The sequence below is a fragment of the Caretta caretta genome, chromosome 6 (genome assembly GCF_965140235.1).
Source record: "Caretta caretta isolate rCarCar2 chromosome 6, rCarCar1.hap1, whole genome shotgun sequence".
In the NCBI taxonomy this organism is placed as follows: domain Eukaryota; kingdom Metazoa; phylum Chordata; order Testudines; family Cheloniidae; genus Caretta; species Caretta caretta.
The window spans coordinates 13495179-13564839 of record NC_134211.1 but is presented as its reverse complement, the minus strand read 5'-3'; the positions used below and the strand labels follow the sequence as shown (position 1 = coordinate 13564839).

Genomic DNA, 69661 nt, shown 5'->3' with positions numbered 1-69661 from the left:
ATATTAGGAAAAACTTTTTCACTAAGAGGGTGGTGAAACACTGGAATGCGTTACCTAGGGAGGTGGTAGAATCTCCTTCCTTAGAGGTTTTTAAGGTCAGGCTTGACAAAGCCCTGGCTGGGATGATTTAACTGGGAATTGGTCCTGCTTCGAGCAGGGGGTTGGACTAGATGACCTTCTGGGGTCCCTTCCAACCCTGATATTCTATGATTCATATTCTATGATTCTGTTTGTTTCTCCTTGATGAAACCCGTCCCGCCCTCCTCCCCCCGCCCTCCCCATTGGTTCACTCTACTTCCCTGTAAGCTAACCACCCTCCGCTCCTCCCTTTGATCACTGCTTGCAGAGGCAATAAAGTCATTGTTGCTTCACATTCATGCATTCTTTATTAATTCATCACACAAATAGGGGGATAACTGCCAAGGTAGCCCAGGAGGGGTGGTGAAGGAGGGAAGGACAAGGCCACACTGCACTTTAAAACTTATTGAATGCCAGCCTTCTTTTGCTTGGGCAATCCTCTGGGTGGAGTGGCTGGGTGTCCGGAGGGCCCCCCCACCCACCACCATATTCTTGGGCGTCTGGGTGTGGAGGCTATGGAACTTGGGGAGGAGGGCAGTTGGTTACACAGGGGCTGTAGCGGTGGTCTGTGCTACAGCTGCCTTTCCTGCAGCTCAACCATACACTGGAGCATATTAGTTTGACCCTCCAGCAGCCTCAGCATTGAATCCTGCCTCCTATCATCACGCTGCCGCCACCTATCAGCTTCAGCCCTCTCTTCAGCCTGCCACTTACCCTCTTCAGCCCTTCACCTCTCCTCCCGGTCATTTTGTGCTTTCCTGCACTCTGACATTGTCTGCCTCCATGCATTCATCTGTGCTCCGTCAGTGTGGGAGGACAGCATAAGGTCAGAGAACATTTCATTGCAAGTGCGTTTTTTTCACCTACTAATCTTTCCTAGCCTCTGGGAAGGAGAAGATCCTGTGATCCTTGAAACACATGCAGCTGGTGGAGAAAAAAAAAAAGGGACAGTGGTTTTAAAAAGACACATTTTATAGAACAATGGGTACACTCTTTCAATGTAAACCTTGCTGTTAATATTACATACTAGCACATGTACTTTTGTTACAAGGTTGCATTTTGCCTCCCCCCACCGTATGGCTAACCCCCCTCTCCTCCCTCCCCCCACCACCTGGCTAACAGCAGGGAACATTTCTGTTCAGCCACAGGCAAATAGCCCAGCAGGAACGGGCACCTCTGAATGTCCCCTTAAGAAAAGCACCCTATTTCAACCAGGTGACCATGAATGATATCATTCCCCTGAGGATAACAGAGAGATAAAGAACGGGTGTTGTTTGAATGCCAGCAAACATATGCTGCAATGCTTTGTTCTGCAATGATTCCCAACTACGTTCTACTGGCCAGGCGTGGTAAAGTGTCCTACCATGGTGGATGGAATAAGGCTGCCCTCCCCAGAAACCTTTTGCAAAGGCTTTGGGAGTATATCCAGGAGAGCTTTATGGAGATATCCCTGGAGGATTTCCGTTCCATCCCCAGACACGTTAACAGACTTTTCCAGTAGCTGTACTGGCCACGCATGCCAGGGCAAATTAATCATTAAACATGCTTGCTTTTAAACCATGTATACTATTTTAAAAGGTACACTCACCAGATGTCTCTTCTCTACCTGGTGGGTCCGGGAGGCAGCCTTGCATGGGTTTGGGGGGTACTGGCTCCAGGTTGAGGGTGAGAAACAGTTCCTGGCTGTCGGGAAAACTGGTTTCTCCGCTTGCTTGCTGTGAGCTATATTCGGGTCCCTTTTATGGCCTCTGTCCTTCATGCCCTGGGAGATTTTGACAAATGTTTTGGCATTTTGAAAACTGGAATGGAGTTCTGATAGCACAGATTCCTCTCCCCATACAGCGATCAGATCCCATACCTCCCCTTCGGTCCATGCTGGAGCTCTTTTGCAATTCTGGGACTCCATCATGGTCACCTCTTGCCACGCTGGCCAAACAGGAAATGAGATTCAAAAGTTCGCAGGCCTTTTCCTGTCTACCTGGCCAGTGCATCTGAGTTGAGAGTGCTGTCCAGAGTGGTCACAATGGAGCACTCTGGAATAGCTCCCGGAGGCCAATACCGGCGAATTGCATCCACACTACCCCAAATTTGACCTGGCAAGGCTGATTTCAGTAGTAATCCCCTTGTCAGGGGTGGAGTAAGGAAATTGATTTTAAGAGCCCTTTAAGTCCAAAAAAAAAGGGCTTCGTCATGTGGACGGGTGCAGAGTTAAATCGATTTAACGCTGCTACATTTGACCTCAACTCCTAGTGTAGACCAGGGCTAAGCGATAGAGACTAACAAATTTATTTGAGCACAAGCTTTTGTGGACTACAGCTCACTTCATCGGATGCATAGAATGGAACATATATTAAGAAGATATTTATACATACAGAGAACATGAAAAGGTGGAAGTACCTATACCAACTGTAAAAGGCTAATTAATTAAGAGGAGCTATTATCAGCAGGGGAAAAAAAAACTTTTGAAGTGATAATCAAGATGGCCCATTTCGGACAGGTTTCAGAGGAACAGCCGTGTTAGTCTGTATTCGCAAAAAGAAAAGGAGTACTTGTGGCACCTTTCGGACAGTTGACACAAAGGTGTGAGGATACTTAACATGGGGAAATAGATTAAACTAGTGTAATGACTGAGCCATTCCCAGTCTCTGTTCAAACCTAAGTTAATGGTATCTAGTTTGCATATTAATTCAAGTTCAGCAGCTCCTCGTTGGAGTCTGTTTTTGAAGCTTTTCTGTTGCAAAATTGCCACCTTTAAATCTGTTACTGAGTGATTAGAGAGGTTGAAGTGTTCTCCTACCAGTTTTTGACTGTTATGATTCCTGATGTCAGATATGTGTCCATTTATTCTTTTGCATAGAGAAAAACACCTATCTTGCTCTCTCTAGTGTACCTATCAAGGGATATTTTGAGTTTTAATTGCTGGAGGCCTATTTGGGGGGGGGGGGGGGGGAGGGAAGGAGGAAGAATCTGAATATAGTAGAATACAACAGATTATAAGGTGCAAAGGAACCATTAGATCATCCTTGTCTGACCTCCAGATAACATAGTCCAGAGAATCTCCCGTAGGGATAGGATACAGAGGGACCTAGACAAATTAGAGGATTGGGCCAAAAGAAATCTGATGAGGTTCAACAAAGACAAGTGCAGAGTCCTGCACTTAGGATGGAAGAATCCCATGCGCCGCTACAGACTAGGAACCAAATGGCTCGGCAGCAGTTCTGCAGAAAAGGACCTAGTGGTTACAGTGGACGAGAAGCTGGATATGAGTCAACAGTTGCCAAGAAGGCCAATGGCATTGTGGGATGTATACGTAGGAGCATTGCCAGCAGATCGAGGGACGTGATCGTTCCCCTCTATTCGACATTGGTGAGGCCTCATCTGGAGTACTGTGTCCAGTTTTGGGCCCCACACTACAAGAAGGATGTGGAAAAATTGGAAAGAGTCCAGCGGAGGGCAACAAAAATGATTAGGGGACTGGAACACATGACTTTTAAGGAGAAGCTGAGGGAACTGGGATTGTTTAGTCTGCGGAAGAGAAGAATGAGGGGGGATTTGATAGCTGCTTTCAACTACCTGAAAGGGGGTTCCAAAGAGGATGGATCTAGACTGTTCTCAGTGGTAGCTGATGACAGAACAAGGAGTAATGGTCTCAAGTTGCAGTGGGGGAGGTTTAGGTTGGATATTAGGAAAAACTTGTTCACTAGGAGGGTGGAGAAACACTGAAATGCGTTACCTAGGGAGGTGGTGGAATCTCCTTCCTTAGATATTTTTAAGGTCAGGCTTGACAAAGCCCTGGCTGGGATGATTTAGTTGGTGTTGGTCCTGCTTTGAGCAGGGGGTTGGACTAGATGACCTCCTGAGGTCCCTTCCAACCTTGATATTCTATGATTCTATGATCCCTGCCTCCAGCCCAGTATAGAACTGGGGATCTGTCTTCAGACAGAAAAGGATTGGCGAAGATGCCCCCAATAGAGGAGATCTGTCTCCCCACATATCTCAGCTTCTCTCTGTGGGGCAGCAAGGGGATTGCCCGTTGCCTGCTATACAGGTAGTGATACTGATAGCTTTTGTAAAGTGCTTTGAGATCTATGGCTGAAAAGCTCTAGGTAAGAGCTGGGTGTTGAGCTCTGGCTCTCAGCGAGATTCAGAGAGTAATTCACCCTGGCCAAACACCAGTACACACAAGTAGGATTTGAGGGAAGAGGCTACAGCTTGGCTGACTCCTCTTGATCTCAGACACGTTCTCTGCTAGCCACTCCCCATCCTGTCCTACTCACGTCACATGTTGGTTCGCCAACCAGAAGGCACCTCTGGTTGTTGGGTTGGCTGCTCTCCAAAGGATAGGGTATAACAATGGTGCTCACATGACTCTTGGTATGTCCTTCCACTAGGTGTGTAGCTGATCCCACCATTGCCAGTATTTGTTCTCCGGAGTCACCTTGCCAAACCCTTGAGAGTCTGTGTTGTCGAAACTGAGATAAGCGAATACGATGAATGGTATCAGAGATGGGGCGGGGGAGAGGTAGGGAGAGGGCTGGGACTGTGCATATAAAGGATGACACAGAAGGTTGCCAATGCTCTCTGAGATCCCCGAGTCCTGCCCCCAGCAGGAATCGTTGCCCAGAAGAAAAGGCAGAATGTTCCGCTGGGCCCTGGCTGTTGTGTGTGTGCTCTGCACGGCGACCAGCGCCACGGAGCAGTGCAGTGAGTATGACAGAGAGGGCCAGCAGGGTGCAATAGCTGGGCTCGGCTAATTCCATGTCTCCCTGGTGGTCCCTGAGCACAGTTAAGGAAATAAGCAGAGGTGGCACAATGGGTGCTGGTTCCCAGCATCAGTGAGAGCCAAGAGTCTCCAAAGAAAGTGAATCTGCATGGGGGGGAGGAGGCGGGAGGGCATGTTCCTTAATTCATATCCTGGGGCTGCCGAGGTGGCTCCCCAGGGCACATGCCCTCCTGAATGAATGTCTGCTTCTCTCCATCTCCAGCTGTCCCTCCTAAGCAGCAGTACATGGTCACTGAACTCCAACGTAGAATGGAGAGCTCTGTCGTCCTGCAAAGCCCACCGAACCCCAGCATCCTGATTGCTTTGAACCTGGCTGGCGGCACACAGGATGGCATGAAGGAAAAGCTCATGGTGCAGCAGATAAAAGACAGGATCATCAAGGAAGGCACAGTGGGTAGGACACCAGAAATCAGATATTCTTCCCTGTGTGCTGGATCAAAAGCCCACTGAAGTCAACAAGAGATTTCCATTGACTTTGAAGGGCATTAGATTCGGGACTTCTGTGCATGCCCCAAGTCCCTTTTCCATATATCCTGCCCTTAGAAGACGAACTGGTATATCCTTTAGTCATAGAATCACAGAGATGTAGGGCTGGAAGGAACCTTGGGAGGTCCTCTAGTCTAGCCCCTTTTGCTGTGGCAGGACCACGTAAATCTAGACCATCCCTGACCAGTTTGTCCAACTTGTTCTTAAAACCCTCCAGTGACAGGGATTCCACAGCCTCTCTGAGTAACCTGTTCCAGTGCTTATCTAGCCTCGGAGTTAGAAAGTTTTTTCCTAATAAATAACCTAAATCTCCCCTGCTGCAAACTAAGTCGATTCCTTCTCGTCCTGCCCTCGATGGACATGGGGAATAATTGATCCCTGTCCTCTTTATAACAACCTTTTACATATTTGAAGACTGTTATCAGGTTCCCCCTCAGCTTTCTCTTCTCTAGACTAAATATGCCAAGATATTCAACCTTTCCTCATAGGTCAGGTGTTCTAAACCTCTTATTTGTGTTGCTGTCCTCTGGACTCTGTCCTATATGTCCCCAACTTTCTTAAAGTGTGGTACCCAGAACTGGACACAAGACTCCAGCTGAGGCCTCACCAGTGCTGAGTAGAGCAGAAAAACTACCATTCCCATCTTATATACAACACTGCTGTTAATACACCCCAGAAACCACCCAGAATGACAGCTGCCTTTTTCGCAATAGCATTGCACTGCTGGTTCATATTCAATTTGTGATCCATGACAGCCCCCGCATCCTTTGCTGCTGCCATGCTGCCTAGCCAGTCCTTTCTGCTGCTGCTCAACCAGTCTGACCCTTCTGCCATCCTGATTTTGTATGATCACTGATCCGGAAGGATCTAGTGACCAGGTTTCCCCAGCAGCTATTGTAAGGAAGGATGTCAATGCTGACCCCTAGTGGCAATAGCAAAGAATATTCCTTCCAGGCACATTTTGCTGAGTTTGGAGGGGATTGTATTAATATTCCATGTTAATACCAGGTTTCAGAGGAACAGCCGTGTTAGTCTGTATTCGCAAAAAGAAAAGGAGTACTTGTGGCACCTAAGGTGCCACAAGTACTCCTTTTCTTTTTTCATGTTAATACCCTGGCCCTCTCCCACACCACACACATGCAACCGGTGAAGAGGACATTACATTTCCAGGTTACACACTGACAAGTAAGATTTCATATCTAGCCTTAATTGTGCCCCCTTGAGTGGCTGTATCACTAGGATAAAGGCTCTAATTACAGGATCTTGGACAATTTCTCAAATAAAACAGGGTTTCAGCTCAACAGGAGAAAGTCTCTGTAACTTATGAACCACTGAAAACCAGAAGAAAGGGAGGGAGGCTAGAATAGGAAGATTGACTACAGCACTAGCTGCTTCTCCCCCTATGTATTTCTATACTGTTTTCATCCCAGTCTGAGATCCTTTCATCCAGCCACCTCTGGGGAACAGCATTTTATAATCCCTCACAGCAACACCACACAATGGTTTAGCACAGGAAATAGAGACAAATCCTGTGTTCAGTGGAAACGGGAGGGCAGATGGCCTGGGACATGAAGAAAACTGGGTTCTATTCCTAACTCTGCCACTTATTCCCTTGGGAGTCTCTCTGGGCCTCCGTTCCCCATCAGTAAAATGGGGACAATTATTATTTATTAGGTGTATTATGATAGCACCTAGGGGTCCCAATCATGGACCAGGATCTGATTATGCAAGGTGCTGTACAGACATAGAACAAAAATCTTTGTTGATTTCGACTGGAGGTTCTTTGGGGCAGGAACTCTCTCGCACTGCAGGGATGAACAGTGCCTAGCACAACAGGGCCCAGATATCAACCAGGCCTCTTAGATGCTATCCTAGTAGAAATAATAATAAATCTAAGGTGGAATTTCAGGAGGAAGGATGTTGTTAGAGCTGGAATTCAGACAAGACTGCAGGCTTAAGCCTTGCTGTCATGAAGAGCAATACGGGATCTAAATTACACATGAGTGCTCAGGACCTCAGTTTTATAGCCCACCTGATAGACAGCTCCTCCTAGCACTCTAGCAAGGTCCTGGAGGCCATAGCGACTCCAGAGGAAGAGCAGTAAGTCACCATCACCCCTGTGTAGCATGCAAGTGTCCCTCAAATGTTGCCCATCCTAACAAAGCCCTATCACAAGCCCACTTAGCTTTGATAACAACACATGCTGTGCTGGCTGCCCTCAGCCCGTGCACTGACACCCTCACTCCGCCTGCTGTTTCAGACATGCAATCTGTTATAGCTTCAACCCAAGGAAGCATAGGAAAGACATGGTCTGTGCTGTGCCGAGGACCCCCTGATGAGTTGATTACACTTTCTCTCTCTCTCCTCCACTTCCACTCCTTGTCCTGAAGAAATGACCTCTGGCCAGGTGGCCCTCTACATCCTCGCCCTCATCTCGTCCTGCGAGGATCCCAAGTGCATCACAGCCAACATCAACTTGGTTGAAGTCTTGAAGTTGAAAACCAAGGAGGAGTTGACCTACTTGAGTAAGAGGGGGAGCAGGGCTTCACAGGCATAAGAATTGGACCAGGACTCAGCAGGACTGGGTTCTGCTCCCAGGTCTGCCACTGGCCTGCTGGGAGACCTTGAGCAAGTCACCACACCATTCTGTACCTCAGTTTTGCCATCTGTGCAAATAATAATGATCCTGACCTTCTTTGTTAAGCGCTTTGAGATCTATGGACAAAAAGCACTATACAAGAGCTAGCTATTAGTATTCTAATCAGGGAAGAGCCTTAGGGACTGGACTCCAGGTCTCCTTGCACCTTTGGGGTCCTGCCCGAGTGTGCCTGGGATCTTTCTGTCCAGGAGGAGTGTCCTCTGCAAATCTCCCTGGAGGCAGCAGTTGCCCAGGTCAGCACTGCACCACCATTTCAACTGAGGGAATCACTGGGATCTTTGCTCTTTTTCTTTACCCAAGTGAGTGGGCACTGTTGGAAAGTGTTGTCCTGAGAGCTTAGCACCTCGAAGGTCACCTGTGTCCACAGTGGGTACAGCACAGACGAGGACCAGGACAAGGGGTGCACTTCCCCGCCTGATATACAGACACAACCTTTAAGGGAGGGGAGGCCCATTGTGTCTCGGTGGCCCAGTGTTCAGTCACTCCTGCTCTGGTGCTTTTCAGGTGACCACAGCACACCCAAGACAACGTTCTACCAGCTCAGCCTGGACACCCTGGCTCTGTGCCTGGAGGGGGCCAATGTCAATGAGGCAGCGGTAAGCCTGGCCAAGGAGGCACTGGCCAAGGACTTCTTTGTGGGTAAGAGCCGCAGCCAAGAATGCCAGCCCCTCCCACTACTGAGCCCCAGTGCCACTGGGGCTTGCTTCCAATTAGGCACCCTGCTCTGCTCACTGACCTCACCCCAACATACCTGCTGCTGAACCTCCCCATCATTGCCCCCTGCCTGCCCATCTGTGCCCCCATTACCCTGTCCTCCTCCTCACTGCCCCTCCCTGCCAGCTGCATGGAGCCATGCTCCGGAGAATGTGCTGCTCTAACCACCCTTGCTGTCTCCTTCCACCCCCAATGGTCGTGGTGACGATGGGGCGGGGGCTGATTTGCAGACACCGGAGCCATGGCGACTCTGGCACTGACCTGCGTGGACAATAGGCTGGTGAAGGCTGAGCAGAGCAGAATCCTGGCGCCCATCCATGAAGCACTGTATAAGCTCCGACAGCAGATCCTCAGGGCCGTGGAGACCAACACCGCCAATATATACAGCATCGGCTTGGCTCTTCAGGTACCAAATCCCCACCCCCTCCCTGCTGGAAGCACTGGCCTGGTGCAGAGCCCTCAACACACCTTGAGCCATGGGTCTGGCTGTGGCATGACTGAGTCGAGGTCCCAGCCCACCATGCCCTGCTCTGTTAGAGGCCTCTCCCTCCTCTTTTGACAGGCGCTCAATGTCACTTCGGTGTCCTATCCCACCGGGGACTGGAGCTGCTCACAGACGCTAGCCAAGGTGCTCACCGAGATCTCCCAGGGAGCCTTCAACAACCCCATGGCTGCTGCCCAGATCCTCCCTTCTCTCGTGGGCAAAACCTACCTGAATGTGATCAGACTCAACTGCTCGTCAGATAAGGGTAAGGATCGCTCTGTAGCCCCTTCCCCCACCAGCCACTTCCCCAGCCCCTTGGAGCAATGCAACAATGACCCTGGGGTCCCAAGATCTCTCACCTGTTGCTTTACCTTGGTAGAGGTCTGAGCTAACTGGCCCTGATCCTGGCCTCTGCTCCACTGGCCCCAAATAATCCCAGTGTTGGGGGTTTCCCTGGTTGGTAGAAGGCTACTGGAATAGGTCTCCTTCACACCCTGCGGCTGGCCCGAAATAAGTGCTCTAACCACTAGGGTGACCAGATGCTCCTATATCCTCTCTCTGCTCAGTCATGGTGAAATACACCATCATCAACCACCTCAGGGGGCAACACTTCACCCACACCATCTCCGTGAGCGTACCCAAAGGCTCTGTGCTGCTCTCCGTCCTGCAAGCAGCTCAGCAGGACAATCCACAGGACTTCAGGTGAGCAAGGCAGGCCTCATGTGGCTACAGGTTCATCCTCCTTTTTGATCATTCTCTCCCTACTGGTGCGTCAGTTTCCCTGTTTGCCTCTGTCTCTCTCCTGATCCATCCCCTCTACATCCCTCTCCTTCCCTGCAGCCGACAACTGTACCCTCCACCCTGTCACCCTGGCTCCCTCCTGACTTTTGCCTTCGTTTCCCTTGCAGCTATGAAACAGAGCAGACATCCTGGGGCCTCATGGTGGTCTCCATCAACAACCGGGCTGCCAACTCCAATGACAAGACCTACTGGCAGTTCCTCAACGGCACAGAGCCCCTGGAGCAAGGTGCGGGGTCTGAAGGGAAGGGAGTGGGCGGGACGGTTGTTGACAACCACCTGGCAGGGGAACGTGATTGTCCTCAGAGTTGCATCAGTTCCGTCCAAGCGGGGCGTTTCATAGGAGGGAGGCAACAGCAAGAGCGAGAGTGAATTCCATCTGAGCAGCACCACTCCTGCTTTATCATCCTGTCCCATTTCTTCCAGGTGTCGACAGCTACATACCAAGTAACAACGAGCATATTGAGGCCATCTTCAGCACATACTGAGCACACAGGTGGCCTTGGGGAGGAAGGGGATGCAATCAAGAGCAGGAGAGGCCTCTTCTGTCGCCCTTCAAGACCCCTCTAGGCTGAGGAGATACATGCCCAGCCCATCACAGGGCTGTCAAGGGCAAATAAAAAGAGTTCTCTGGTTCTCACGGATCGCTGAGTGTTTATTTCAATCTGAGGTGTGACACTGGGCTCTCAACAAAGCTCTCGGCTTCTGAAGGGCTCCCCAATTTGGGATAGTCTCTACCAGCAAGCTCTAGGGACAGATGTGATTTCCTGCTTCTAAAGAGGACTCAGATCAGCTCACACCCAGATTATAGCTGGCCACATTAAGTCTTAAGTCTGCGTGAGTTAAGATTGAGACCAGCTTTCTGTTTAAAGCTTGACTTTTCTAAGTACTTCTAAAATCCACACGGTTATTTGGATTTCCTTGAAACTTGGTGTGCCTCATAACGTGCTTGCAAGAGTTAGTGTTCCAAATGTAGGGGCATTTGACCAAGGGATCCCCAAGATACAGCTCCTGAAAAAATGTTTTCCCCCGTACAGTTTGCAAATTTGATCAGTGTATATTGATAAAGTTCTTTCTGTCTAAAGAGGCTCCAGAATAGGCCATTCTCTCACAGGGATACCATTAAATTTTCTCCCCATTTAAAGAGGTCCCTAGAACAGGACATTGCTTCCTAACCAACACTAGGGGATTGATAAAGCTCTTCCCTTTTAACAAGCCCTCAGATTGGGCCATACACTTCAGGATAACAAGAGGGTATCAATAAAGTGTCTGGCATTCCAGGGGAATGATAACATTCTAAAGTGGCCCCAAGATGGGACGATCTCTTTTGAAAAACAACAGGATGCCATCAAGCAGTGGGTCTCAACCTTTTCCGTACTGTCATGGGGTTGATATACCCCGCCACAGGTGCTGGGCCAAGAAAGACAAAAAACGGAGATGACAGGTCAAGTGGCAAGAGTTTCCCAGGCTGTCTCTTGTCCCTAGGGTAACAGGGCCCTGCCTCTGGGGTCAATACAACTGTCCATGTCAGGGTTCCCTCCCCACTCTGAACTCTAGGGTACAGATGTGGGGACCCAGATGAAAGACCCCCTAAGCTTATTTCTACCAGCTTAGGTTAAAACTTCCCCAAGGCACAAATTCTTTGCCCTTGGAGGGTACGCTGCCACCACCAAGTGATTTAACAAAGAATCAGGGAAAGGACCACTTGGAGTTCCTATTCCCCCAAAATATCCCCCCAAGCCCTTACACCCTCTTTCCTGGGGAGGCTTGAAAATAATATCCCAATCAATTGGTTACAAAGTGATCACAGACCCAAACTCCTGGCTCTTAGGACAACAGAGAAATTAGACAGGTTCTTAAAAGAAGGATTTTATTAAAAAAAAAAAAAAAGATAAAAATCACCTCTGTAAAATCACTTTACAGGGTAACAAAATATTCAAAAACACAGCAGGACTTCCTCTAGGCTTAGTTTCAAAGTTACAAAAAACAGGAATAAACCTCCCTCCAGCAAAAGAAAAATTCACAAACAGAACAGAAGATAATCTAATACACCTTGCCTGGCTTTTACTTACAATTTTTGTAATATGAGAGACTTTTAGGATGGTTTATAGGAGAAGGAGTTTTCTGACCTAATGCTTCTCTGCTTCCCAAGAGAACACATAAAACAAAGCCTCCCCCACCCCGCCCCCTTTGAAAGTATCTTCTTTCCCCATTGGTCCTTTTGGTCAGGTGCCAACCAGGTTATTTGAGCTTCTTAACCCCTTACAGGTAAGGAGGAATTCTAGGCTACCCTTAGGTATATGGTTATGACAGTCCCTGTCTTCAGGGCAGCGCAGCCGAGCGGCCAGAGTTTACATGGTTGCCCTTGAGCAGTAGAGTGTGTTCCTTGGGGTGGTGACTGCCCCAGTGGTGGGTGTGGTGTGGGAGACCCAGATCCACCTTACTCCATTGAGTCCCGACCCAGGGCCCTGAGAAACCAGTTCCTCCTGTGTTCAGGCTCAGTCGCTCTCTGCATCCAGTCCATTCTCCTGGGTCACTTCCTACCTTCACTTTCAGTGTAGTTAGTCTCCTGGTGTCAACTAACTCTTCTCCATCATCCTCAGTGGTTGACTGGGTGTGTGTAGGGGCCTCAGCATGGTTGGCCTCTGCAGCCTAGGGCTCCTGAAGCCTGCAACACACATTCGCTCTCCTCCTCAGTCATCCTAAGCTGAGCTGAGCTGCTGCCTTTTATCCCTTGTCAGCAAGGGCAAGGGGGCCTGGCTTCTTCATCCCACAGAGTGTGGTTAACCCTAGATGGGCCATTGCAGGGTTGATACACCCATATACCATGCAGGACATCGCCAATTCTTGGAATTAAATTGCAAGTCTTGCAATAATTGGTGTTTCTAACCCATTAGACTGCACTCCCCTCCCAGAGTTGGGGAGAGAATCGTGACTCCCATCACCCCCATTTCCAGCTCCCTGCATTGGAACAGCACCATCCAATGGAACAAATGTTGGTGCGACTCATGACAAGGTTGGCAGCTGGATGTTGGGTGGCTGAGGACACTCGGCTAGAGGTGATCTCCCATTAGGCAGGCAGCAGACAGTTTTTTCAATGAAAAGCTGAGAAACATGACCTGAGAGCTCCCTAGAGGCTCAGAACCCAGAAGGCAAAGAAAATGAACTCTCTATATATCTGTCGATCTATCGCTATATAAATCTCATTATTTCATGGAGATTTGGGGAGAGCCGACTCAAGGTATCATAATGCTTGGGGTTGGTGATGTTGCATGTGACCCCACATTACAGCAGTAAGGAGTTGCAGGGCTCCCCTCCCACCTTGCCATAATGAAAGGGAAGGGGGCTGAGGACCCACATGCTAAAAGATTTCCTGCCCCCAATCAGGCCATTCCTGCATGGTTCACACTGCGTACTAGTCCCCACTGTGGATTATAGGTTAGGGGGATAATATGGGAGAGCCTCATTGTCCAGCAGGGCTGGGGGTATAATGTGGTTGAAAGGCTCCCCCAGCATGAGGGGAAGGGCGCATAGAACCCAGGAGTCCTGGCTCCCAGCCCCCTTGCTCTAACCACTAGGGTGACCATATTTTCCCAAAGGGAAAACAGGACACCCCACAGGGCCAGCCGTGTGTGAAGCCAGTCTGAGCCCTCCCTGTCGCCTGCCCCCTGGGTCCACCCGAGACACCCACACACACATCTCTACAGTGCATGAGGCCAGCCTGAGGATGCCCTCCCGTACACGGGGCCGGCCCAAGCTGCTCTCTGGAGCAGGTCTGGCGTGGCCGCTATCCCGCTTCCCGCATATTCCTCCACAGCCCGCACAGCATTGCATCCCACGTTTTTGGCAAAACTGTGTTTGTCCAGTTTGCTCTTGCCAGCTGATGATCATTTGGGAAGAGCAAATGGGACAAATGCACCGTTTTGCCAAAAAGTCGGGATGGCTGGGGCAGGACTTAAAAACGGGACTGTCCACAAAATGGGACATACGGTCACCCTAACTAGACCCCTTCTTCTCTCTGAGCTGGTATGGAACCCAGGAGTCCTGATTCCCAGGCCTGCTGCACCCCATCCCCCTTTGTGGCAGCAAAGACTCATGGGGGGCCAGCCCATACTTTCTAGGACGAGGCTGATGGGGGGAAGGGGTGGCAACAGCGCTCCCTGGGGATCTGGTCCGCTCCCGACTGCTTCGCTTCCGCCGGCCTTGCAGGCTGGAACCCCATAGTTCCGGAACCAAACCTCCTGACTCTTGTTTCCCCCAGTGCAACATGCCTACAGGATTACCGGAAGTGGTTCCTCCCGGACGGATTAAAGAGCACTCCAAAAATAGCGGCGCCCTGTGGCCATTTCCCCCTCCCCTTCCGCTTTCCCCCGCCGTGAGGAGCTTCTCAGTACAGCGCCTAAAGCAGCCTCGTTTCGGGGGCATCCGGGCGCGAGGACAGTCCCACCCTCCGGAGCGGCGCGCGACCATGTGGAGGCGACTCGCGCGCCCTTTTCGCGCGCTGCCAAAGGTTCCCGGAGGTCAGAAGGTCGCCAAGCGAACGCCCTTTCCAGCCCCTATGAGCCGGGGATGGTCCCCCGTTGGGCGCTGCCGGGGTGTTGTCCGCCCAATGCGGGGCTCTCCTTGGGCTAGTGTCCCTCGCCGGCCACCGTTGCGGGGAGGGCTAGCTCAGTGGTTTGAGCATTGGCCTGCTAAACCCCGGGTTGTGAGTTCAATCCTTGAGGGGGCCATTTAGGGATCTGGGGCAAAAATTGGGGATTGGTCCTGCTTTGAGCAGGGGGTTGGACTAGATGGCCTCCTGAGGTCCCTTCCAACCCTGAGATTCTATGATCCGTTCCGTTGGACGGCCCCCTTCGCAGGGGGCTGGGAGCCGGACTCCTGGGTTCTAGTCCAGTTCTGGGTGAGGGGGCCAGTGGAGGTCCTATCCCAGGCTGCCATGCCTCCCTCTCCCCGTCTGCAAATCGGGGAGCGTGCCGCTTCGCCTGCTCTCAGGAGGGTTGTGCGCTCCCCAGCGAACGGCGCCCTGTCAAGGCCGCCGGTTGCAGCTTCGCTCTGTGCCTGGGGTCTAGGTCGTGTTCTGGTGGTGGCTGGTTAACGGCGACTGTCTCAGCTCTGCCTCCTGCTGGTGCTTTTATTAAAGGACCAAAGATCTGTGTAAGGTCTCTCTACATCTCCTCTCTCTTATTTTCTAGATCCTTTTTGTGCCAGAGTCCTCAGTGCTGGCCTGAAGAGCTATGTGCTTCCCCAGGATTATACCAGTGAGTGCCAGGCATGGAGAAATGCCAAGACAGAAGGGCAGCGGGTGTCTTGTAATGTTGGATGCATTTGTCACCTCCCTTGGAAAAGTGTTGCGGGAAGATGTTGAGTGGGGGCTGGAGTGGTAGGTGAGGGGAGAGCATTATAGAAAGCATATTAATGATTTTTGCGGTGTGGTGGGGTATTGACTAAGCACATCGTCACCATCTCTTGAGGGAGCATGGATTAACCAGGATGCATATTATTGATCTCACTGTGAGGGGCGGAGGAAGCGTTTTGTCATCCTTGCTATCAGGGAGGATTTCAGAGTAGGAGTGTATCAATTTTTATTTTTTTAATAGCTTTGGAAAATATACCTAGTTGCATATCTCCCTTGTCAGGAGAACACACCATTTGCTCTAGGTTGTCCTATTTCTTTTTTTAACACCTAGGGAGAGGGGTCATGTACCATTTTCTAAAGGCTAATGCATTTGGGTTTTGGACCAGTGTGGGAAGCAGACAGAATCTAGGGGCTTTGAGCTAACTAGCCCTTTGCCTTGCCTCACCCTGCTGTCTAAATGCCTCCCACATATTTGTATTTCTCTCTTGATTCCAGGCAAGACTGAGTAGTAATAATTTTTGCCAGCTGCTCTTCATCCAAGTGCTGATTTTGGCTTGATATTGAGATTGAAGGGAAGCTCTGCTGCTTATGTTTGATGTAAAGAAGCAGTAAAGCTGGTACTTAGGCCTGTCTACACCTAAAATTTAGGTTGACCTAGCTACATCACTTAGGGCTGAGAAATTTCCACACAGTTAGGTCAACCTAACCCCCACTGCAGAAGAGGAGAGAAGACACAACCACCACAACCCATGGACCTTTGAGTGCATCATCACCTCAACCTAGCTATCATCCCTTGGAGGGGTGGACTACCTACATCAACAGAAAACCCTTCTGTAGCTGTGCAGCTGCTGTAGAGTAGTCATACCCTTAAGTCTGTATTGTCTCACCAGCCTCTCCCACCGCTATCATGTAGATGATAGATAAAATGGAGGAGAGGAATGGAGTCTTGTGGGACTGTGTAGATGAGGGCTTTGAGGTGGAGGAACAGTAATCCATAACCACCCTCTGGGTTTGGTATGAGAGGACAGACCTTTGCCATTTTAGGATGGCTTGTTCATCCCTTCAGCTTCAAGGGGGTGGGATGGGAATATTTGGGGATAAATAGCAGGAGGCCCCTATCATTCTCAGTCAGCTGCCCTAAAAGGAAGCATTAATGACCGAGAGAATTGATAGTATTATTACTAGTGTCAAGAAGTGTTTCTTAAGCAGGGGACTAACCCAAGCTGCCTTCTTGCCTATCCTTAGAGAAATCAGCGTTCTGAGCCCATGTCTCCCTTTGCTTGATTTAACATACTAGTTATAAGATGCATAGGCTCAGGTCCGTGGCCACACAGTTTCAGAAGCTCAGTGAGGAAAACTAGCTGATGTTCCCCTACTGATGGTTCCATATTTGCACCCTGTAGCCACAGATCTGTGCCCATCTGCCCCAGTGAGAGAGTGGGGGTGCCTGTGGGGCATACTGACACCTCTTTTTGTTCATTCTTCCAGACGTCTCCATCCCTGACAGACCCAAACTGAAGTTCATGGACAAAGTTCCAAGTGTACCTAAAGTGAGGCGGGAATTCAAAAACCTACGTGACATCCGTGGCCCATCCACTGAGGCCACTGAGTTCACCCAGGGACAGTATGGCATTTTGGTGAGTGGGAGAGGAGGGGAGATACAAATTGGGGTCACCTTTGGGGTGATTCAGCCAGAGCAAGGAAAACAACCCCAGGAGCTGACCTTTTCAGCTGAGGTAGCTGAGACCATTAGGACTTACTCCATCCAGGGTGAAGACATAAGCTAACTGAGGCCAAGAGAGAGCATGGAAGTGGTATGAGTGAGAACAACTGTAAATAGGTGGCAGAAAAAGCCCCTTCACCTGTATCTGAGTCATAACTCTTCCTGTGCTTGCTCTCTCTCTCTCTCTCTCTCCTTGCAGGCATTGGGTGGTGGTTACCTTCACTGGGGTCACTTTGAAATGATGCGCCTAACCATCAATCGTCACCTGGATCCCAAGATCATGTTTGCCGTGTGGCGCATCCCAGCCCCTTACAAGCCCATCACCCGCAAGAGCCTAGGCCAGCGCATGGGCGGGGGCAAAGGTGCCATCGACCACTATGTGACAGCAGTGAAATGTGGCCGCCTCATTTTGGAAGTGGGTGGGCACTGCGAGTTTGGGGAGGTGGAGCACTTCCTCACACAGGTGGCCAAGAAGCTGCCGTTCCCAGCCGAGGCAGTCAGCTGCCAGTCCCTGGAGGAGATGCGCCAGGCGGAAGAGGAGAGAAGATGCAAAAATCAGAACCCATGGACCTTTGAGCGTGTCATCACCTCCAACATGCTGGGGAGCCGCAAGGTGCTGAGCCCCTACGATCTGTCACAGAAGGGGCGCTACTGGGGCAAGTTCTTTCTGAAAGACAGAGTGTAATGACCAAGTAGGGGTAGGAGGGAAAAATATCAGGGACAGGTGCCTGGAAGGAGGATCAAGGTTCCTTCCTCAGCAGGTGTGAGGTCCCTCTTGAGTGCAGCCCATCTTGTAGTGATAGGCTCTCCAGGGCAGGCATTGCTGTGGAGATCTGCCCCTCAGCTCCAAAGGTGGCTGAGTTGTGTGCAGTAAACATGGAGGTGCAAGGGGCAGGTTGGGGTAACCAGTGATCATTTTGGATAAATAAAGCTTTCCTACAGTGGCATGGTCTTGTGCCTGTGCCTCCATGTCCTGTGTATGTTGGAGGCCAGAGGGGATGGTTAAGGGGCCGTCCAAGGAGTGTCAGATCCTCTGTGGGGTATTAAGTTAGAGCCTGTATTGCTGCACATCTGATCAAGTCAGGCAGATGGCCCTCTCATGCTGCATCATTGAAGTTCCTAAGGAAACTTGCCCCACCCAAAAACACTTCCTCCCAGATGACCCACCCACCCCACTACATACTGAATACACTATAGCAGTGGTCACTGAATTGAAGTCTTTATTCAGAAAGAGGCTTCTGTATAGATGATTGTGCCTTTAGAACAGTACCTATACAGATAACAGCTGATATAAATTCAGAGTGAGTGGTGTCTCCTTAAGCACTGAGTGAGGCAGAGTCCTCTGCTCCACTCACATCTGACACTGGAGGGGAACATGTCATTTGCCCTCTGTGTAACTGCAGAGGGATTATTAGATTTCATGGAGGTCTCTCTCTCTGAAGAGCCTTTCACTAGTGATTGCCTCATGTACAAGTAACATAGGGGAAAGCAACCTTAGAACTTTCCTCATATGGATAGACAAGGAAGGAGCCAAAGGAACAGAAGCATCAGGAGAGGTACAGAGTGACAGTGTCCAAGTTGCTCCTCCCTACTGCAGAAATGATTTATCGGAGGAGAGGGAAAAGAAATAAATACACTCAAGTTGCCACAGTTTGGGGGTTTAAAATAAGTGACAAACTTTCAGGTGAAAGATTTTTCTGTAGGGTAAATGAGACCATCCCACAGATAAACAAAGGAATACAGTCTATTTTGTGCCTAAGAGACCCTAGCTGAGGGAACAAAGGGCCTTACCGCCTTTTAAGTACCAGTGATTCAGGTCAAGCGTGGTCTGATTCCCACACTCAGAGCCAGAGAAATGGGGGGGGTCACAAGGATCAGAGAGTGAAAAGAGTTATATTGCTCATCTGGGGAAAGATGTTCTGACAGTTCAGTGCCTGATCACACTTCTGAGGTACTGACAGTTACAATGTCAGATGCTGTCTTTAATCCCTGTCCACCAAGGAGGAGATTTGAGCCTCCCAGAGCAACATAGGCAGGACTATGCCATTCCCTGCCCTTCAGTAAGTTTGTGCTGAGCATACACATTCCATTGAATGGATGTCCTCTGCTGGCTAGTCAGTCTCCACCCACAAGTGGGCAGAAGGAGCCACTGGGACTGAGAACAGAGCTGAACTAAAAGGTTGATATTTAGAAGCACTTTAAACAGCCAATAAACATGGTGTCTGAAAATGTTTACATTAGTGTCAGCTAGCATCATCCCCATGGTGTCTTATTTGGTTCTGTCTGCAGCCCATCCTCCCTGTTCTATTCCGGCTTCCTCAGCCCCTCCAACCAGGAACACTGAACGGTGAACATCTGACAGGTAGGGTCCACTGGCCAGGCCTGTGATGTCTCCATAAAGAGGAGGAGGTAGAGCTGGTGAGAAATCCAGATGGGAAAGAACATTTGACGGGTGGCACCAGGGTGCGGAGTGGAAGAACGGTGAAAGGCCATCTGCAAATCCATCTGAAAAAATCAGAGCAAGAGACACCAAAAGGAGGAAGAATAGATGAATCTTGCAGTTCCATCTACCTGATGGTCCCCTTTTCAGTCAGTAACTACCAGCCCTCGTTCTTTTTGACATTGTCCCCTTGATCATCCCTTAGGCTTGGCAGTGATGTTCCTGAATTGCACTTCCTACACGCTCAACTTTTCTTTTTCTCCTCATAGGGTGAGAACTCCCCTGCTGCTCTCTGATCTGACCCAGCACCCTACTGTGCCTCTGATCAGTTGTGGCATGTCAGAGATACCTCAAGCATTAGATGCAGCGCTGCTGAATACAGCGGCTAGACACCTAGCAGGTTGCCAAGCTAGACCACTCTTTCCCCCATCCAGAATAAGGGCACAAAGCAATCACAGCACAGGGAACACAACCCACAAGTACAAATACTGACTGAACCAAACTCCAGCTCCCACCTTGCTGACCCATCACACTGCTACACCTGGCTCACCTGTGGTGGGCGGGGGGCAGGAGGTGGGCACTCAGGCGAAGATGCCCCCAATGGTGGAAGCCAGGATGATGGCCAGGATGATACAACAGATCATGATCATGATCTTCTTCTGCTCGGCGAGAGAGAGAAATGTAAACAAACAGCTTGTGCAGGGGGCTTACAGTGAACTATAAATGGAAGTGAGGGAAGAGGAGAGGGAAGGGTCACCCATCCTCCATGTGTCACAAAGAGCAGAGGAAGGGGGGTCCATTGCTTTGGGCTGGAAAAGAGGAAATGGATCCATGGGTAGTAGGACGGAGATGTGGAGGGAGGGAGTAGGGCTTTTCTTTCACAGAGGACAGAAAAATGTTTTATCCTTGGTGCTGGTGGCCTTGATGGGAAATGATCGCTTAATGAGCTCATTTCCCTTCCCCTCAACTCACGTGCCATGCAGAAGAAGCAAGCCCCAGCCACGTGTTCAGACGCTATCATTATGGGGGCCACGTGAATAGCTAGATAAATAAGAGCTAGCCTGCCCCACGCATACAGCCATGCAGAATGTCATGCCCCCAAGGAAAAATACAACACCCATTATCTCATCTTACCAGAGGCACTGGATACGGCACAGCAGCGGAGGAGAAACCCCAGCCAAGTTTTCTGATCCAGGTGGGTGAAGTGGAGAGGAGAGGCCCGTCTGGAGACTTGAAACAACAGGCCAGCCTGGGTGGGTGGGGTTCTCTCACCCTTTCACCTCCCCAAGGTTCATCAGCAGAGCCAGGTGGCATGGCGATTATAAACAAAGCTCCTTCCTTTGCAGCCAAACCTGGTCACTGCTGCTATTCTGAAAGAGGAGCTGTCTCTTTAAATGTCAGTGAGTCAAGTGAAAACAGTTCTCAGCCCAGCACCGGAGGCTCAAAGTCCCAGTCTCATCCCCAAGGGAGTGCTACTGTCGTGGGGCTATTTAATTCTACATGGTGCTATCACTGTATCTACTGCCTTTCCCCATCGGTTGCTTTACTCAGCCTTGACTCTTGTTGTGGGTTGGATAATTGGGGCAGGGCTAAGGACGAGCAGAGAGACAGATTCCAGCCAGGAGCATTCTGAACCGGTGTATCCCAATGTTTGCATGGAGCAGTCTCTTCAAGGCCGGGACTTGGCCCCTGTGCAGTGCATTGGGCAGCACAGGCTGCATTACTCAGGCTGGGAGCTGGTGAGCCAGAGAGAACCACAGCATCAGTTCGTGTCTGGCAGCCCTGCTAATAAAGTCTCCTTTACACTGGGAGGAGGGTGGCCTAGTGGCTAGAGCACTGGACTGGGACTCAGGAGCCCTAGGCTCTATTCCAGGCTCAGCCACTGGGTGACCTTGGGCAAGTCACTTCCCCTGTCCGTGCCTCAATTTCCCCATCTGTAAAATGTGGGTTGTGATACCGACCTCACTTTGAGACCTACGGAGGATCAGAGCTAGTTACAAGTTATTACTACCATTCATTTCAGCCAAGTCCGGTCTTTCTCTACCATGAGGGATGCAGGCCAAGGAGACAGCACCCCTGCCTCCCAGCCTTGAACCAATCAAGAACAGCTAGGGTAGCCATAGCTGGATGTTGTATTCAGGCAATGACAGCTCATGCAGGGAACAACACAACACAGGCGAGAGCTGTTTGTGATCAGAAATAAATTCATTTATTTACTTTTTTAAATTAAAAAAAAATCAAAGTTTAAAAACACACACGCGTGCGTGCCAATACCCTCACTTGGTGAGACAATGACATTTCCCCTGTCCACAGAGCTCTGGGGAGTTTCAGGGGCATCTCGGAGCTGCAATGGCAACCTTGCCCGGGCAGCATGCTCCATACCCACCACCTAGAAAAATCACAGACATCAAGACCTAGAGAAGAGAAGACAAATGGGAACTTCCTCCCAGCTCCGTCTGTTCACCAAGGGGTCCTGGCCAAGTGCAGTCTTACATCAGGAGAGTGAGTCATGGGGCACCAAGCTGGTGAGTGGACCTGAGAGAGATATGCAGACCCTAGCTCAGCAGGAAGGACGGTGGGGGTGGAGGTGTGCGCCTGTACCAGCCAGATGCTGCTGGGCAAGGAGTTTGGCTCCCTTCACGGACAAGAATCCCCCATCCCAACTAACAAGGGCTGTCACCCCTTGGGGAGAGGACGTTTGTCAAGTGGATTTAGTACAGCCCTTGGGCCTCTGTTTATCCTCAGAGCAGGCACAGCATGGGTAGGTTTCCCCCACCGCTCTGCCCTGGGAAGACCACCACTGATTCAGTTCTTAGCTTCTCTCCTGAGGCTTCCAAGCAGGGAGCCCGACTGATGTGATGGCATTTCTGCAATCCAGAGATCTGTCCATTGGGAACGGGGCCCAAGACCCTAATCCTTGTTTCCCACTGAGGCCACCAAATGGCTGTCCTATAGCTACAGCTCTTGGCCATGCCCAACTCAGCTGGATCACACCCAAACCCACATCACACCAGTAAAAACAGGCCACCCTGATTTCTGTGACAGATGCAGACATTCAGGGACTGGCTGGTAAGAATAATAAATACACACAAGGACTCCTGATCCAGGCACATTTAAAACATCCATGAAAACGCAAGCCCTGAGTAAACAGACCATTAAACATACATGCAGAGACACACACACACACACAAAAAAATTATATCCCCAGCAGTGGTGGGCAGCTGGTCCCACAACCAAAGGAGAACCCCCCAGCAAGGATCAGACAAGGTCAGTGCTAAGATTCACGGCCTAGGAGTCACTGATCACCATTTAACAGAATAACTTTAGGTCACTCAACCTAAAAGTTTCCAAGAGCCCCCGGCCATGCAAACCAAACACAGGGAGTATCAGAGCCTGGGCTTTCAGTTGGGTGCCAGAAGCCAACCTGATTATTTTTGCTGCTTAGAACAAACAAGTAGGTGGAAACTCCAATCCTAAAGGTTCACACTTCAAAGCAAACAGAGGTTTAGATTCCTCCCAGTCCTTAGCAAACAGGGATCACAGGAGACAGGGCTTGCAGGTCCCTCCTTCCGTACACAGGCACCTGCCTCTCAGGAAGGGATTAACAAGAGAAGTGCCCAGGTTCCACTGGGCTCTTCCTCTGCACAGAGCTCGGTGTGCTCATGCATCCCGGCGCTCTGCCGCAGACCCGCGTTTCAGTCCCAGCCCTGTCACCCGTCCCGCACAGTGCACTGAGGTCAGTGCCTGCATGTCCTGCTCTGCTTTGCTTCCACATCCCGTCCCTAATTCTGAGGTTGGCAAAGTTGAGGATGCTGCCAAGTCTGTGCCTGCTGGTTTGACTTATGTCCCTTGTTAATCCTGGTGTCAACATGGCTTGGGAGTGCTGCGGATTCCGGTGCTATAGGTTTAGTGCATTGCTACACAGGAGACTCAAGATCAGGCCCAGCTGCTCACTCTCCTTAGGGTTGGCAGGTCCTGGGAGCACTTCAGAGTCCAGCCTCAATTAGCATCCGATATGCCACATGGCCAACCCAGGTAAGCTCCTGAACCCTGATCTCTCACTCCCTGTCCTGGCTGGAGCAATTCAGAGGGGTAGTTCTTACATTCCCTGGCCTCCCTCAGTAAAGATTTTAAACAATTAAAAAAATTCCCCCTAAGAAAGATGAGAACAAGACAGGCCAGTGAGGTAGGAAACACAGTCCTGGACATTCCTTTAAGGCTCTGCTACCATTGGTGGGAATCCTGCCAGGAAACAAAATTTGACCAAAACAGGAAGTGACATCAGGAGGAGGAACTGGGGTTGGTGGTTGTGGACTTGGAGAGGAGGGGAGAAGAGGAAGACTTGATGACGGCTTCTCTCAAGTGCATCAGTGGTGCAGGAGACAGTTACCTCCTGGACATGGTGAAGCAAGCTCAGATCCTCCTGGAGGGATGCGTCAGCTAGCTGATGAATGGGCCGGCAGCTCTCCCAGGAAGTGCTATTGGGAAAAGCTCCACCCGAAAGGGAAATGATTCACAGCAGAGCCCAGAAGGCAGACTGTGATTAGCAGGTCCAGGGAAGGCAGGGGGAGCGGGAAGCCGGCGTGTGGGACACGAGGAGGATCACGAGGGAAAAAAGTTCACCACCAAGATCAGGAGTGTCTGGAGAAATTGAAGGAACAAGGGAGAAATCAATTCACGTATGTGAGGGCAGGCCAGCAGGGTAATATTAAACATAATCAGACATCTAAACACTAACAGATCCTGGGCCCAGACAGCTAGAGATGGGGAAACTATCTCTGCAGATGGGCCAATGATCCCACTGTGGGGCTCAGAAACAGCCAGCATATGCACGCATATCCTGCATGATGATGTCTCCAAAGGCACTACCTTGCTCCCCAGAGTCTCAGCTTTCATTTAAAATAAAAAGTGAGTCTCTAGCTGTTCTGCTTGTAAAAGAAATTGCAAAGCCATGACCCAAGTGTAAGTGAGCGGAGGGAGCCTGCAACAACTCACAGAAGTGTGAACTGCCCTGCTCGTGAGGGTCAATTAAATGGCTGTTTTGTTAGCTGTGTGAGTCATGGCTCATCGGAGAATGGGGAGGGAGGGTCACAGACTGGCACAGTTCCCTGATTTTGGTGTCACAGGTGGGTGGTGTTTGGTAAATGCCACATTTCCCTCCCCCCCGACAATTAGCCCAAGCACCTTGGTCAAGCCCGGGGGGACATTCAAACCTCCCACACCAGAAAGGGCCAAGCAGCATCACACCCCTATTTTGATTATCTGCACAATCTGAGGGGGGGGGGTCTGGTTTTGGTGACTCATAGGGGTGGAATCACCCCTCTCTTTGTCCCCCACAAGGCAAGGAATGGAGAGCAGACCAGAATTAACCCTTCAGATCCCTTTGTGCACAGCGGCCTACGCTGCACACTCTGAGTCTGCAGAGAGATGTGAGTGAGCCCTGTAAGAACAGCACATGCACCTGCTTTGCAGCAGACTCTAGCAGCTGCCTTCACTTGGGCCGCGTCCACAGAACTATCCTCCCCACTCTAGAATCTTGAGAAATCATGCCACCCGCTTCCCAAGTCATGCTCCCTACACCGTCTCCTCTTCTGCAAACACCTTCTCGCCTGCCACATCCTCAGTGCCAAGGCAAGAGTTAAAAATGTAAGAGATTGAATGCAAAGCTCAGCTGCAAAGCACAGAACCCAAAACTAGAGCCAAGAATCTACAGCCCAAAGCACAGAGCCCAGAGGCTAGAACCCAAAGTACACCACATAGTCTAGAACCCGAAGCCAGAACCAAAAGCACAGAAGCCAGTCTAGAACCCAAAACCATAACCAAGAGCTCACAGCACAGAACCCACATAGCCCAGAACACAAAGCACAGTGTATAGAGTCTAGAACCCAAACCCAGCAGCAAGAACCTAGAACACAGAACCCAACATACAAACAAGGTTGTGAATACAACACTCAGGATAGATCCAACTGACAAGTGAGAATACATTTTATTTCTGGCCCAATGCAGGGTTGATCTCCTGCGGTCTCCAGGTATGAGGAGCAAAACCCACCCGATATCCAAGGCACCCACCAATACACACCTAGCTCAGAGAGCTTCTGAACTCTCCTGGGCAAGCAAGCAAGTTCAAGTCACTCCACCACCTTTGCTCAACTGCCGCCCCACCGAGCCAGCGCCCCAGGAAACCCCCACATTCCCCACACTACTTACAGTTCAGGGGGCTAGCTTTACTTGAGCCCTACGGAAAGTCCAATAATCAGAGCTACTATTCCGAGCAAGACAACCACTACCACAATGATAATTATCATTTTCTGGAGAAGGGGACAAAAAAAGGATAAACCATAAACAGCAACGCAACAGCAAATAAGAAACAACAGATATCATAGAATCATAGAATATCAGGGTTGGAAGGGACCCCAGAAGGTCATCTAGTCCAACCCCCTGCTCAAAGCAGGACCAATTCCCAGTTAAATCATCCCAGCCAGGGCTTTGTCAAGCCTGACCTTAAAAACCTCTAAGGAAGGAGATTCTACCACCTCCCTAGGTAACGCATTCCAGATATGGCTCCCCCTACACATGTCCCTTTAAGAGAGAGTTATTTCAGAACTGCAGAGCACTGATTTCAGCCACCCCTTTAAGGCAGCATAGCTATTTTTTTTTAACACCTCAAAAATATTCCCCACCAGAATCTTTCAGACAAAAATCAGACCATCCGCATTTCTAGGCTTCTGGATTTTTGTCCCCCTCTTAATTTAATCCAGTCCCAGCCTTCTCCAGCAAGGGATGCTGCAGGGAATGGCATAAAGGCACTGGGAGCACACAGCTACTCCAATCCTAGCCTCCCTCGATTGGGGGTACTATTGGGAATGATGAGCAGAGAGGTACTCCCAGCCACTCCCAGCAGGGGGTGCTGTAGATAGGCAGGAGCACTGGCTGTGGGGGAGCTCCCTGCTACTCCAGTCCCAGCCTCTCCCAGCAGGGGGGCTCAAGTTACTCCAGCACTGACTCCTGCCAGTAGGGGGTGCTATAGGTAATGGTGTAGAGGTGTGGGCTATGGGGAAGTTCCCAGCCTCCCCCACTTGGAGGAACTTTAGGGAACAGAGCAGGAGCTCTGAGGACCGAGCCTGGCTCATAACCGCATTTATCAAGACACACAGAGAAGAAGGAAGGGCCAGGGAGGAGTCCGGAGCGAGCAAAGTGAAGCAGGGAGACAGCCCAAGCAGTTACCTCAGAGAGGGATGTAGCATAGCACGTCGTACATGGAGAGGCTCAGTGGCTGGGCTGTGGGGAGAAGTGGGGGAGGAGGAGGAGAAGGCTGTGAAAGAAGAGCACAGGAAGCTGGAGCAAGGGATGGGGAAATATTACTGAGAAACTAAGGGGTCACCAGGGCCCCTGGATTTGCTCTGGATCTTTACCAGCCAGACCCATTGGCCCAGGTGCTCAAAAAAGTATTCAGGTGGCTTACTCACCTGGAAATCATAATACCTTTGAGAGCCATTGGTCCTTTCCCAATAGGGAGGGGGCTGGAACAGGGACGGGGTGGAGGGATGGAGATCAGCGAGGTCAGACAAGGGTGGGATGGAGGAGGATAACTGGAGGAGACTGAAGATTTGGGGAGAAGGGGGGTGAGGTCTGAAGGGGTGGAATGGGAAAAGGACTTTGACTGGTGAGTGGGGGCTGGATGCAGTGGGGCTTTGGTTGATGGGATGGGTCATGGTTGGATGGGTGACAGAAGAGTGAGATGGGAACCTTTGACTGGCATGCATGGGGACTGGACAGGGAGCTGTGGTTGGTGGTGTTGAGGTGATGGGGTGGGGCTTTGGTTTGTGGGATGGGTCATGATTGGATGGATCTGAGAAGGGCAAGATGGGGGCTTTGACTGGTGAGTGAAGGTTGGATGGGGGACTGTGACTGGTGGGATGGGAGACTAGATGGGGTGGGGTTTTGGTTGGTGGGATGATTCAAGATTGGATGGCATCTGAGAAGGGTGAGACGGGGCCATTGATTGGCAGGAGATGGAGACGGGATGGGGTTGTGATTGGTCGTTCTCACCCTTCTGGCCTCGCTCTGGTATTTCACAGCCTTTTTGGTGTCAGCCACGGCCCGTTCCACAAAGCCCACCGACTGGTCCATGTTGGTCTCTATGCGGTCGATCATGGCTCCCTTGCGGAGGAAGAGAGAGATGGCGGGAGCGGCAGAGAGCGGCGGAAGTGGCAGGGAGGCAGAAGAGAGCAAGAGAGCCAGCGAGGGGGCCTGGGCACAGATTGGGGCTCGGGGGACTCACCTTGTGCGCCTTTTTCTTGTATACCAGAGCCTTTTTGGTCTCATCGCGCGCTCTCTCTACGTGGTCTACCGTATGCATCATGTTCAGCTCTATGTTATCTAGGACCCCACCCTGTCAGGGGAGCAGGAAGAGAGGAAACTCAGACATCTGAAAGACCCACTGACCTGGGGAACCTCAGAGAGTCACGCACGGTATATCTACACTGCACAGTTAGCCTGGGCTGACACCCAGGTTTAGCCCAACCCCTCCTACCAGCCATGCACAGAACTCTCAGACCTGGGTTTGGAGGTGTGTTAAGCCTGGGCTAGCTGACTCGGCTCGGGGAGGCACGTTAGAGCCCGGCTCTGGTTTAACTCAGGCTGCAACCTACCCCACTGGGCAGTGACGATGCCAGGAAAAAAAGTTACTCATGTGCTGATAGTCCTCCAATACCCTTCCCACAATGCCCCATGAAGGACAAACTACCTGGGAAAGAATCCTAGAGTGTCCCAGCACAAAGGCCCAGGGGTATGTCTCCAAGCACACAGAGGTAAGTACAGACACAGTGGGGACACACTAATTCGGTAAGGCTTTGCAGTGGGGATGCTCATGCAGGGGCTCAGACTGGGGTGCCAATCACTAGGGTTAACTGTGCAGTGAAGATACAATGCAGCCCCTCTGTGAGACCCCAGCATCACCTCCCACCATGAACATGCTCCTCCCATCATGAGATCCCAGCCCTGCCCTTGGAGGTCTCCCCCTCTGCTCAGGTGAACAAGGCAGTCATTCCCACCACCCCCACCCTTCTCCTGGGCACAGAAGGGTCGCCATTGGGTTGTAGGGCTTCAGGGTCAATCCACCGCCTCTCCCTGGGGCTGACGACAGGAAAGGGGCATACTCACCATTCCCCGACTCGCATGCCACCTCCTCGGCATTGCATTGTGGGTAGAAAACAGAAAGGGGGCCTCAGAGAGATTGACACTGATGCCTAAATTGCAGTGAGAGAGGTGGCTGCACTCCCCAATGCAGGGGTATCAGGAGAGTGAAATGGGGGGCTTTTCCCCAGGGACACACAGAGCAGGGAGTGGGCCCTGGCTGCAGGAGCTCTGTGGGGTCGGAGGAAAGCTAGGCACTGAGACAGGACAGCAGACCTCTGGGTCTCCATGACATCAGCCACGTCACCAAGATTACAAACTCACTCCCACCCAGCTCCTGCATCTGAGGTACCACCATCAGAAAATCCCTGGCTGCTAGAAGGCACCCGTGTTCAGTTGCTTAGTTACCCATTTCAATTCCCAGTCCCTCCATTTCCCCCATCCCTGCATTGCTTGGTTACATGGTTTTCACCCTGCCCAGTCTTGTACAATCCTTTTTTTCCCCCCTACTCCCAGGTTACATGGTTATCATTCTGTCTCCTCCCATGGTTACTCAGTTACCAAGGCTTTCCTCGCTTCCCCTCCTGTTACACAGCTGTCACCTTCATCCCGGTTGCTCAGTTACCCTGTTCCCTGCCCCTGATTGCTTGGTTACCCTGTCCTTATCCCTTGAGGGCCCCACCCTTTAGTTGCTTGGTTACCCTGTTCCCTGCCCCAGGTTACATGGTTATTCTGTTCCCTGACCCTGGTTGCTAGGTTATCCCTTCCTGTCCCCCTTGCTCAGTCACTCAGTCCTTATTCCTCCAGAGCGCCCCACCCCCCTCATTGGTTGTTCTGCCCAGTTACCTGATTTTCCACCAGCATGGCGATGTCCACGAACATGTCGTGAAGCTCCTTGATGCTGCTCTCAAGCCGCACAATGTCCTTGTGCCGCCCCTCGATCTCGCTCAGCGCCTGCTTTGAGATCTGTGAATCCATGATCTGGAACAGAGCCGGGCAGGGTCAGTTACCACCCCGCACAAACCCAGGTAATGCTAAGGAGCTGTGAGCCAACACCCTGCCATTCCCACTGCTCAGAGTCACCCTGCTCCCCACCACCCATATCCTGACACCCACACTTGCCCATCCCCCCAAATTCCCACTGCTTACCCCCCATCCCAGTGTCTCCCCCTAGATATCCCATCCTATAAGTGCTTTGAGACCTACTGATGAAGGTGCTGTGTAAGAGCTAGGTACTATTATACCATTGTATGCTCCAAGGTCCCTCCTCTTCATGCACCTCCATTCCCCCATCTCCTCCCAGTCCCCACTGCGTCCTCACCCCAGATGTGAATATTGAGGGGTTTCCACTCTCTAGCATCTCCTCCAGCTCCTCATCCGTCGTATTCTTCCCAGCTTTATCATGGGAGAAAGAGAGGAGAGATCAGACCAAATCCCTGGGCATGAATGGCGGAACTGGCAGGGCTTGCGTGGGGCGAAAAGATTCACTTTGGCTGCTCTCATTGACAGGTGTGTTTGTGTGAACCCCTCTAGCCTCCAAACGGAGATATGCCTTCCAAGCCCAGATTCGAAACCTCCCCCACATTCAGCAGACACACAGCTGGGAGGAATCCCACAGCTGCCCAGCCCCACACTTCCCAGCAGGGGACACTGAGACACCCCGGGTGGGAGGGCATCATGGGGAGGATTATGGTTAGGGCTCTCCCAAATTCATAATCCATTTTTGTAAATTTCACGGTCATCGCATTTTTTTAAATCTTGAATTTCTCAGTGTCAGATATTTAAATAAAAAATTTCAATGTTGTAACAAAACAAATATGTATTTAAAAACAGCAAAATATAAAAAGCCCATAATGACATCCCCTCCCAAAAAGTGATCAACGCTGCCCTCCCCCTTCCCCCCCCACACACACCCTTACTTCTGCACTGCTGCTGGTTGCAGCACTGCCTTCAGAGCTGGTAGCCCAGCTGCTGCTCTCCGGCAATCCAGCTCTGAAGGCAGCACAGAAGTAAGGGTGGCAATACTGTGACCCCCCTACAAGAGTCTTGCACCCCCCTTTTGGGCCAGAACCCCCAGTTTGAGAAACACTGTATAGTATAGGAAAAAGTACACAAAAGATGAGATTTCACAGGGGAGACTAGATTTCATAGTCCATGATGCATCTTTCACAGCTGTGAATTTGCTAGGGCCCTAATTATGGTCTCTGCAGTAACTCAGGCGCACAAACTGGAGTGGGGTAGTTTCCATTCCTGTGGGCAATGAATCCAACCACCCCTTGGGCTGGGGAGGAGGGTCAGGCCCTGGCCACATGCTGCCTGTGGGCCATGTCCCCTGAGCAGGGAGGGTACATACTGATCTCGAGCTGCCGCTGGATCCGCCCTTTGCTACGTTCCCGGAAGTCGACCTGTGCCTCGTTGTACTTGGTCATCACATCAACAAACTTCCGGGAGAGGACAGAATGCTGGGGGGAATGAAAGGGGGAGACGAGCAGTTCACTGTATGATCTGTATTGTGGTAATGTGGGCTCACGGGCACTGCCTCTCCAGCTGGGATAGCTCTCCAAGCAGATGACTATCTGACCACAGCACAGCCTACCTGCTCTCCATACCCTCTCCTCCTTACCCTCCCCTTTCCCCAAACACAGCCTGGCTGGTTCCGACAGGAGCACCCATTGCAGCATTGTGAAAATGTGGTCATTTGCCTGTGCCTCAGTTTACCCATCTGTATGAAAGGAATAATAATGCTCTGGATAGTGCTTTTATAGCGCTTAAGGTCTGAAGGAATTATCTAGTTCAACCTGTATAACAGACCAGAAAATGAATCCTCCATGAAGCCCAGAACTTCTGGGTAAGCTAGAGCAGATTGTTTGGAAGAACATCTGGTCTTGACTTTGAACAACAGACTCCTAGAAGTGCAGGGCTGGAGAATTCATCTCAGCCCTAGATAAATTCATTCTAATGGTTAATTACCCTCCTAATACAGAATTAGGATCTTATTTCTGGTCTGAATTTGTGCAAAATCAACTTCCAGACATTGGATCTAGTTCTGCCTTTGTCTGTTGGACTGAGGAGCCCACCACTCAAAGATCCTCAGATGAAGCCAAAGATCCATGTACTGCACATTTTGTTCTCTGTAACGTATCATTTCTCACACAGGACTCCGGTACAGTCTGCCATCTCGGATGCTACCTTTGTCCCCTCCCACCAGGGCTCTCTATGGGTGCAGCCTGCTCCCTCTGGGACCCATTCATGGCTAGGGGCAGGTCAATACAGGGATCGCAGTGTGAGAACGAGGGAGTGCCCTGCTCACCTGGGATTTCCGTATCCGCAGATCCGCCGACGACTGGACCTCATCCTGCTCAATGCTCCGCTCCATGCCTGGGGACATGGGCAAGTGGGGTGAAATAATGGGGGGGCTGGAGCAGCTGTACAGTCTCATAGAATATCAGGGTTGAAAGGGACCTCAGCAGGTCATCTAGTCCAACCCCCTGCTCAAAGCAGGTCCAATCCCCAATTAAATCATGTCTCAGCCTCCCTACCCAAGGAACTTTCAGTTCTCCTCTTCCTTTAAGAAAGGGGCTCAATCCCTTACTGCCCCCCACCCCTCCATAGCCAAGTCTGCAGGTTCGCCCTTCTCCACCCCCTTCCTATCCAGGCACTAGGAGCCACAGGATGCAGCCACGCCCACTCTGCATGGCACTCTGTCCCCACTAGTGGCGTCTGAGCCACTGGGGTTGATGAGCCTGCTACAGGCTGGACTACCAGAGGTGGGTCTCTTAATTCAAGCAGCAGAGACCTGTGCATTAAGGTCCAAAGGTCCCAGCAATCATCCCTGCAGCCAGTGCCCCACTAGGGGGAGAAAAGCTCTTAGCAAGGAAGGGTCATTTCCAAGAAGCAATCCCAGCGGGGTACAGGGAAGAAAAGGCAGTCCTGAGGAGGTGGAAAGATGATGGGCAATGGATGGGTGCTGATGGGATGGTTGGCCCGAGGAAGGGCTCTACAGTAAAAGAAGGCTCCAAAACAGCCCGCCCAGGGTTGGGGGGAGAAATAAGTCTCTTACTCTTAAGCTTGTTTCGGATGCTGTTGGCTATTTTCTTGATCTCTGCCGTGAGCTGCTCCAGGTCGTCTTTCGTCTCTGCAAAAGCACAAGCAATGAAACCCAGTCAGCACTAGCTGACCAGTAAGGCCACCAGGAGAGCACCTGCTGCCCCACCACCACCACGGCTGAAATCCACCCTCCACCCCACAGCTGGACTGACCCATCCCAGGCAGGTGACCTGTTCATTCTTGTTCAGGCCCAGGAGAAAGCTCAGCCCTAGTCTACACTAGGACTTTAGGGCAAATTTAGCAGCGTTAAATCGATGTAAACCTGCACCCGTCCACACGATGAAGCCCTTTATTTCGACTTAAAGGGCTCTTAAAATCGATTTCCTTACTCCACCCCTGACAAGTGGATTAGCGCTTAAATCGGCCTTGCCGGCTCGAATTTGGGGGACTGTGGACACAATTCGATGGTATTGGCCTCTGGGAGCTATCCCAGAGTGCTCCGTTGTGACCGCTCTGGACAGCACTCTCAGCTCAGATGCACTGGCCAGGTAGACAGGAAAAGAACAGCGAACGTTTGAATCTCATTTCCTGTTTGGCCAGCGTGGCAAACTGCAGGTGACCATGCAGAGCTCATCAGCAGAGGTGACCATGATGGAGTCCCAGAATCGCAAAAGAGCTCCAGCATGGACCAAACGGGAGGTACGGGATCTGATCGCTGTATGGGGAAAGGAATCCGTGCTATCAGAACTCCGTTCCAGTTTTCAAAATGCCAAAACCTTTGTCAAAATCTCCCAGGGCATGAAGGACAGAGGCCATAACAGGGACCCGAAGCAGTGCCATGTGAAACTTAAGGAGCAGAGGCAAGCCTACCAGAAAACCAGAGAGGCGAACAGCCGCTCTGGGTCAGAGCCCCAAACATGCCGCTTCTATGATGAGCTGCATGCCATTTTAGGGGGTTCAGCCACCACTACCCCAGCCATGTTGTTTGACTCCTTCAATGGAGATGGAGGCAACACAGAAGCAGGTTTTGGGGATGAAGAAGATGATGATGAGGTTGTAGATAGCTCACAGCAAGCAAGCGGAGAAACCGGTTTTCCCGACAGCCAGGAACTGTTTCTCACCCTGGACCTGGAGCCAGTACCCCCCGAACCCACCCAAGGCTGCTTCCTAGACCCGGCAGGTGGAGAAGGGACCTCCGGTGAGTGTACCTTTTAAAATACTATACATGGTTTAAAAGCAAGCATGTGAAAGGATTACTTTGCCCTGGCATTCACGGCTCTCCTGGATGTAGTCCTAAAGCCTTTGCAAAAGGTTTCTGGGGAGGGCAGCCTTATTGCGTCCTCCATGGTAGGACACTTTACCACTCCAGGCCAGTAACACGTACTTGGGAATCATTGTACAACATAGCATTGCAGTGTATGTTTGCTGGCGTTTAAACAACATCCGTTCTTTATCTCTCTGTGTTATCCTCAGGAGAGTGAGATATCATTCATGGTCACCTGGTTGAAATAGGGTGCTTTTCTTCAGGGGACATTCAGAGGAGCCCGTTCCTGCTGTGCTGTTTGCCTGTGGCTAAACAGAAATGTTCCCCGCTGTTAGCCACAGGGAGGGGGGAAGGTTGAGGGGGTAGCCACGCGGTGGGAGGAGGCAAAATGCGAACTTGTAACGAAAGCACATGTGCTATGTATGTAATGTTAACAGCAAGGTTTACCCTGAAAGAGTGTAGCGACTGTTTTATAAAATGTGTCTTTTTAAATACCGCTGTCCCTTTTTTTTCCTCCACCAGCTGCATGTGTTTCAATGATCACAGGATCTTCTCCTTCCCAGAGGCTAGTGAAGATTAGAAAGAAAAAAAAACGCACTCGTAATGAAATGTTCTCTGAGCTCATGCTGTCCTTCCACACTGCCAGAGCACAGACGAATGCGTGGAGGCAAATAATGTCAGAGTGCAGGAAAGCACAAAATGACCGGGAGGAGAGTGGCGGGCTGAAGACAGGGCTGAAGCTCAAATGTGGCAGCAGCATGATGAGAGGAGGCAGGATTCAACGCTGAGGCTGCTGGAGGACCAAACCAGTATGCTCCAGTGTATGCTTGAGCTCCAGCAAAGGCAGCTGGAGCACAGACTGCCACTACAGCCCCTGTGTAACCAACCGCCCTCCTCCCCAAGTTCCATAGCCTCCACACCCAGATGCCCAAGAACGCGGTGGGGGGGCCACCGGCCAACCAGCCACTCCGCCACAGAGGATTGCCCAAAAAAAAAGAAGGCTGGCTTTCAATAAATTTTAAAGTTGTAAACTTTTAAAGTGCTCTGTGGCATTTTCCTCCCCTCCTCCACCACCCCTCCTGGGCTACCTTGGTAGTCATCCCCCTATTTATGTGATGAAAGAATAAAGAATGGATGAATGTGAAGCAACAATGACTTTATTGCCTCTGCAAGCAATGATTAAAGGGAGGAGGGGAGGATGGTTAGCTTGCAGGGAAGTAGAGTGAACCAAGGGGCGGGGGGTTTCATCAAGGAGAAACAAACAGAACTTTCACACCGTAGCCTGGCCAGTCATGAAACTGGTTTTCAAAGCTTCTCTGATGCGTACCGCGCCCTCCTGTGCTCTTCTAACCACCCTGGTGTCTGGCTGCGCGTAACCAGCAGCCAGGATATTTGCCTCACCTCCCACCCTGCCATAAACGTCTCCCCCTTACTCACACAGATATTGTGGAGCACACAGCAAGCAGTAATAACAATGGGAATATTGGTTTCGCTGCGGTCTAAGTGAGTCAGTAAACTACGCCAGCGCGCCTTTAAACGTCCAAATGCACATTCTACCACCATTCTGCACTTGCTCAGCCTGTAGTTGAACAGCTCCTGACTACTGTCCAGGCGGCCTGTGTTCGGCTTCATGAGCCATGGCATTAAGGGGTAGGCTGGGTCCCCAAGGATACATATAGGCATTTCAACGTCCCCAACAGTTATTTTCTGGTCTGGGAATAAAGTCCCTTCCTGCAGCTTTTGAAACAGACCAGAGTTCCTGAAGATGCGAGCGTCATGTACCTTTCCCAGCCATCCCACGTTGATGTTGGTGAAACATCCCTTGTGATCCACCAGAGCTTGCAGCACTATTGAAAAGTACCCCTTGCGGTTTATGTACTCGCCGGCTTGGTGCTCCAGTGCCAAGAGAGGGATATGGGTTCCGTCTATGGCCCCAACACAGTTAGGGAATCCAATTGCAGCAAAGCCATCCACTATGAAGTGCACATTTCCCAGGGTCACTACCCTTGATATCAGCAGATCTTTGATTGCGTGGGCTACTTGCATCACAGCAGCTCCAACAGTAGATTTGCCCACTCCAAATTGATTCCCAACTGACCGGTAGCTGTCTGGCGTTGCAAGCTTCCACAGGGCTATCGCCACTCGCTTCTCAACTGTGAGGGCTGCTCTCATCTTGGTATTCATGCGCTTCAGGGCAGGGGAAAGCAAGTCACAAAGTTCCATGAAAGTGCCCCTACGCATGCGAAAGTTTCGCAGCCACTGTGAATCCTCCCAGACCTGCAACACTATGCGGTCCCACCAGTCTGTGCTTGTTTCCCGAGCCCAGAAACCTGCCCCATTAGCACCATGATGCATGCATTGGCAGGGTCCATGCTTTCAGAGAAATCTGTGTCCATGTCCTGATCACTTACGTGACCGCGCTGACATCGCCTCCTCGCCCGGTATTGCTTTGCCAGGTTCTGGTGCTGCATATACTGCTGGATAATGCGTGTGGTGTTTAATGTGCTCCTAATTGCCAAATTTGCCTCCTTGGTATGGCGTCCCCACAGAAAAAAGGCGCGGAACGATTGTCTGCCGTTGCTCTGACGGAGGGAGGGGCGACTGACGACATGGCTTACAGGGTTGGCTTCAGGGAGCTAAAATCAACAAAGGGGGTGGCTTTACATCAAGGAGTATTTCAGGCAGGACTTCACGGAGGGTTCTAATAAGAAATGGTGCACCTAAGTTATTGTTCTTATTGGAACAATGAGGTTAGTCTGGCCTCTGATTGATACATGGCTAGATTTACCTTGCTGCACCTTCTCTGTGAGTGACTGCAGTGTGACCTAGAGGAATGAGGGGGGGGAAGCAAATGAGTACAAAACAAATCTGGTCTATTTCTTGTTTTGATCCACTCCATCTATCTTTTACATCTTTGGCTGGCAGCAGACGGTGCAGAAGGACTGCATGCCATCCACATCTCATGGCTGCCCGGCAGAAAATGATGCAATAGGACTGCTAGCAATCCGTATCGCCTGCCTGCTCACCATAAGACGGTTCAATAGGACTGACTGCAGGACTAAAGAGAATGACCTGGTCAAGTCACTCCAAATTTAGTCCCTGCGCCCATGTCTGCCCAGGCACTCCTGGCCGATGTGGCCAGGAGCACCTCGGTCATGACGAGGACGGCTACCAGTCATACTGTACCGTCTGCTGCTAGAAGGCAATGGGTTGCTGCTACTGTGTAGCAATGCCGTACCACGTCTGCCAGCACCCAGGAGACATAGGGTGACGGTTACCTGAGCGGGCTCCATGCTTGCCGTGGTATGGCGTCTGCACAGGTAACTCAGGAAAAAAGGCGCGAAACGATTGTCTGCCCTTGCTTTCATGGAGGGAGGGAGGGAACGGGAGCCTGACGATATGTACCCAGTACCACCCGCGACAATGTTTTAGCCCCATCAGGCATTGGGATCTCAACCCAGAATTCCAACGGGCAGCGGAGACTGCGGGAACTGTGGGATAGATACCCACAGTGCAACGCTCCGGAAGTCGACTCTAGCCTCGGTACTGTGGAAGCACTCCGCCGAGTTAATGCACTTAGAGCATTTTCTGTGAGGACACACACACTCGAATATATAAAACCGATTTCTAAAAAAACGACTTCTATAAATTCGACCTGATTTCGTCGTGTAGACATACCCTCAGACTTACTTTGCTCAGGGATGGGGGCGGACAGGATGATACTGTACAGCTTTTTCGCCCCCTCCACATTCTCTGCAATTTTCTCAATATTTTGTCGGGTTTCTTCAATCTAAACCACAAGAGGAGATCACTATTAGTTGTATTACAGTAGCACTGAACTGCTATTAAGGCCATAGGGTGCTAGGGGCTGTATAGACACATTTAGAGACAGTCCCTGCCCCAAACATCTCACAGTCTAAATAGGCAAGACAGACAAAGGATGGGAGGGGAAACGATTTGCCCAAGGTCACCAAGCCAGCCAGTGGCCGATCTGGGAGAAGCACCCAGATCTGTGCCCTATCCACTGAACCACAGTTGTTCACCAAAGGAGAGGGGATCTCTAGCCCCAAGAGCTCCCCAGGCAAAGGAGCTCTGCCAGCCCGCCTTGCTCCCTCCCCCCGGAGAAGGGATACTGTCAACGTAAACGAGGCAGAGACCCATCCCAGGGCCATGCCTCCTCCTCACCTCGGAGAAGAACTCATCCATGAACCCCGCGTTCTCGATAGCGATCTCCACATCGTCGGCATCGTCATCCTGGTCCTGCTTCTGTAAGGGAGGGCAAGGCCAGTGAGAGGGTTAGGGGACCTACCCAGAGCCAGCACACCCACACCAGGTTTCCCGGCACATAGGAGAAACCCCTCACGGCCTACCCCCTGGGTGCAAAAGGCCATCTCACCAGTGCCCCGATTTCCACTCCCTACACCCAGCAGCCACCATGCCAATGCAGCACCATTGGGAAGCCAGGCATGCGACTCTGGGAGTCACCCTCACTCAGAACAATGAGGAGGGTGGGTCCTGGCCTGGAAAAGATTGGGATCCATCAAACTAATCTAAAGTGAAGGATCATCCTTCCTGGAGATGCTTCCCTCTCTTCCTCCTGCGGCGGCTGCTACAAGTATTCAAACATCAGTGGGCTTTTCTGTAACATCTGTGTTGGGACTGGGTCCAGACTGACCCCCTGGAGACAGCTATCTTTGGTTCCTTCCCACAACCGGTGCATCATGAGTGGTGGCTCTGCCGACTTTCCCCACACCATTCACCGCCAGCATGCCTCAGCCCAGATCTAGAAGGACCCCACTTAGGGGAAGTGGGGAGCTCAGCCTCCATGACCTATCAATTTGTGGGATCTCTGCTGAGACCGATGACAAGGGAGCCAGCTAGTACTAGTGGAGGTCACTGGTTTTATACTTTGTCGTCTAGGGACAAGTCAGAGGAAAGACCAACTCATCTCATATGGGCTACTAAAAATACCAGCCATCAGAAGGCGACTCAGTGCCAGGCACATGGGATTAATCTGGAGTAACTGCATGACTTCATTGGAGACACTCCCGATTTACCCTGGTGGGACTGCGATCCAAATCCCAGCTCAGCCACACTTGGGGACGCAGAAGTCCAGGAGCTTTGTGGAAACGGTTACTGCTGCTAATGGGGATGTGGTGAAGAGGCACCAGGAATTTGGGGTGGGATGGTAAAGAGGGAGTGGAGGAGGTAGAAGATGTATTGTGGGTAGCTAGTAAAAAGGCAGGGTTCATAGTGAAGGGGTCTGGCCCCTATTTTAAATTTCCCTGGGGGGAAGTGGCCCTCACCACACTCCCCTCCCATTCAGAGCAGAAATAGGATTATTTTACGGTTAAGACAGTGTTTTCTCCCAGCCCACAGCAATGATGCAACAGCCCTTCACATCATCACAACATCAGCTAAACCACCTGCCCTTCAGCCCCACCTGCTCTGTCAGCCCATCTCAGGAGCGAGCCCAGGTTACAAGCACACTGGCCTTAGGACACTCTCTGGAGGTCAACAAAGTCAGTCTGTTTTGGCTAAGCAAATGTCCAGTGCCTGCTGAAAGCGTCTGGCTTTCCCGTATCCTGCTGCTTACGTAGCCAGCCATGCTGCTTCCAATCAATTTCCACCAGGGAAAATCCCGGGTAACACCAATGAAATCACTGCAGTTATTCCAAACTCACTCTGATGTTAGTGAGAACAGAATCCAGCTCTTCCACTCAGATCCATTGGTCTATTACACCCACTATGCACTAATGTAAATAGCTTTGCAACATGCACCAATGACTGATGTGGGGCAATGCATGATGGGATAACCCACCCCACCCCAGGATCTGCCTCAAGTACCCCTTACATGCATATCTAGGTACCATCAGCAGAAACAGCCCTCTGATCTCAGCTGCTGACACAAAGTATCAGCAAAGGAGCTCCCTCACTCAGCCAGGATCCACAGCATACAGGGTTGGAGATCAAAGTCAACCCCTTGAATTGCACCTGGAGGCAGGTCAAAAGCTAGCATCATCTACACAGAGCAGGGGATACACCCTGTACCATCTGCATTGCTCACTAAATGAGCAACTGCCTTTCTGCCCTAGCTGAAGCTCACACATGGCCTCCAAAGACAGCTCCAGGTTGTGCTCAGTGCAGTGATCAGAGAGAGGTTCCCAAGGCATCACTGACTGCAGGGAGCTCCACATCAGAGAGGGCAGTTTGCAGAGTCCTAGCCAAATGCAGAGGTTGAAGGCACTCCTGCCACCCAAGACTCTATAGGGTGTGAATCTCACTTGCAAAGCAGTGCAGTACAGAGTGAGACTATCTCCCCTGTAAGTTCTCTAGATGGTTCCTTTCACCAGCAACCAGCATCACTTTCAGCTTGCCCAGACTAAGCGTTAGCCATCTCAGCCAGGCACTGGGAAGTTAGAGCCAACATAATTGGAGCCTGCTGAGCCGCAGAGGAGAGGGTCATCAGCACAATGACAGCAACCTAAAATATAGCAGTCCTTCCTAGCAGCCTTCCCAATGTGTGGAGCAAGAGGAACCACATGTGAGGGAGCCTTCAGTATCACCCTCTGAGATCTCCCCAAGAGGAAGAAACAGCCATCCAAACAACTCCACCAATGCTGGCTGCGGTCTGTGGGGGAGGGAAGACCCAGCTCCACAGGGATCAACATGAAACTAGGGAAATACAACCTAGATGGAGCTACTATAAGGTAGTGCATAACTGGTTGGAAAACCATTCCCGGAGAGTAATTATCAGTGGTTCACAGTCAAAATGGAAGGGCATATCGAGTGGGGTCCTGCAGGGATAAGTTCTGGGTCTGGTTCTGTTCAATATTTTCATCAATGATTTAGATAATGGCATAGACAGTACCCTCTATGTGGATGATACCAAACTGGGAAGGATTGCAAGTGCTTTGGAGGATAGGATTAAAATTCAAAATGATCTGGACAAACTGGAGAAACAGTCTGAAGTAAATAGGATGAAATTCAATAAGGACAAATGCAAAGTACTCCATTTAGGAAGGAACAATCAGTTGCACACATACAAAATGGGAAATGACTGCCTAGGAAGGAGTACTGTGGAAAGGGATCTGGGGGTCATAGTGGACCATAAGCTAAATATGAGTCAAAGATGTAACCCTGTTGCAAAACAAGCAAACATCATTCTGGGATATACTAGCAGGAGTATTGTAAGCAAAACACAAGAAGCAATTCTTCCATTCTACTCCGTACTGATAGTACTCTAGTTGAGGCTCTGTGTCTAGTTCTGGGTGCCACACTTCAGGAAAGTTGTGAACAAATTGGAGAAAGTCCAGAAAAGAGCAATAAAAACATTTAAAGGTCTAGAAAACATGACCTGTGAGGACATGATAACAGTTTTCAAGTACCTAAAAGGTTGCTTCAAGGAGGAGGGAGAAAAGTTATTCTTGTTAATCTCTTGAGGATTGGACAAGAAGCAATGGGCTTAAATTGCAGCAAGGGAGGTTTAGGTTGGACATTAGGAAAAACTTCCTAACAGTCAGGGTAATTAAGCACTGGAATAAATTGCCTAGGGAGGTTGTAGAATCTCACTCATTGGGGATTTTTAAAAGACAGTTAGACAAACCCATCAGGGATGGTCTAGATAATAGTTAGTCCTGCCATGAGTGCAGGGGACTGGACTATATGACCTCTCAAGGTCCCTTCCAGTCCTATGATTCTATGAATGCCTCACCTCTGTCCATCGTCAAGGAACCAATCAGGGAAATTTGTGCTTGCCTCCGAGTGTCTCTAGGCCAACAAACCAGACCAAGAGGCCACAAAGCAGTCTGAACCCTCCACCACATCACCATAGCAATTCTGGCACTTCTTCTCAATACTCCCCTCTCCCCATACTCCCATAAAAAAAAGCTTAAGGAGTAAAGGTGTTTTACTAAGCAACAGCCTTGCTCCCCGTTTATGGGAATATGGCTCCTTGTCCTCTTCCACAGAGGCACAGATGACCCGTGCCATTAATGACCCCCAGGAGATCCCCAGTTGTTTTTGCTGCATGTGACAGAGACGGGGCCACCTCACAGGTTATAGGATGCTGCTCTGCCACAGCCGGAGGGAGGAAAACCGGCTGGAATGCAACCAAATGCTGCGCTTGTCTCCTGATGTGGCTACGCTACCACCGATCCGTCCATTCTGAGTGTTTCCTTGCACTGGAGGGCAGTTGCTGCTGTTGACCCCTGATCCAAGAGGAGGTGGCTCAGATTTACCTGGATGTCAACCATTGGCTGGGGCCTGGGGTGGAGTCAGAGAAGAAAGCTTTCTGAGCCTCCACCACAGCCAGAGCACAGGACTTGAGGCTTCACAGTAGGATGACAACTCCCCTCCATCTGTCCCAGGTCATCTGTATAACCCAGGTGACCTGCGAGGATGGTGCAAAGAGGGGATCCTTAGCAGCCATCAGCCAGTGGTCAAGGATGTCTGACCAGGCCATCAACAGAAGGAGCCACAGTATTAATTCTTAAAAACTGCAGCAGTAGCAACCTAGCTCTCATCGCTGTAGTATCTGAGCCCTGCACAACCCCCTTGTATCTTCACTTTACAGATGTTCAGGGGGCTGGAGATGCGGCGCAACAAGGAAAGATTGAGACACGAATATGTACATGTAACACGCACCCACTTTGCTACAGCCTTGGCTAACAGAGGTGGATCTTTTGGCTCAGATGCCCAGAGGTGCATGTGTGAAGATCCAGGACCCAGGCTCAATCCCCTCAGCTGATACACCCATCACACACAAGGGTGTGGTGTTACATACAGCTCGACTATGAGATGTGGAAGGCACGGTGATGGTGAACAGGCTGTAAACATCTGAAGGATGTAAATGCCAGTGAGAGAGAGGAATCATAACTAGATCTAAGGGGATGAAAGCAAGAAAAGGAACATTGGGAATGAATGTCAGAGAGCCTCCCTGATAAGGGACTCTGAAATTGATTCCCAAGGGGAATGATGGGAGCCCTGACTCTCGGGACATCTAAAATTAGACGGAGCCGAGCGCTAGGAAAGGTCGAGATGGGCCCAGTGGACACAGCCCTTCCTGCCATATTTTAGCTGGCATTTTCCAGCTGGAATGTCTCTGATTCTAGCAGTTTCTAGTCACTCTTGACCTGGGGCTAGATAGGATTCAGTGACCTAGAAGTAAGAGGCTCCTGCTCTCTCCCACATCCTCAAGCCCCGGAGCTGTGCGCTCCCTGCAGCTTCCAAGAGGTTTCAAACAAACCCTGTTCGGTTGCCGCAGGGGAAGCGTGAGATGCTGGGGAAAGGACGCTGCAGAAGGGGGAGGGTTCCTGGCCCAGAGGAGGGGTCTTTGGAGGCTCAGCAGGCAAGGTGCCTAAGAGGGGTGTTTCGTGCACATGGGAAAAGGCTGTTTAGCCATCTGCATTCCTGAGCAGCAGAGCTAATCTCACATCTGGTTCCAGACACACACAGCAAAGGTATTAATGGATTGCTGGTGAGGAGAGGGGGGCTGCCTGCTCAGGAGCACGCACAAGCTGTCCCTCACCCATGTACCCCTACTGGCTTCGCCTGGGGCCCCTCAGCCCAGCTCTTCCTGCTTTAAAGGGACAGCGACTTCCCAAGACAGGTTCCCCATGAGGGTGACCCTCCCACTGGATCTGAAGGGACAGCTGCTCCCCTAAGCCACACACAGAGATTCATCCCATTGCCAACTGGTTCTGCCACTTCCCCCATTTAAAGGGCAACTCGGTGCCGCCCACCAACTCCCCCGTACACCCATCACCACCCTTAGCTCTTGGTTTAAGGGACAGATGACCATCGCCCTCCTTCCCACAGGGCCTGACGAAAACCAGGACCAGATGGCTGGATTCCTTGTTTAATTGCATTACACCCTCCCAAGGTGCTCTGCAGAGCCAGAGAAAGAAGGGTGCAGCGGGGGAGCCCTCCAGCCTGACACCATGTTGAGGAGTGGAGAGGAAAGGCAGGGGATAGGCATGAGGGGTAAAAACCCAGCTGCTGGTTTGGGGCTGATCCTTGCGCAGAGTCACTCGAAACCAGGGAACAGCCACTTCTCAGACGACTCCCTAACGGAGCAGGGCAAGGAGTCAGGATTCAGGGGCATCTGCAGAGCTGGTGGAGGGAAGAATGACTGGGCTAGCAGGGGGCTGCAGGCTAGGATTGAGGGGCACCAGCAGAGCTGTGGGAGGAGCCTGGGGCTGGGATAGCAGGCGGCAGTGGGTTGGGACAGATGGGCATTGACTGGGGAGGAGAGGCATTGATTGGTGTGGGAAGCCCAGGGCTGGGATAGCAGGGTAACCAGCACAAGGGGAGCCCAGGGCTGGGATAGCAGTGGGCCATGGGTTGGGGTTGAGGGGAACCAGCAGAGCTGTGTATGGGGAGCCCAGGACTGGGATAGCAGTGCCTGCTGCAGGGCAGAACTGAGGAATGCTGATAAATTCAGTCAAGAGACAGCGATCTGTGTTGCACCTAGCCCTGCCAATACAAAGAGGGAGATAATGTTTTATTGAGCCAACTTCTGTTGATGAGAGAGAGAAGCTTTCGAAGAGCTCTGGGAAGCTTGTCTCTCTCACCAACAGAAGTTGGCCCAATAAAAGCTATTACCTCACCCACCTTCTCTCTCCAGTATTCTGGGTCCCACCCAGCTGCAACAACACTGTGTAATACAAAGGGAGACCATTTAAGCAACTGCCTGAAAACAAGAAACATCTGTAGCTGTGAGAGTCCTGCATGCTGCTAAGAAGAGAGGGGGCAGTTTTAACAGGAAATGCAGCTGGATCTCCGTATCTCCCCAACTCCTTCCTGCAGCTGCTGTTCTAACAGCCAGTTTGAGGGGACATCCCTTGCAGAGAAGGATTGGCACCGACCTAAACTGAGTCACCCCAAGAGCTTATTGTTGTATCTCCTTGTTAACACCACTCATCAGGTCACAGTTACAGTTAGGCCCTGATCCCTAGGGGTTACAGTGGACGAGAAGCTGAATATGAGTCAGCAGTGTGCCCTTGTTGCCAAGAAGGCCAATGGCATTTTGGGATATAGAAGTAGGGGCTTTGCCAGCAGATCGAGGGATGTGATCGTTCCCCTCTATTCAACACTGGAGAGGCCTCATCTGGAGTACTGTGTCCAGTTTTGGGTCCCACACTACAAGAAGGATGTGGAAAAATTGGAAAACGTCCAGCAGAGGGCAACAAAAATGATTAGGGGTCTGGAACACATGACTTATGAGGAGAGGCTGAGGGAACTGGGATTGTTTAGTCTGCGGAAGAGAAGAATGAGGGGGGATTTGATAGCTGCTTTCAACTACCTGAAAGGGGGTTCCAAAGAGGATGGATCTAGACTGTTCTCATTGGTAGCTGATGACAGAATGAGGAGTAATGGTCTCAAGTTGCAGCGGGGGAGGTTTAGGTTGGATATTAAGAAAAACTTTTTCACCAGGAGGGTGGTGAAACACTGGAATGCATTATCTAGGGAGGTGGTGGAATCTCCTTCCTTAGAAGTTTTTAAGGTGAGACTTGACAAAGCCCTGGCTGGGATGATTTAGTTGGGGATTGGTCCTGCTTTGAGCAGGGTGTTGGACTAGATGACCTCCTGAGGTCCCTTCCAACCCTGATATTCTATGATCCCCCCAAAGGAACCACATAGCTGACCTTAATCTAAGGGACTTACCTCTTTAACCTCCCAGCACCCCTGTGAGGTTTGTTCCAGAGGCAGAACTGTAGCACAGAGTGCAAATGACTTGCCCAAGGTCTGGGGAAGCCGAGAATGGACTCTGGGTCTCCAGTTCCCAGCCCAGACCATCCTTCCTCTCTTCTTTTAAGCCTGCGCAGAGTCCTAGGCGCAGATCCTTAATGGTATTTAAGCACCTAACTCCCACTGAAATCAATGGGAGTTGGGCACCTAAATACCTTTGAGGCTCTAGATCCACCCCAGCTTGAGTTCTGCTTTCCTAGATCCTATTGCAGAGCCTGGAGTTTGATTGCTAATGCCTCATGGCCGTGACCATTTTTCTGTTTGTTCTGTAAAGAGCCCAGCAGAGTAATGTGATGGAGGGGATTCTGGGGGAACCTCCAGTTAAAATCCTATCACCAGCAGAAGGGGAGATTGAGATGACCTCGGTCTCTATGGCATCACTAGATCCTGCCCCCTACCTGTGTGTCCCCAGGGCTCACAGGACACTTGGGGAAAACACATTATTCTGCCTTTGGAACACACCAGATATCACCTTGTGCCAGCTATTTCCAGAACATTTTCTGGAGAAGGATTGCTCCAACGCCAGTACAAGGGCTTCAGACCCTAAGCTATTCAGGTGAGACACTCAGGTTTCCCCCCACCCCCACCCAAGGAACAAAGTAGAATCATTTCCAGAAAAAACAAAAATGGGATAGCTCAGTGGTTTGAGCATTGGCCTGCTAAACCCAGGGTTGTGAGTTCAATCCTTGAGGGGGCCATTTAGGGGATCTGGGGAAAAAATGGGGATTGGTCCTGCTTTGAGCAGGGGGTTGGACTAGATGACCTCCTGAGGTCCCTTCCAACGCTGATATTCTACGATTCCCTAAGTTTGGGTTGAAATGGGAACATTCCCCACTCCTTCACCCCTTCCTTCTGTAAGCACACACACACACAGTCTTTGACATGAGAGTGTCAAAAACTAAGATGTGTTTTCCCCTTGTTAATGAAAATACCAAAATCCTCTAGCAGTGGTTTCACTAAGCCAATGTTATAAGGTAGGTGAATGTCTGCCCCTAGTGGCTATACCACATGAGGTTAACACATCCGCAACAAGTGCCAGCCAAGGTACTTACTCCTTCAGCACTAATGGTGGAGGTTCATGCTTCTACCCTCAGAGTCCTAAGTTCGATGCCTGCTCTTGGCTCAAAGCAGGGTGGTTTACACCAGCACACTGCTGGGTACCACAAAACCAAAAGAATAATGTTTGGCGCAGGAGGGAAGAATTCAAGAGTAGATTTTAAAACAAAAAAACCCAGTCAAAAGAGATAAGCAAGAAAGACATCTGGAGCTAGTTCCTGCCATAGAGAGGATCATGAAAACCTCAGGAGTGGCATCCAGGGTGTATGTTGTTGTCATTAACAGGGAGCGAGAGAAGCTTAGTCATGTGTTACGTTCTGAAGGAAGAAAAATTGCAGCCATATGTTGGGAGCTGAGTGGAGGATCTGAGACTGGGCAGAGTCCCCAGCACCAAGGACTAGCTCCACCTGCCAGGGAAACCCAGCCGAAAGTTGGGCCATTCATTGGCCACTTTGCAGCCGCCCACTGTGGGCACCGTGGAGAACACTGGTGAAGGAAAGGATGGTGCGACGGGGTTACCCTGAGATCATGAAGTACTAAAACCCAGTTGGTTTCCGTGGGAGTTAGGCACCTCAATACCATTAAGGATCTGGCCCTAAGTTCTTAGTGTCCCTCACCAGGGCAAAGGCACTGGCCTCTGTTCATACACCATCCCCACCACAACATCACCACCAGTGCTCTACCAAGGTCCATGTTCATCCCAGGGTGTTACCCCAGGGATGACCTTAGTCCCCAAAGGCTGCCCCAGGAGTACCTGCTCTGGGTTTCTCTCTGGTTATCCAACAGTTGGTGGGTCTCCATGGCTGATCCTGTAGCCATTACAGAGACCCAAGGCCCAACAGGAGGACACATGACTCAAACAGACGCTGTCTCCACAGGTAACAAACAGCACAGACGGACAGCTGCTGCCCTCCCGCCTTGCCCCACTCCCCTGGCCTATTTAACATTTTCCTCTCCCCTCAATTTTCTGACCCCTCCAGCCATCGAACCAGCAAGAACCTGACCCCATCTGTTGTAGGCATCACCCAAAAAGCTCTGCTTCCTTCTTAAATCTCCACAGCAGAAGGCAGGAAAGTGTACTACTTGTTACACCGAGGACCTCACTTAGCCAACGGGGGGGGGGGGGGGGGGGGGGGGGGGGGGGGGAGGAGGTTGGAGTCTGCAGTTCTGTGTTCTAGCCTCCCTTTGCTATGGAGTTACAAGTGTTATGGAAAAGCTATATTAAAAAGAGCTACAGATGTATATGCAGATTGCCAACAGAAAGAGCCCACCTCCTTGCACATAAGAATATACAGTATTGTTGTGCAAAGATCATTTTCTTAGCCTGTCGCTGACCTCCTCTCTTTGCATCCCTCCTCTGGCTCCCCCTTCTCTATCGCATCAAACATAAGCTGCTTGTCTTCACTTCCAAGGCCCTTTGCGGTCAATCCCCATCCGACCTCTCATCCCTCATTCGCTATCAAGCTGTTGATGCTCACCTGCAATTGGCCCCTTGGACCAGCTTCCACCACCCACAGTTATAATTTCAAACAGGCACCTCTGAGCTTTCTCTCAGACTGCCCCTCATGCTTGGGAGACGCTCCTCGTAAAACATCTCCAGCTCCGCCTCATCATCCCCAGTCAGAGCCCTCTTCAAAACTCTCCTTTGCTGCGATGCCCATGAAAACCTGACCTCGCTCAGATCATTGATGTGCGCAGACCACTGCCCATCCCACTGACCAATACTGTCTCATTGTTTTCTTGTACTTCCCTGGCTGTGCCCATCTGTTGTCTCTTCTCCCATACAGAGAAGGCAAGTGACCTGGGGCAGGGACTGTCGTTTTGTTCTGTATTTGTACAGCACCTAGCACAACGGGTCCTGCTCCGTGAGCAGGTCTCCCAAGGACCGCGGTAATACAGATAAATAGTACTAATAGCAGCAGGTTCAATAAAGCTGCTGGGATGCACTGCAAGCAGCTTCCCGATTATGAGGCTCTTCGCTCCAAGTGGCTGCCCAGTGCAGCATGGTAACCGACGGCTGGTTTTTTAAAAAAGGAAGCTTCCCACAGGATCCTCTGCTGCCAGAAGCATGGCCTAGCATCTCTCCCAGCACCATCCCTCTCGCAGTCTGTCGTCCTCCCCCCCACAGGGCTGATCCCTTCCCACTGCTGGAATACCATCCAGGAACGGAGACCTCAAAGTTACATTAGGTTTGGTCAGTGCCACTGTACTGAACGAGCGACTGGCTTAGCGAATCGTTTCTGGCCATAAGCCCAGAGACATCCTGGTAAAATTGTGCACATCAGGATGTTAACTCTAGAGTGTCAACTCCCTAAGGGCTTCCCTACCTGGGAAATACCACAGATAAAATAATCATCAGCCCTAGCTCTTATCCGACACTTTTCACCTGTAGGTCGCAAAGCACTTTGCAAAGAGGGCAGGATCATTATCCCCATTTTACAGCTTGGGGAAGTGATTTGCCCACGGTCACCCAGCTGGCCAGTGGCAAAGCTGGGACTAGAAACCAGGTCTCCTGAGTCGCAGTGCTCTGCTCACTAGGCCACGCTATTGCACAGTCACTCCTCCTGTGAGCACTCTATTCAGGAACAGAATAGTGGGGAGCTATTCTGCAATAGCTATCATGGTTGATTTCCCCAGAGGGCTGCAGAGTCATTGGAGGAAGGTATTGAGGCTACTATTCCTGCATTAGCCCAAGGCCACTGCCAGATTGGCCCCTGTTTGACGGCTGGCACCATGGCATCGTAACCTCCAGCCTGGGACATGCTCTGCTCTCCACAGGACCTTTGGGGGCGGGGGCAGTAACACAGCTCTGCTCAGATCTTTACTGCTATGCTCATCATCTAGGAGGCTGAACTTTGCTCCAGCTAGAGCAGGCCAAGCATAACCAGTGAACCTCCAGCCTGTTCCCTCTGGAGGAGGAAGGCAGCCGAGCAATTGGTTGGTGATTAAACCAGGCCTTATAGGGCCTGTCTGTGCTCTGATCCACAGAGAGACGGACCCAAAACCCCTACTCAGAACCCCAAGCGCGGAAACCCCTGGAACAGACCCATCCCCCTGCCAACACAGTGCCTCTCAGATGGAGCTCAACGCCTCAAGATGGTGTCTACCAAGGAGACACATCATGTGGCACAAACAACAGGGGAGCAACTATGGGAAATATGCTAGTTGTCCCACTGCCCTCCCAGGCTACAAAGAGCAGGTCATGAGAATGCCACAGTGACCAGCCTGCTCCTTGTGCCCCACTGGTCACACCCTGACAAGGTCCCCATGCCAAGACAGATCTGGGATTGTATCCAAGTGGTGGGGAACTGTCCCGATGTGCCATATCCCACTCAGACCCTGGTAAACCCCCCAGGGCGGGACTGGATCATTTCCCAAGAGGGGACGGCCCTGCTACCCATCCAGATCCCCTCCCTTCACCTGCCCTCCCACTCTCACTTCCAGTTCAGGACTCCAACCCTCCGAGGAATAAAAATAAAATTAATCCCCTTCTCTCTCCCAAGCGTTTTATCTCCTCTTCCCCTAGCTGATGGTTTTGTAATCCCAGCTAAATCCCTGTCACTCTGCCCCACCCCCTTCTCTCCCAACCACCAACAGGGACAGCAAATGAATCAACACTGCCATGGACCGGCAGAATGAGGAGAGCTCAGAGGACGCCTGTCCCCGCTCCTGTACTGCGGAGATCAACCCCCCAAAGCAGAGAGAGACTCCAGAATAGCCCACCTGTGATGCAGGAGTCGCAGGTTCAAGGCCCCTCTCTCCCCGATTCAGGGCAGGATCTTGAACCCAGGTCTCTTACATCCTTCATGAGTGCCCGAACCACCGGGTTATTGTGGGGACACAGATGCTCTCTGTCTCATGAGATCTCTTTAATTCCTATGCAGAAAATAAATCTCCAAACCTCTCCCTTTTTTGCAGAAAGGAATTTTTGTTTTCCAGCCAGCCCTGATCGTCACTGGGGTGATGGTGAAAGGGAGAGTTTAACCCCTGGTGTCCTGGAGGGACACTTCAAGACCAGGAGAGGCCTTTATTCCCCCCTAGGGGAAGCCAGGCAAAAAAGTTTAACCCTTCGGGCTCTGGGAGAAGAGATCAATCTGATTGGGAGAGGCCTCTCCTTTCTGGATAGGCCAAGATTTTTTTTTTTTTTGGGAGGGGGGGGAGAATGGGGCGGGAAGCTGTTAATGTGACAAGCCTGATGCAATCCTTAGGGTGAGCATTTACTCAGGAGATGCTGGTTTCTTTCTGGGGCTCTGTTTTCTGGCACAGCCCGCTATTCCCCAATGAGAAGAGCCATCTTTAGTGACGGTTTGGATCTCCCACCAGGGTCTCCCATCGTGGGTGCAGTTCAAACAAGGCACATGGATTTCCCTGCAGGGCCCCAAGGCTGGGGTGGCGTTGCCCCTAGGACGCCCTGGGCAGAGAGGGTTGGGTTGTCTCTCACGCTTCCCCCTCAGAGCCCTGCAGATTCCTGCCCATCCTTTGCCGCTTCCTCATGCCCCGCAGCAACTTTCATCCCCTTCCCTCGCGCTCATCAGGGAATGGTTCTCTATAGAGAACAACAGTGCTGCTCATTCAGCTTCAGGGAGGGGCACTACTGAGCACTCCTCCAGCCTCAGGGGCTGAGCTTGCTGCTCCCCCAGGCTCCCACCAGAACAAGAGACCCTACTCCTCTTTTGTAGCAAACGCCCGAAAGTACATGGCCGTTCCATAGCCCACCATCATTAACCCTATTTCACAGATTGGGAAACCGAGCATGGGGAGGTGGGGGGAGTGACTCAGCCAAAGTCACACAGTGAGTCAGCAGCAGAGCTCCAGATGTCTAGGCCCATGCTCTGACCCCTCATCCACACTCCCTCTAATCCCCACATCTCAGCCTGGTAGAGTGGGATATCACCAGGCCTTCAGGAGAATATGGGCACCGGATGTTGCTGCCCCAGGCGATGGGATCAGAACAGGGATGGTTTGGTCTCCGAATACCTGCTCCCTTAAAGGTGACACACTCCAGGGTGGGAGCTAGACCCACTTCGACAGCATTATAGATTTCTCTGACACCTCTGACCAAAAACCCCCAGAGCCCCCCTGAAGCAAAGAAGCTGCAGACAGGGTACTACAGACATGCTGCGCCCACCCGGCTCTGCTTAGCTGCTGCCCATGCGCTACCAGGCAGGGCAGATCCTGCATTACAGCTGGGTTGGGGTAAAACAGGCTGGGGAGAAGGAGGGCATAAGGGGACCGCCTAACCCAGGAGCCTCACAGACACCAGGCCCCCATTTGTTTCGGCCTTTTATTCTCTGCATTCAGCCCTTTGTCTGATACACGTTTAGCCAGTGCTTCCTGGCAATGAAAGCTGTGAGAGTCTGACCCCGTGCCAGCAGGCGGCCTTGCCCTGGGCGACCTGCCTCCTGACACCAGTGACGGCACCAAGGGAACATACACAGCTCTCTTGGGTGTCCCTACCATCACGAGGCAGCCTGCACAGTCCCTGGGAGTTCGTACAACATCATATAACAGAAAGGTGGGTGCGTAGCCCCGGGGGGGTGGTTGGAAGCAACCCTACAGGAACAACGCAGCACATGCAGTTCACAAACGACCCTACAATAGCAGCACATTGTGCACAGCCCCTGGTGCTCAAAAGCAACCCCACACACTAAAGAAACTAACACCAGAGCCAGTGTTCCCAAGCAACCCTCCCGAGAATAGCCCCAGGCCCTGGCGCTAACCACCCTGCGATCAGCAAGCAAGGTGTCCCTGTGACGCAGGGGAAGGAAGCTCAGATAGTCACAGAGCAAAGTGCCAGAGCAATAATGGGTGGGACCCTGCGGGTAATGTTTTTGCCAGGTCCCGCTGCGGGTAAGGCCGTTAACGGACAGGCTGAGCAATGGGTGGAAAAAAGGAGGAAGTTGCCAGCTCGACTCATCCAAATACAAGTGGGGGGGATGGGGGGGGACTGAAATGGCCTCCATCCCCCAAATCTCTTCAGTCCATCCCCCCCCCTTCCTCAGCTGACCCTCCTGGCCCCCCCTCCTCCCCCCCAGATAGAGGAACAAGGGCCCCTGACCAGCAGGCCCCCTCTGAACCCTGGACCCCCACCACCACCTGTTCTCAGAAAGCAAAAGAACCTCAACCTCAGCATCAACCTGCTCAGCCCTTGGGACACCAGACACTCTCCTCCTTCCTCTCCCAACCTAGGAGCATCAAACACCTCTTATCCCTGGGGTGGGGGGGCTGCCCCCCAATTTGCAACATATAGCCATTGCTCCACCCCCCCCACCCCAACCTCTTTCACTGTGGAGAGAGAGGCAAACAATAACTCCCTAGATGGAGCTTGATTATTCCCCCCGCCCCCAGCTTTACATAGGAGAGACCAGGGAGATGGGGAGGCCGATTGTAGAGCTGAGGGATGGGGGAGATACTAGAGAGACTAGGGTGTTGGGGGGTGGGGGGCTGGAGAGACTAGGGAGATGTGAGGGTGGGGGGGAGCTGATTGTGGGGCTAGGTATCAGAGGGGTAGCCATGTTAGTCTGTATCCACAAAAACAATGCGGAGTCCAGTGGCACCTTAAAGACTAACAGATTTATTTGGGCATAAGTTTTCATAGGTAAAAAGCCCACTTCTTCAGATGCATGGTAAAACCCCCACTTCTCTGTGCATCTGAAGAAGTGGGCTTTTTACCTATGAAAACTTATGCCCAAACAAATCTGTCAGTCTTTAAGGTGCCACCGGACTCCTCCTTGTTTTTGTGGAGATCCTGGAGAGACCAGGGAGATGGGGAGGGAGATCCTGGAGAGACCAGGGAGGGCGGGGGGAGGAAGGGAGACACTGGAGGTACCAGAGAGCTGGGGGGGGGGCGGGGAAAGAAGGGAGATACTGGAGGTACCAGAGAGCTGGGGGAGGGGGAAAGGGAGGTATTGGAAGTACCAGAGAGCTGGGGGAGGGGGAAAGGGAGGTATTGGAGGTACCAGAGAGCTGGGGGAGGGGGAAAGGGAGGTATTGGAGGTACCAGAGAGCTGGGGGAGGGGGGAAGGGAGATATTGGAGGTACCAGAGAGCTGGGGGGGGGAAGGGAGATACCAGAGAGCTGGGGGGGGGGGAGATACCAGAGAGCTGGGGGGGGGGGAAGGGAGATACTGGAGGTACCAGAGAGCTGGGGGGGGGAGGGAGATACCAGAGAGCTGGGGGGGGGGGAAGGGAGATACCAGAGAGCTGGGGGGGGGGGAAGGGAGATACCAGAGAGCTGGGGGGGGGGGAAGGGAGATACCAGAGAGCTGGGGGGGGGGGGAAGGGAGATACCAGAGAGCTGGGGGGGGGGGGAAGGGAGATACCAGAGAGCTGGGGGGGGGGGGAAGGGAGATACTGGAGGTACCAGAGAGCTGGGGGGGGAGGGAGATACCAGAGAGCTGGGGGGGGGGGGGGGAAGGGAGATACCGGAGGTACCAGAGAGCTGGGGGGGGGGGGGAAGGGAGATACTGGAGATACCAGAGAGCTGGGGGGGGGGGGAAGGGAGATACCAGAGAGCTGGGGGGGGGGGGAGATATTGGAGGTAGGAATGTAGGAATGATATCAGGAGGGCCAAATCGCACCTAGAGCTGCAGCTAGCCAGAGATGTCAAGAGTAACAAGAAGGGTTTCTTCAGGTATGTTGGCAACAAGAAGAAAGCCAAGGAAAGTGTGGGCCCCTTACTGAATGAGGGAGGCAACCTAGTGACAGAGGATGTGGAAAAAGCTAATGTACTCAATGCTTTTTTGCCTCTGTTTTCACTAACAAGGTCAGCTCCCAGACTGCTGCGCTGGGCATCGCAAAATGGGGAAGAGATGGCCAGCCCTCTGTGGAGATAGAGGTGGTTAGGGACTATTTAGAAAACCTGGACGTGCACAAGTCCATGGGGCCAGACGAGTTGCATCCAAGAGTGCTGAAGGAATTGGCGGCTGTGATTGCAGAGCCATTTGAAAACTCGTGGCGAACGGGGGAAGTCCTGGATGACTGGAAAAAGGCTAATGTAGTGCCAATCTTTAAAAAAGGGAAGAAGGAGGATCCTGGGAACTACAGGCCAGTCAGCCTCACCTCAGTCCCTGGAAAAATCATGGAGCAGGTCCTCAAAGAATCAATCCTGAAGCACTTGCATGAGAGGAAAGTGATCAGGAACAGCCAGCATGGATTCACCAAGGGAAGGTCATGCCTGACTAATCTAATCGCCTTTTATGATGAGATTACTGGTTCTGTGGATGAAGGGAAAGCAGTGGATGTATTGTTTCTTGACTTTAGCAAAGCTTTTGACACGGTTTCCCACAATAGATATACGTATAGGTTAAGGAAGTATGGGCTGGAAGAATGCACTATAAGGTGGGTAGAAAGCTGGCTAGATTTTCGGGCTCAACGGGTAGTTATCAATGGCTCCATGTCTAGTTGGCAGCCGGTATCAAGTGGAGTGCCCCAAGGGTCGGTCCTGGGGCCGGTTTTGTTCAATATCTTCATAAATGATCTGGAGGATGGTGTGGATTGCACTCTCAGCAAATTTGCGGATGATACTAAACTGGGAGGAGTGGTAGATACGCTGGAGGGGAGGGATAGGATACAGAAGGACCTAGACAAATTGGAGGATTGGGCCAAAAGAAATCTGATGAGGTTCAATAAGGATAAGTGCAGGGTCCTGCACTTAGGACGGAAGAACCCAATGCCCAGCTACAGACTAGGGACCGAATGGCTAGGCAGCAGTTCTGCGGAAAAGGACCTAGGGGTGACAGTGGACGAGAAGCTGGATATGAGTCAGCAGTGTGCCCTTGTTGCCAAGAAGGCCAATGGCATTTTGGGATGTATAAGTAGGGGCATAGCGAGCAGATCGAGGGACGTGATCGTTCCCCTCTATTCGACATTGGTGAGGCCTCATCTGGAGTACTGTGTCCAGTTTTGGGCCCCACACTTCAAAAAGGATGTGGATAAATTGGAGAGAGTCCAGCGAAGGGCAACAAAAATGATTAGGGGTCTGGAACACATGACTTCTGAGGAGAGGCTGAGGGAGCTGGGATTGTTTAGCCTGCAGAAGAGAAGAAGGAGGGGGGATTTGATAGCTGCTTTCAACTACCTGAAAGGGGGTTCCAAAGAGGATGGCTCTAGACTGTTCTCAATGGTAGCAGATGACAGAATGAGGAGTAATGGTCTCAAGTTGCAGTGGGGGAGGTTTAGGTTGGATATTAGGAAAAACTTTTTCACTAAGAGGGTGGTGAAACACTGGAATGCGTTACCTAGGGAGGTGGTAGAATCTCCTTCCTTAGAGGTTTTTAAGGTCAGGCTTGACAAAGCCCTGGCTGGGATGATTTAACTGGGAATTGGTCCTGCTTCGAGCAGGGGGTTGGACGAGATGACCTTCTGGGGTCCCTTCCAACCCTTATATTCTATGATTCTATGATTCTAGGTACCAGAGAGCTGGGGGGAGGGAAGGGAAGGGAGATATTGGAGGTACCAGAGAGCTGGGGGGGGGGGAAGATATTGGAGGTACCAGAGAGCTGGGGGGGGGGGGAAGATATTGGAGGTACCAGAGAGCTGGGGGGGGGGGAAGGGAGGTACCCAGAGAGCTGGGGGGGGGGAAGGGAGGTACCCAGAGAGCTGGGGGGGGGGGAAGGGAGGTACCCAGAGAGCTGGGGGGGGGGGGAAGGGAGGTATTGGAGGTACCAGAGAGCTGGGGGGGGGAGGGAAGGGAGATATTAGAGGTACCAGAGAGCTGGGGGGGGGAGGGAAGGGAGATATTAGAGGTACCAGAGAGCTGGGGGGGGGGGAGGGAAGGGAGATATTAGAGGTACCAGAGAGCTGGGGGGGGGGAGGGAAGGGAGATATTAGAGGTACCAGAGAGCTGGGGGGGGGGGAGGGAAGGGAGATATTGGAGGTACCAGAGAGCTGGGGGGGGGGGAGGGAAGGGAGATATTGGAGGTACCAGAGAGCTGGGGGGGGGGGAAGGGAGATATTGGAGGTACCAGAGAGCTGGGGGGGGGGGAAGGGAGATATTGGAGGTACCAGAGAGCTGGGGGGGGGGAAGGGAGGTACCAGAGAGCTGGGGGGGGAAGGGAGATACCAGAGAGCTGGGGGGGGAAGGGAGATACCAGAGAGCTGGGGGGGGGAAGGGAGATATTGGAGGTACCAGAGAGCTGGGGGGGGAGGGAGGTATTGGAGGTACCAGAGAGCTGGGGGGGGGAGGGAAGGGAGATATTGGAGGTACCAGAGAGCTGGGGGGGGGGAAGGGAGATACCAGAGAGCTGGGGGGGGAAGGGAGATATTGGAGGTACCAGAGAGCTGGGGGGGGGGAGGGAGGAGAGATGAGATACCGGAGCTACCAGAGAGCTGGGGGGGGGGGAGGGAGGGAGATATTGGAGGTACCAGAGAGCTGGGGGGGGGGGAAGGGAGGTACCGGAGAGCTGGGGGGGGGGGGGAAGGGAGGTACCGGAGAGCTGGGGGGGGGGGGAAGGGAGGTACCGGAGAGCTGGGGGGGGGGGGAAGGGAGGTACCGGAGAGCTGGGGGGGGGGGGAAGGGAGGTACCGGAGAGCTGGGGGGGGGGGGGGAAGGGAGGTACCGGAGAGCTGGGGGGGGGGGGGAAGGGAGGTACCGGAGAGCTGGGGGGGGGGGAAGGGAGGTACCGGAGAGCTGGGGGGGAAGGGAGGTACCAGAGAGCTGGGGGGGGGGAGGGAGGGAGATATTGGAGGTACCAGAGAGCTGGGGGGGGGGAGGGAGGGAGATATTGGAGGGAGGAGAGATGAGATACCGGAGCTACCAGAGAGCTGGGGAGGGAGGGGAGATACTGGAAGTACCAGGGAGCTGGCGGGGTGGGGGGGGAACCACAAGTGCCAGCGAATGCCCCCTTCCCCTGGCGCTTCCCACTCTCATCACCACCACGGCATCGAGCCCCCGCAGCGGTACAGAAGCGGTCTTGTTATTAGCATCCTCCCCCTGCAGCCCCGGGGCGCAGGGATCGAGCCCCGGGCCCCGCCTGGCTGCTCTCCGCCGCCGCCCAAGTGACTCACGGCTTTGAGCTGCTCCAGCCGATCCTTCATGGTGCCCGCCGCTCCTCCCAGCAGGTGCAGGCTCCCCGGGCGGCCGGCTTCGCTCCAGGAAGTCCTCGCGCCCGCAGAGGCCCGGGGGACGGTTCTTCGCCTTCTCCCCGCCCAGGCTAGAGAGGGGGTGGGAGGCTCATTAGCCGAGGAAAATAACCCAAGACCCGTGCCCTCCTCCTTAATTTTTGGCCTCCCGGCCTCTGCGCGCGGCCGTGCACAGCGGATTCCCCGGCGCTGCTGCGCTGGCCTGGCCTGGCCCCAGCTGCTAATCCGCAATGACATACATAGGAAGGGGGTAGGAAAGACAGGGAGGGGAGGAGGGGGAAGACGGGAGCCTCCCACTTTACCTGTGCAAGAATCTGCTGTCCCACAATCTCTTAAAGAGCCAGGAGAGAGACAAGGGTGAGGTAGCCGATGAAGTGAGCTGTAGCTCAGGAAAGCTTATGCTCAAATAAATGTGTTGGTCTCTAAGGTGCCACGAGTCCTCCTTTTTTTTTTTTTTTTTTTTTCTGGTCTCTCTGGCAGAAGTTGGGCCAGTCAAAGCTATTCCAGTACTTCCCTCACCCTGTCTCTCTAATGACCTGGGATCCACGCAGCTACAACTAGAAAAGAGACAGGGGGTTGGACTAGCTGACCTCCTGAGGTCTCTTCCAGCCCTGATCTTCTGTGGTTCTATGACAGGTTTCAGAGTAACAGCTGTGTTAGTCTGTATTCGCAAAAAGAAAAGGAGTACTTGTGGCACCTTAGAGACTAACCAATTTATTTGAGCATGAGCTTTCGTGAGCTACAGCTCACTTAGCTCACGAAAGCTCATGCTCAAATAAATTGGTTAGTCTCTAAGGTGCCACAAGTACTCCTTTTCTTTTTGTGGTTCTATGACACAGTCAGGCCAGACTGGGCCCCAAGCTCAGCCTGATCAGAACCAAAGAGCTCAGAGAAACCTCTCCTGCCATCTTTTCGGCTTGTACTTGGAGGGGAATTTTTAAGAGAGCCAGCGTTTGCAACCAAGGGCTTGAGAAACTGAGGCTGAAACTGACCAGGGATCACCTGGTGCCCCAGGTGCCTTGTCTGCTTTCACAGAGGGAAAGGCCCAGAACAAACATGCCATCAGAAAGCTGTTAAAATTCCTTCCGGTTTAATCATTTCAGAGGCCAGTTGCTAAGGCAGGGAAGGAAATTGGGATTCCAGGCAGGCAATCCGAACCCTGCGCCCCCATGGATTCCCTGGCTCTGCCTGCACAGGGCTCATTGCAGGATCAGGACCTTGGCATTTGGGGTTGCGTTTGTTTGTTTCCAATTCAAAGTGTATAACTGAGTTTTTCTTTAAAGGTCCAGCTGACAGCCTGATTCTGGGAGGGACTGATCCCCAGCTCCTATGAAAGCCATAGGATCTCAGCACCTTTCAGGTTTGAATCCTTAGAATCATAGAATCATAGAATATAAGGGTTGGAAGGGACCCCAGAAGGTCATCTAGTCCAACCCCCTGCTCGAAGCAGGACCAATTCCCAGTTAAATCATCCCAGCCAGGGCTTTGTCAAGCCTGACCTTAAAAACCTCTAAGGAAGGAGATTCTACCACCTCCCTAGGTAACGCATTCCAGTGTTTCACCACCCTCTTAGTGAAAAAGTTTTTCCTAATATCCAATCTAAACCTCCCCCACTGCAGCTTGAGACCATTACTCCTCGTTCTGTCATCTGATACCATTGAGAACAGTCTAGAGCCATCCTCTTTGGAACCCCCTTTCAGGTAGTTGAAAGCAGCTATCAAATCCCCCCTCATTCTTCTCTTCTGCAGGCTAAACAATCCCAGCTCCCTCAGCCTCTCCTCATAACTCATGTGTTCCAGACCCCTAATCATTTTTGTTGCCCTTCGCTGGACTCTCTCCAATTTATCCACATCCTTCTTGAAGTGTGGGGCCCAAAACTGGACACCTTAGTGGTGAACTGCAGGGAAAAAATAAATTGAGCGTGTGACTTTCTTTACTTTTCTGTAATGTATAAAGAAAGTGGAAAGGAGAAAAAGGGAGGAGGAGAGTAGGGCTAATGTGAAAACTGATTGAGACAGGGAATTATTTTGATTCAAGATGCTTAAGACTGTGTGAGGGACTGCACAGCCCAGCCCAAGGAAGAGGAAGCAAAGATGACTTTAAATAATTTTTGGGCCCCTCTTGGTTCTGGGCCGGTCAGGAGCCAGAATAGCTCCTAGCATAATTTAGGCACCCCAAGGTTATGGCAGCCCTGTGACCCAGAGCAGCCATAAAGTTGTGCACTGAGGCTGGGCAGGTTTGGCCCGTGGTTTGGGTGTTAAATGGAGACCCACACTGAATTCTCTGCTCTGCCACAGACTTCTTGTGTGACCTTGAGCAAGTCATTCAGTCACTCTGTGCTCACTTTCCCCATCCATACAATGGGGATAATAGCACTGCCCTGCCTCAGAGAGGTGTGTGAGAATCAATACATTAAAGTCCGCGATGTGTTCAGATACTAGGGTGGTAGGGGCCATATAAGTATATTAGATATGAAATATGCTTCTGCCCTGCCCCGCTTCTGTCCCCAGGGCTTGTAAGAAAGCCTGTGTAGGGCTGGTCCTATGCGATGCCTGCCCCCAGAGAAATTCTTCTTCCTAGGAACTAAGGGGTTTTTCTAGGGGGTTGCACATGTTGTTGCTTGTGTCAGCTGAGCTTATTCACCCCAGGGGCTCCTTGCATCCCTCCACTCTCCCCAACAGCTCCCTGGATGCCACCCTCCCATCCCCCTCTATTGCAGGGATTCCCTGAACACCCCAGTCTCCCCCAGCTAGGGTTTCTGTGTGGCCCCATACCCCCCTCCTCCCACACCAGAATCCCCCATTTTTCTACCATGCTATTGGCTTTCCGTGAACACCCAGTCCAATATCCTCCATGCCCCCATTGTCTGAATGGCAGGGGCTCTGTGTGCTCCTCCATTGCCATCTTTCCCCTCATAGTCCCCATTCCCTTTTTCTCCCAGTCTCCAGCAGTTCCCTGTGCTCCCATTCCCTCCTTTCCCTATACCAGGGTTCCCATGGCAAGGGCTCTCGTGTGCACCCCCTTACCCACTTCCTCCCCATGTCAGGAGCTCTGTCTGCTCCCCATTTCCCATCTTACTAAGCCCTTTGACTCTGTAAACTGAGATGGCCTGTGGACAGTCCTCCACAAGTTCAGTTGCCTTGGTAAGTTTGTCAGTATTATTAAATCTTTCCATTCAGGAATGCACGTTCATGTCCTTCATCAAGACTGCTTCTCAGCTCCCTTTGTTGTCACCAATGGAGTAAAACATGGCTGTGTTCTTGCTCCAACACTATTTGGCATCATGTTTGCAGTTGTTATAGCAGATGCGTTCAGAGACATTGATTGTGGCATTTATGTGCAGTACAGTGTAGATGGAGGTATCTTGAATATGCATTGCCTGCCTGTGAGGACAAAAGTTATGAAGACAATTATTCATGAACTGCTGTTCACCGATGATTGTGCTTTTTTGGCCCAGGAACATTCAGTTGCTCACTGACTGCTTTGCGTTTGCCACAAAATGTTTTGGCTTAACTATCAGCCTAAAGAAGACAGAAGTCATGGTCCAGACTTGACTAGGTCATACCGCAGCTACTCCATTTGTGGCCATCAATGAGGTTGTTGACAAATTTTGACAGGCAATGTCGTTTAACAAGATGCAATGACTGACGACAGCATTACCAAGCACATTGGTACAGCAGCGATACCTTCAGAAATCTTCGTCATTGTTTCTGAAAAAACAGTGTCAAACTGTAAACACAAATGGATGTTAACTGTGCCATTGTCATCACCACATTCCTCTACTGCTGCAATATGTGGACTTCTTATCAACACCATCTAAGATACTTGGACCAATTCCACCTATGATGTCTATGGTGGATAATGGGAATAAAATGGTAAGATTTGGTTCCAAATGTTGTCAGAAGTGTGGTGCTCTGTTCTGTTCAATGTTGACAACAGTCAGCTGCATGCATGTGTTCCCTCTCTGTGCTGCCCCAGCTCCGCAGATCGCTGACACAACAGACCCCGAGAGAACCCCCAATGACCACAGACTCTGATAAGGTATGAAGGCATCCGGCCAGGCTTATTGCCAAATGAAACACAGTCTCTAGCTCCCTGGATCAGATATCTACAGTTCTGCTAGTACATATGTACTCCCTGACAGTGGACCGGCTCAGTCAGTGGCGGGATTTACCACTGCCCCCTAGGCCAGACAAAGACATCCACTGAGGGATTCTTATACACAGGTACAAACAAGTTACACATCACTCCTGACGCGTAGAGGTGCAGCCCCTCTACGTGTTAGGGTGCCGCCTCTCACAAAACAACTCTAACATATTACCTTCCTGCCCCTGTCCTTAGGATAGGTCAGCCTGTTCCTGTTATCTGTGGGGAATATGCTAGTACCGGAGTATTCTGGTACCATCGTGGCACATGTTTCCATAACTAGTGCCCAGTACCTATTAGGTATGTGTAATTTTGCACCATCAGCACAGATTCTGTGAGCAGGGCCTGCCTCTGGCTCACAGCTGAACTTTGTTTTATGTTAGCAAAGTCTTAACCATTACTTTAGTTCGGGCCTTAGGCTTCATACCAGGCCTCTGATGCAAGAGTCTATGTTTCAGGGCCTCATCTTACTACACCAAACATTGAGGTTCTTGAGTGCTGCAACATCACAGTCATTGAAGCTTTTATCATAAGAGCGCAGCTGGGATGGTGTGGTCCATATGTCTGCCAGTAGAATACCGAAGGCCTTTTACAGAGAATTGTAGACTGGAACTTGTGTTAGGGGCAGAGCAAGAAAATGTTACAAAGACACTCTCAGGGTCAACCTCCAATCTTGCAATGTTGACCTCAACACTGGGGAGCTCTTAGCTCACGACAAGGTCCAATGGTGGCAGTTCTGCCACTTTGAGAGCTCATGGATTGCTGCAGTCAAGGAGAGACATGTGAGGTGTAAAGCTAAAAGCAACCCACATATATCTACATTTGTCTTCACCTGTGGCATCCGTGGACAGGATTGCAGGTTCCACAACTGGTCTTTGATCTACAATAAATGACATACAAGACCTACAATAAGTCATTGCGGCTCATCTGTCAGACTTGGTGGGAAACTCCATCATAACTATGCCAGCCCAGCTCCCAAGTGTAGGTGCAGCCTGCATTGATAGGAGTTTTTCTGTTGGTGTAGGAAAACCACCTCCCCAAATGGTATTAGTGACGTCAATAGAAGTGCTCTTCCATCGACATAGCTGCCTCTACACTGGGGCTTTTGTCACTGTAGCTATGTGAGTCAAGGGTGTGTTTTTTTCACATTGCTGATCATTGTAAATATGTTGATATAACTTTTCATTGTAGGCCAACTCTAAGTAAAAGGCTAAGGCCTGGTCTATAAAAATTCACACCCTTAAGTGCTATAACTATGCTGATCTAACCCTTGCTGTAGATGCGGGTTGGTCGATGGCAGAATGCTTCCATCAACCTAGCTACTGCCGCTCAGGGAGGTGGATTACCTACATCAACAGAAAAACCCCACCCATTGCTGTAGGAAGTGTCTACACTATGGCGCCATAGCGTTGTAGCACCCGTAGTGTAGACACCCTAAGAAAACTCCCAATCCACATTTCTGAGTCTTCCAAGGAGTCTTCCAACAAAACCAGGGAAGACCCGACTTTCACTGCGGATATTTCCAAGGTAAGAAACAAGCACACACTCCTGCAGTTCATTCAGAATGGTTGGAAGAATTGTCAAAAACACAGCTTTGATGGAAAAGTAACTTGCCACCAGCAACAAAATGGGGGGAAAGACACTCAATTTTGGTGTCACATGGATGCAGTTACAATTATGCAAGAAGTTGCCTGTAGCTCGTGTCATTATTGAAACATTTTTCAGATGACAGACAAGATTTTCAAAAGCAAGTAGTGATTCAGGGAAGGGCTGGTCAGGAGTTTTTCTATTAAATGGGTTTTCATTGGAAAATCTCAACTCATTGAAAACAAATTTCAATTCATCTTTCATTGGGAAGGATTCTCAGGTCCAGGATGGAATTTCTAGTCAAAACCAGAGAGAGAAAGACCCACCCCCAGAATAGGCAGTCACCTGGAACAGCACTGTCAGAGGGAAGCTGACGAGGTCAGGGGCTCAGCCTACCTCCGATGCTCTGTTCACTTGCGATTAGTTAAGTCACTGAGTTACTGGAAGGCAGTTAATTAGCTAGGGAAACACCTGGGCAAGATAAAAAGGAAGTTACACTACAGTGGGGCTCGAGGAAAGCATTGATCCCCAGAGAGCAGAAAGAGAACGCTCCTATGGAGAAGGCTTCTCAAGGGGAAGGTGGTGACTGGGGCTTAGCAGCAAAGGAAACCCAGGGGGAGATTGCTCCTGGGTGGGAGAGTTTCCAGAAGGAAAGGACTACAAATGCTGAGTCTCAGAGGAGCCTGGCTCCCATGGACGATTCCAGCAGGCAACAGGAGAAGAACTGGAATTATGTGCTGTCCTGAGGAAGGGTCCTTGTGGTTCAGCCTCCACTGGGGACCTTAACCCAAGAGAAGAGACCCTTCTCCAGCTCATGCCAAGTGGCCCCTGATACCAGAAGAGGGTTGTGGGTGATAAAGGCCTCTCTGATAAGGGACATTGGGCATAACTGGGATTAACAGACTAAGGCTGACTCAGTCCTTTCCTCCTCTTCCACACCCCCACCACAGCTAGAGACACAAGCAGGACACGTATTCGTGTTTCATGTGGTGTTGGGCCATGGGTGGTTGAATAAACTAGACCCCTGGAAGGGGCGCTGTTCAATATACAAATCTCATTGGATTTATTAAAAAACCTCATTTTGGGGAAACTGAGGTAGGGATGCAATGGTGACACTGTCCTGGGCCACCAGGGTGTGCTACAGGCTGAGGGGAGGACCCCCATTACAGGCACTCACTTGAGATGCAGGAGACCTAGGTTCAAAGCCCTGCTGAACTACTTGAACCTGGGTCTTCCATACCCCACGGGAGTTTCCTAACGAGCAGGCTACTGTGGGGTGGGGGGAACGCTTGCTTTTTTTGTGTGCAGGGGGGAGTTTCACAAGGTCTCAGTTTTTGTCCAGATGCAGAAAAAATTAGAAATTTCAAAAATGTTCATGGGATCTGAAAACCATTTCCCATCTCACTCTTTTTCTAGGTCCCCACATTTTGGGTGCCCAATTTGGGGTGCTTTACCTGGCTCTGGTTTTCAGGAAGTACTGAGCACCCTCCTTCTGAAAGCCAGATCTCTTCAAGATGTTTCAAGTTGACCGCCAAGAAATCAGGACATCCAAAATCACTAGTCACTTTTGAAAATTGTGGCCATGTACCTTTATACATTGAGTTTACGGTTTCTCACTGGCCCGTTCCTGTGCCAAAGGTTTATAAAAAGAAAGCATGCGAAAGCTAAAACAAGAAAGCAATAGACCCGTATGGCTGCATTCCTTTATTCTGCTAAAAGAAAAGGAGTACTTGTGGCACCTTAGAGACTAACCAATTTATTTGAGCATGAGCTTTCGTGAGCTGTAGCTCACGAAAGCTCATGCTCAAATAAATTGGTTAGTCTCTAAGGTGCCACAAGTACTCCTTTTCTTTTTGCGAATACAGACTAACACGGCTGTTCCTCTGAAACCTGTCTTTATTCTGCTGTCAGGGATAATGACTGAAATGCTTTAGCGTTGGCTCATTTGTCACCTCTCCCCCGCTCCCTCCAGCTGTCTCGAGCATGGCATGACGTCCACAAGCTCTGCCATGAGGTCCCTACCCCATCCATATCTAAATCACTCCCTGTGACGGGGCGGATCAGCCCCACACTAGTACAGAGTCAGAACCAGAAGTCTCACCGGGGGTCAAAGCCAGACTCAGAGTTATGCCAAGGGTCAAGCCAGAGCCACTAACTAGGTTTCAGAGTAGCAGCCGTGTTAGTCTGTACTGGCAGAAAGAAAAGGAGTACTTGTGGCACCTTAGAGACTAACCAATTTATTTGAGCATAAGCTTTCGTGAGCTATAGCTCACTTCATCGGATGCATAAAGTGGAAAGTACAGTGAGGAGATTTTATATACACACAGACCATGAAAAAATACACATTGTAAGGAGAGTGATCACTTAGGATGAGCTATTACCAGCAGGAGAGTGGGGTGGGGGGAGAGAAAACATTTTGAAGTGATAATCAAGGTGGGCCATTTCCAGGAGTTAACAAGAACGTCTGAGGAACAGTGGGGGGGGGGGGGAAATAAACAAGGGGAAATAGTTTTACTTAGTATAATGACTCAACCACTCCCAGTCTCTATTCAAGCCTAAGATAATTGTATCGAATTTGCAAATGAATTCCAATTCAGCAGTCTCTTGTTGGTGTCTGTTTTCTAAGTTTTTTTGTTGAAGATTAGTCACTTCAAGATCAGAAATCGAGTGACCAGAGAGATTGAAGTGTTCTCCGACTGGTTTTTGAATGTTATAATTCTTGACATCTGATTTGTGTCCATTTATTCTTTTACGTAGAGACTGTCCAGTTTGCCCAATGTACATGGCAGAGGGGCATTGCTGGCACATGATGGCATATATCACATTGGTAGATGTGCAGGTGAACGAGCCTCTGATAGTGTGGCTGATGTGATTAGGCCCTTTGATGGTGTGCCCTGAATAGATATGTGGGCACAGTTGGCAATGGGCTTTGTTGCAAGGATAGGTTCCTGAGTTAGTGGTTCTGTTGCGTGGTGTTTGGTTGCTTGTGAGTATTTGCTTCTGGTTGGGGGACAGTCTGTAGGTAAGGACTGGCCTGTCTCCCAAGATTTGTGAGAATGATGGGTCGTCCTTCAGGATAGGTTGTAGATCCTTGATAATGCGTTGGAGAGGTTTTAGTTGGGGGCTGAAGGTGACGGCTAGTGGCGTTCTGTTATTTTCTTTGTTGGGCCTGTCCTGTAGTAGGTGACTTCTGGGTACTCTTCTGGCTCTGTCAATCTGTTTCTTCCCTTCAGCAGGTGGGTATTGTAGTTGTAAGAATGCTTGATAGAGATCTTGTAGGTGTTTGTCTCTGTCTGACGGGTTGGAGCAAATGGGTTGTATCGTAGAGCTTGGTTGTAGACAATGGATCGTGTGGTGTGGTCTGGGTGAAAGCTGGAGGCATGTAGGTAGGAATAGTGGTCAGTAGGTTTCCTGTATAGGGTGGTGTTTATGTGACCATCGTTTATTAGCACGGCAGTGTCCAGGAAGTGGATCTGTTGTGTGGACTGGTTCAGGCTGAGGTTGATGGTGGGATGGAAATTGTTGAAATCATGGTGGAATTCCTCAAGGGCTTCTTTTCTATGGGTCCATATGATGAAGATGTCATCAATATAGCGCAAGTAGAGTAGGGGCGTTAGGGGACGAGAGCTGGGGAAGCGTTGTTCTAAGTCAGCCATAAAAATGTTGGCATGCTGTGGGGCCATGCGGGTACCCATAGCAGTGCCACTGATTTGAAGGTATACATTGTCCCCAAATGTGAAATAGTTATGGGTAAGGACAAAGTCACAAAGTTCAGCCACCAGGTTTGCCGTGACATTATCGGGGATACTGTTCCTGACGGCTTGTAGTCCATCTTTGTGTGGAATGTTGGTGTAGAGGGCTTCTACATCCATAGTGGCCAGGATGGTGTTTTCAGGAAGATCACCGATGGATTGTAGTTTCCTCAGGAAGTCAGTGGTGTCTTGAAGATAGCTGGGAGTGCTGGTAGCGTAGGGCCTGAGGCGGGAGTCTCCATAGCCAGACAATCCTGCTGTCAGGGTGTCAATGCCTGAGATGATGGGGTGCCCAGGATTTCCAGGTTTATGGGTCTTGGGTAGCAGATAGACTACCCCAGGTCGGGGTTCCAGGGGTGTGTCTGTGCGGATTTGTTCTTGTGCTTTTTCAGGGAGTTTCTTGAGCAAATGCTGTAGTTTCTTTTGGTAACCTTCAGTGGGATCAGAGGGTAATGGCTTGTAGAAAGTGGTGTTGGAGAGCTGCCGAGTTGGCGTTACGCGGCATGAACCTGCCCCATTAGCACCAGGATGCCCACATTGCCAGGGCCCGTGCTTTGAGAGAAGTCTATGTCCGTGTCCTCATCATTCTCGTCACCACGCTGATGTCGCCTATTTGCCCGGTTTCGCTTTGCCAGGTTCTGGTGCTGCATATACTGCTGGATAAGTCGCATGGTGTTTAATGTGCTCCTAATTGCCAAAGTGAGCTAAGTGGGCTCCATGCTTGCCGTGGTATGGTGTCTGCACAGAAAAAAGGCACGAAACGATTGTCTGCCGTTGCTCTGACAGAGGGAAGGGCGACTGACGACATGGCTTACAGGGAATTAAAATCAACAAAGGGGGTGGCTTTACATCAAGAAGAAATGAAAACAACTGTCACACAGAATGGCCCCCTCAAGGATTGAACTCAAATCCCTGGGTTTAGCAGGCCAATGCTCACCTCACTGAGTTATCCCTCCCCCTGATATTTCAGGCAGGACTGAATCTCCATTAAACTTTTCAAGGTGCCCCTGACAGACCACACTGAAGCAATTGTCAGCCGTTGATTTCACGGAGGGAGGGAGGGAGGAGCAAATGAATACAAAACAAATCTGGTGTATTTCTTGTTTTGATCCACTCCGTCTATCTTTTACATCTTTGGCTGGCAGCAGACGGTGCAGGAGGACTGCTAGCCATCCTCATCTCCTGCCTGCTCGCCAGAAGACGGTGCAATAGGACTGCCGGCAGGACTAAAGAAAATGACCTGGTCGCGTCACTCCTATTTTAGTCCCTGCACCCATGTCTGTCCAGGCGCTCCTGACCGACCTTACCGAGGTGGCCAGGAGCACCTCGGACATGATGATGATGGTTATCTGGCCTATTGTGCCATCTGCTGCCACAAGACAATGGGCTGCTGCTGTGTAGCAATGCAGTACCACTTCTGCCAGCACCCAGGAGACGTACGGTGACAGTGAGCTGAGCGGGCTCCATGCTTGCCATGGTATGGCATCTGCACAGGTGACTCAGGAAAAATGGCATGAAACGATTGTCTGCCGTTGCTTTCACGGAGGGAGGGCCTGGTGACATGTACCCAGAACCACCCGTGACAATGTTTTTGCCCCATCAGGCACTGGGATCTCAACCCAGAATTCCAATGGGCAGCGGAGACTGCAGGAACTGTGGGATAGCTACCCACAGTGCAATGCTCCGGAAGTCGACTCTAGTCTCGGTACTGTGGAAGCACTCTGCCGAGTTAATGCACTTAATGCACTTAGAGCATTTTCTGTGGGGACACACACACTCGAATATATAAAACCTATTTCTAAAAAACCGACTTCTATAAATTCGACCTTATTCCGTAGTGTAGACATACCCTAAGAGATTCTGAGATTTTGAAATCCAGAAGAGACCATGATAATCTAATCTGATCTCCTGCATATCACAAGCTTTAGAATTTCAGACATTATTTACTATAGTAGAGGGATTTTTTGACATAAGTGACACCATTATGTCCGATAAATTGTGGTTTAGAATGATAACCAGTCCCCAGTTATAGACTTCAGGTGATGGTGAATTAATCACTCCCTTTGGTAAAATAGTCCAAAGGTTATCTGCCCTCACTGTTAAAATGTTATGTCTTATTTGTAGTTTGAATTTCAGATCTTGCTATGCCTTTGTCTTTTACTTTAAAGAGCCCCTTGAATCAGATATTGTCTCCCTGCATAGATCCATATAGACCATTATAGGGATGGCAGTGCAAGTGCTTCTGATCCACTCTGAGGCTTGCCTTGAGATCAGTGATCACCTGGCTTTGTAACTCTTCCCCTGGGTTAATGTTAGATACC

The 69661-nt window shown here is 51.0% G+C and overlaps 3 protein-coding genes across 21 annotated transcripts; 2 read left to right on the top strand and 1 right to left on the bottom strand.

The window, feature by feature from the left end:
- Positions 1–586: 586 nt before the first annotated feature.
- CBLIF (cobalamin binding intrinsic factor) lies at positions 587–10638 on the top strand. Its single transcript, XM_075129006.1, has 9 exons — positions 587–904; positions 5064–5255; positions 7738–7872; positions 8511–8645; positions 8951–9126; positions 9283–9469; positions 9771–9906; positions 10113–10231; positions 10429–10638. Exons 2-9 carry the CDS (start codon positions 5087–5089, stop codon positions 10488–10490), a joined length of 1119 nt encoding a protein of 372 aa, XP_074985107.1. The 5' UTR covers positions 587–904; positions 5064–5086; the 3' UTR covers positions 10491–10638.
- Positions 10639–14351: 3713 nt separating this feature from the next.
- MRPL16 (mitochondrial ribosomal protein L16) lies at positions 14352–18028 on the top strand. 2 transcript variants are annotated; one of them, XM_048855018.2, is made up of 4 exons: positions 14352–14522; positions 15195–15260; positions 16847–16995; positions 17281–18028. In XM_048855018.2, the coding sequence occupies exons 1-4, from the start codon at positions 14471–14473 to the stop codon at positions 17764–17766; spliced, it is 753 nt and encodes a 250-aa protein (XP_048710975.1). In that variant the 5' UTR covers positions 14352–14470; the 3' UTR covers positions 17767–18028. The 2 variants fall into 2 exon arrangements, with proteins under 2 accessions (XP_048710975.1, XP_048710976.1); XM_048855019.2 differs by lacking the exons at positions 14352–14522; positions 15195–15260 and adding an exon at positions 15267–15382.
- Positions 18029–18284: 256 nt separating this feature from the next.
- STX3 (syntaxin 3) lies at positions 18285–58340 on the bottom strand. Of its 18 annotated transcripts, none has more exons than XM_048855000.2 (12): positions 57781–58107; positions 38153–38233; positions 37658–37757; positions 32717–32791; positions 31967–32034; positions 31010–31118; positions 29978–30051; positions 29503–29637; positions 27803–27913; positions 20656–20751; positions 20072–20180; positions 18285–19586 (listed from the first exon to the last, which is right to left on the bottom strand). In XM_048855000.2, exons 1-11 carry the CDS (start codon positions 58090–58092, stop codon positions 20103–20105), a joined length of 1239 nt encoding a protein of 412 aa, XP_048710957.2. In that variant the 5' UTR covers positions 58093–58107; the 3' UTR covers positions 18285–19586; positions 20072–20102. The 18 variants fall into 18 exon arrangements, 15 of the variants coding, with proteins under 15 accessions (XP_048710957.2, XP_048710958.2, XP_048710965.2 ...); XM_048855001.2 differs by lacking the exon at positions 27803–27913 and adding an exon at positions 27571–27681; XR_007357299.2 differs by having other exon boundaries at positions 20072–21910.
- Between the last annotated feature and the right edge of the window lie 11321 nt (positions 58341–69661).

Coding starts and splice junctions, on each gene's coding strand:
- CBLIF (XM_075129006.1), top strand. CDS start 5,087: ATGGTCACTGAACTCCAACGTAGAATGGAGAGCTCTGTCGTCCTGCAA. Junction 9,127..9,282: donor GCATCGGCTTGGCTCTTCAG/GTACCAAATCCC, acceptor CTCTTTTGACAG/GCGCTCAATGTCACTTCGGT. Junction 10,232..10,428: donor CACAGAGCCCCTGGAGCAAG/GTGCGGGGTCTG, acceptor CATTTCTTCCAG/GTGTCGACAGCTACATACCA.
- MRPL16 (XM_048855018.2), top strand. CDS start 14,471: ATGTGGAGGCGACTCGCGCGCCCTTTTCGCGCGCTGCCAAAGGTTCCC. Junction 14,523..15,194: donor GCTGCCAAAGGTTCCCGGAG/GTCAGAAGGTCG, acceptor CTTATTTTCTAG/ATCCTTTTTGTGCCAGAGTC. Junction 16,996..17,280: donor AGGGACAGTATGGCATTTTG/GTGAGTGGGAGA, acceptor CTCTCCTTGCAG/GCATTGGGTGGTGGTTACCT.
- STX3 (XM_048854999.2), bottom strand. CDS start 58,092: ATGTCATTGCGGATTAGCAGCTGGGGCCAGGCCAGGCCAGCGCAGCAG. Junction 38,234..57,780: donor GGCTGGAGCAGCTCAAAGCC/GTGAGTCACTTG, acceptor CCTCCCTTACAG/AAGCAGGACCAGGATGACGA. Junction 32,035..32,716: donor CATCCGAAACAAGCTTAAGA/GTAAGAGACTTA, acceptor CCATGTCCCCAG/GCATGGAGCGGAGCATTGAG.